General features: G+C 46.0%; 1 pseudogene; it reads right to left on the bottom strand.

The window, feature by feature from the left end:
* Positions 1 to 22,842: 22,842 nt before the first annotated feature.
* On the bottom strand, positions 22,843 to 62,293 carry LOC123101489 (uncharacterized; annotated as a pseudogene).
* Between the last annotated feature and the right edge of the window lie 9,796 nt (positions 62,294 to 72,089).

The following is a 72,089-nucleotide window of genomic DNA, read 5'->3' as shown; positions in this document are numbered from 1 at the left end:
AGGTTCGGTGACGCTAGGGTTGTATGAATATGAGTATGCAGCATACCGAATGTTGTTCGGAGTCCCGGATGAGATCCCGGACGTCACGAGGAGTTTCGGAATGGTCCGGAGGTAAAGAATAATATATAGGAAGTGGTATTTCGGCCATCGGGAAAGTTTCGGGGTCTCCCGGTAATGTACCGGGACCACCGGAAGGGTCCCGGGGGTCCACCGGGTGGGGCCACCCATCCCGGAGGGCCCCATGGGCTGACGTGGGAGGGGAGCCAGCCCATAGTGGGCTGGTGCGCCCCCCTAGGCCCACCCCCTGCGCCTAGGGTTGAAACCCTAGGGTGGGGGGGGGCGCACCACATGCCTTGGGGGGCACTCCTCCCCCCTTGGCCGCCGCCCCCTTGGGAGATCCAATCTCCCAGGGCCGGCGCCCCCCCTTGGGGGCCTATATAAAGGAGGGCAGGGGGAGGGCAGCCGCACCCTTGTGCTTGGCGCCTCCCTCCCCCTGCTACACCTCGTCCTCCTCCCGTAGTCACTTGGCGAAGCCCTGCTGGAGTTCTGCTGCATCCACCACCACGCCGTCGTGCTGCTGGATCATCATCAACCTCTCCTTCCCCCTTGCTGGATCAAGAAGGAGGAGACGTCTCCCGTCCCGTACGTGTGTTGAACGCGGAGGTGTTGTCCGTTCAGCACTTGGACATCGGTGATCTGAATCACGTCGAGTACGACTCCATCATCACCATCCCCTTGCAAGCTTCCGCACGCGATCTACAAGTGGTATGTAGATGCAAACTCACTCCCTTGACTCGTTTCTTAGATGAACTCATAGATAGATCTTGGTGAAACCGAAGGAAAAATTTTAATTTTCTGCAACGTTCCCCAACAACCATTGCCTCATGATGTCAACATTCCAACTCCCATTGAAGTTTAGAAGTTTATACACCCATTGCAAATGACATTGTCCCTTTGGCGAAATTATTTTTTAGGAAGGTTTCCTAAGGATCCATCTATCTCTCCAAATCCTTACTTGAGTGCCATTTCCAATCCTCCATATCAACCCCATTTTCAGAAGTTCGAGGCCATACGATACACCCTGCCGTGGCGATGACGGATTACCCGTGAACACCGTGTCCTCCAGTCTGCCGTTAGGGTAGTATTTTACATGCAGAACACGTGCACATAGGCTCTCGGGAATTTTTAGCAAGCGCCAAACTTGCCTGGCTAGTACGGCTTGGTTAAAAAGTCCGAAGTCTCGGAACCCAATACCTCCCATACACTTTGGTTTGATGATATCCTCCCATGATTTCCAATGAGCCTTCATCTTACCCTTTTCTGAACCCCACCAATAGTTTCTTATCATTTGGTTCAGCTCATCACAAAGCCCCGACGAGAACTTGAACATGCTCATAATATAGGTTGGTATAGATTGGGCAATGGATTTTATGAGAGCTTCTTTATCAGCTTGAGATGGGCATCCCCATAGCATCATCCTCTTAGTCAACTTGACTTGCATATTCTGGAATTTACCTTTTGTCATACGTCCATCAGGCGTGGGTAGACCAAGATATTTTTCTTCAAAGTTAATAGCATCAACCTGAAGTGCATTCCTGACATCATGTGGCTGAACCATGGGGCAACCTTTGCCGAATAGAATGGAGCACATGGTCGGGTTTAACAATTGTCCTGTAGCCTCAGCATATGTGTTCACAATACCCTTTACATGTATTGCCTGACATTGAGTAGCTTCAAAAAACAGTAGCATATCATCCGCAAATAACAAGTGAGAAATCCCTGGACCTCTTCTACATATTTTCATAGGAGAGATACTTCCAGTATTTGTTGCACTTTCTAGAAGAGCAGACAACCCATCAGCAACAAATAGAAAAAAGGTAGGGACTAAGAGTATCACCTTGCCTTAGCCCATGCGATGGTGCAAACGCATGCAAGATTGTTCCGTTTAATTTTACGGAGTATCTCACAGTGGTGACATGAGTCATAATCCAATCAACCCGTTTGTGAGCGAAACCAATCTTTTCCAGCATTTGCCTTAGATATCCCCCAATCAACCCTGTCATAAGCTTTAGACAGATTAGTTTGTAGGCACAGAAGCTTTTTGACGGATCTTTCTCTTGCTTTATGCAATGGATGCATTCAGAAGCAATTAAAGCATTGTCCGTGATCATTCTACCAGGGATAAATGCACTCTGTGTAGGTGAAATAATGTCATCCAAAAGAGGTCCAAGTCTATTCACCAAACATTTTGCAACCACTTTGTAAATAACATTACAAAGGATAATGGGGCGGAAGTTAGTTATTTTCGATGGCTTTGGAATTTTGGAGTCAAAACAATAACCGTATCATTCACTGTCTCGGGCATGATACCTGACCGGAAGAATTCCTTTACTGCTACAATGACATCCACACGTACAGTGTCCCCGTTTCTTTGGAAGAACCTCACCGGAAAGCCGTCAAGGCCAGGTGCCTTGAGTGGCCCAATCTGGACAACCGCATGTGCAATTTCTTGATCAGAAAAATATGTGCACAAAGAATCATTCAATTCATCATTAACATGTGACTGCATGAATTATATGATAGGAGAAGGGTCTATTGTGCGAATAGCAGTGAAATTTTTCTAAAAATAGGTAGTGGCTGCCTGCGCCATCTCTTCTCCTGTATGTATAATCCCATACAAAAGAAAAAAATGAATGCAAAAGTCAAAGCATGAACAAGAACCAGCTCTGCACGCCACCATCTTTTTTTCTTCAACGTGTGCCCAAATACGTATCATGCTATGTTGAAGAAAGTGCCAACATGACCCGAGCGAAGTTCAGGGAGAGAGATCAACAAGGGAAAGTCAAACAAAGAAGAGCACCACTACCAGAATAACTGCATATGTCGACGGCCAAATATATGCCGACGCCCCCCCCCCCCCCCCCGTCGACATAGATGGATGTATCCCGACGGCCCAGGTCAAGCCGTCGGCATATGGGGCCGTCGACATATATCCATCTATGCCGACGGGGGCCGTCGGCATAGGTCGGCCATCGGCATCGAAATCTATATGCCTACGGCCGCCTTCGGCATAGGGGAGGTCGTCGGATATCCTATGGGCCCGGCTACCCGAGCGGCGACGGTCGTTTGATGGCGTGAAGCCTAGGCCGACGGGCTAACGGTGGTCGTCGGCATAGCTATGTCGACGTCATCGATCCGCATGGTCCGTCACGTCATCGATCCGAGCCACTCGCCGGTCCATGGGGTGGCATATCTATGTCGACGGCCTTGCCGTCGGCATAGGCCTGGCCCATGGCGCCTACCACATCATCGATCCGCGCCCTACGCCACGTCACCGATCCAGGGCTCTACCAGGGCATAGATTTCTAATAATTTTTAATATTTTTTTATTTTCTATTTTTACTTTTTATTTTTTCCAAAACTAATTTGATTAACTTAAATGTGCCTTATGTACAGAAAACATATCTCGATTATATATAGATTGTCCCCCCCCCCCTCACGGGCGTCTGTGTCAGGGTTAGACGGGACGGGGTACCTCGGGGGTAGCAATGCCGCCATGTGTTGCGATGGGCCCTGCTACGCTTGTGGAAGCGTGGTGGCAGGCCCAGTCACCCGACACGCGGCTCCGGGGTTCCCCCCCCCCCCCCTCACGGGCGTCACTACCGCCGTGTCCTGGAGGGGGGAAACAGCCATGTCGGGCCGACACAGAGGGAATCTTGGGGTGGGTTGGACCGGGGCCGTGTTCGGGGGTGTAGCTATGGGCTGGGCTATGACAACCAGGTGAAAAGGTCCACCGGTCAAACCAGGTGGATCTACCGTTGGTGGTGGTGGTGGTCTTGGCCCCACTCCCGAGTCACGGAGCCCGATCACTCCGATCCACGGAGGCGGAGGCAAAGGCGGTGGCGGTCTTGGCGGTAGCGCTGCCGCTAGCAGTGACGACTTGGGCTTCGGCGGACTTGGCGGTGACGACCTTGGCGGTGCTCGACGTCCTGGCGCTTAAGCCTTTGGGTGACGGTGGTGGTGATGATAAACTTGTGGTCTTTTATGGTCCTTTAGATGACTTGTGTGCTTCTTTATATGCTATTGTTGTTTGTGATGATGCTTATGTTTCGCGATGATGCATATGTTTTGTGATGATGTTTATATTATCGTGACGGTGCCGGATGATACTTATATGTGTTTTGTACGTCTATTTGCATCATATATATCTGCTGCATATTTGAATTGAATTGAACTGAAAACAAATAAAAAAAGAAAAAAAAACAGACACAAACTATGCCGACGGCCTTGCCGAGAGTCGTCTATCCCATCGGAAACAGAAACAAATCGACGGAAACAGACACAAACAAAAAACAAAGAATAGACACAAACAGAAACTGGAAAAAAACAGAAAAAAGAAAAAAAAAAGCAGACACAAACAGAAACAAATCGACGGACGACGACGGGGTGCATCGTCCGTCGGAAATATGGCAATGTGAGAGAATGAGATAGCCGAGAGTCGTCTATCCCATCGACTGCTTATATAGGAGGAACAGCAATGCTAGAGTTAAAAAGCAGGCTGGGGCTGGAGACGTTGTGGGAGAACGAGAGAGGCGATTTGTTTTCTCCGATGAACTGTTCTAAATGTTGTGGCGGCTAGTTTATGTCTTCTAACAGCATCGAGTAGGCGGGACGATAATTTTCAAAGATAAATACATCTTTTGTCTTGCAATAGAAAAGAGTATGTCCTTAATTTCCGCAAAGCAAAAATAAAATAAAATGAGAATAAGTTGCGGTTGTGCGCCGTTTCCTAACACCACGACCAATGAAAATGAACCTCCTTTTATTTTAGGGGGGGAAATGGAAGAAGATTGTGTGAAAGCAAGATGCGAAGGACCTTTGACAGAGCATGTATTTCTATTTATCTTTTACAAAAATTCTGGAAAGCATTAATGTGGATTGGTGGATAACAACCTCTTAAAGCTAGTTGACGGACATGTTGCAATTTTCACCTCCATTTTTTTCTAAGAGCTCTTTTGAGATGCTCCATTTTACCTCCTAAAAGGAAGATCTATTCACAATGCAGCAACCAATAATAGTGAACCTCCTTTTGGAGCCCCGCAAAAAATAAAACATTCATTTAGAGAAAAATAAATGGAAGTGGGTTGTCCGGAAGCAAGATGAGAGCGATCTTTGACAGAGCAATTGCATTTCTATTAATCTTTTACAAAAAAACCCATAAAATAGTAATGTGATAGCAACCACGTAAAGAATTGGATCACACAACTTAGATTTGGGCCGGTCCTGAGATTTCAAAAAAAAATCATGTTCACCGGAGAGTGTTTGGGTAGGCCAGAAGGGTCCGTTTTAAAAATATTAGACCACATTCTATATAAAATTAACCAAATGTTTGTGTGTCAAAAGGTATTGATCCACCTCTCGTCAAATAGACAGATTTCTGCCGAATCAACAGAAACCAGATCAAATTTGAACTACAACATCTTCATGAAGAATTTGTCAAAATCGTGAACATTTTTTACAAATTCATGTACATTCTCTTAAATCGTGAACATATTTTTCAAATTTGTGAACATTTTTTGAATTCATGAGCATTGTTTGACTCATGAATATTTTTTTAAAATTCATGAAAAAATTTAGAAATCATGAAATTTTTTAATTCATCAACATTTTTACAGATTTGTGAAAATTCTCTTGAAGCATGAATTTTTTTGAATTCATGAACATTTTTTTAGTTCATAAACACATTTTAAGTTCGTGAATATTTTTCACAAATTCGTTAATGTTCTCTTAAACCATGAACATTTTTTTAAAATCATGAAAATATTTTGAATTCATGAGTATTTTTTTCAAAATTTGCAACTATTTTTATATTGAGAACTTTTTGATATCCTGCATTACTGAAAGAAAATAGGGTAAAAACTAAAGTAAAAAACAGGGAAGGTGCACGTGGGTCGCCGAATAGGAGGGCCCACCATGCCGCTAGGATAAATGTGGTCCAATTCAACCTTTGGGTCTAACCTGCACCCTACATGTTTTTGGAAAATGGGTTTGGCCCAGCACGGACTATGGGACTACAAAAGGAACTTTTCTTATATTGGATCACATAACTTAGATCGTTTTTTTGGTAATGACTTGCAAGCCCGTGAGTGAGGGCGTCGGTTCGATTCATACACAGTCGCCTGGGTGGGCGAAGAGTTTTTTAAATATGACCATCATGCCCTTTGTTATGAAGGGATATGGTTTAATCTCAGCCATCAATGTCTTTAGGGGTTGTACCGAAGAAGAAGTGTTATTTGTTTTTTTTTTGGCTTCATCGATATGGAATTATTTAATTTAGTCCCGATGTTTTCGTTTGACCAGCTAAATATCGATGTTGCTACGGACTAAAAATTTAGATTATCCAACATGCCATATAAATGGAGTTGTCATGCTTTAAGAGGACCATTGATTTTTGTTAGTTCTCGACTGAGCCCCCCCCCCCCCCCCCCACATCTGGCTACAAATTGACATTTTCGCAGGTGTGTGCCCCCACATCTGTGTGCCCCTGCAATTTTTTGGCCTAGAGGGCAGCGTTTTTCATGTATGGATTAGCATCGTCCACCAAGCATTGACCGTCGAGGTTCTTTTTGTTGGCTATTTCATCGCTCCAAAGACGGTGAAATGATTTGCGTGTTCGAGTGAGTCATTCACTTAATGTTCGGCGTGGAAGCTTACATCTAGTACAGTTCTCCGTGGAAGGCGGTCCGAGCCCATTATGCGTTGGACATCCATGCCATCTACAACTGAAGTTGCTTCCTCTTCGACAACGTCCTCCCCACCGATCTACAACATCATCAAAATGCCTGCCGAACACGATTTAGCACTAGCATACCTCTATGACGACACACCATACGTTTAATGAGCTGCAACTTAGGCTGCATCTAAGGCTTTGAGCCCATGACGGGCCACCTCCCTCGACAACGAACTTCAAATCGTCCCTGAGATTAACCTGATGGCATCGATGCCCACTGTCGGAGTAAAGAGCCCCGAAGCTGGATAAGATTCGTCGGCGTGCATGTCTTCGCCTCATCCCGTTTTCAGGCACCGGCAATGTTTTACTGGCTCCCACAATGATAAGCCACCCGTTGGCATATGTGGCACCTACCACCCGACATTTGGCGCCCACCGTGGGGCCAGGTGCACCGTCGTCCGGAGACCTGTTCTGGACGGGAACTCTCTTCCTCCCCAGCGAGCGTAGCCAGCCCGGCACGCCCGATGGCGCTTGCCACGACGCGCTGCAAGGCGTCACCAGCATCTGCGCGGCGAGCAGCCTCGCCGATCTCCTCGGCCAGCTCCATGTCTCCGGCGAGCCTGCTGTGGACTTGGAGTCGGCTGGCTCCACCGACCCGATGCCTGTCGACTCCGACACGGCCTCACTCGACACCTTCCCCACCAACGTCACGATCTACAACGACCCGCTTCCCCGGGCCGATGGCTGCGACGCTGTCACCACCGAGGTGATGGTCATCGGCCACGGTGGCGCTGTTGACGAGAGCGCCCACGATGCCCCGCACGCGGCGGTCCACGACTTGTTCATCCCGCTCCCGGCTGATGCCGACGACGAAGCACTGGAGGCACGCCGCCTCGCTCTCCTCGCGGAGGGCCGGAGGCTGGCCTCCATGAGACGCCTCACTGAGGCCTACCAGCGCGAAGCTGACCGCGCCGCCTTCGGCACGCCGGCCCCGGGCGGGCCAAGCCGGGCCGGCGTTGTCAAGCAACGTGGCGCTGTCATCGCCGACACGCTGGGAGTCGACCGCCCGGTCTATGCCACTCCACTCGAGAACCTGCGTGCCGCCCAGGCGGCCGTAGACGAGCTGGACAGATTGGAGGTCGAAGAACTCCCCCACATGACCAGACGCATCCAGCAGCTGATTGATGCGGCCGCACGGAGGCACGAAGCTGACGCCCGCGCGGAAAGCCCTCCCCCGCGCCGAGATCACGGCGCGACGTCCCAGACGCCGACTACGGGCGACACCCGCGCATGGCGCGAGAAAGAGTCGGCTGCCAGCCGAAGCCGGACCCGAATCTCCATCAAGCGAGACGCAGAAGGCCATCCCCGGGCCGTGGAATGGCGGGGCAACCCGCCTCCGCCTCGGCCCCGTGGGGAGAGATATCCCACCCTGCCGCCTGTGGCGCATCCGACTCTCAGCGGCCGACTAGGTCGCCGCGAAGGAGTCGGCGAGAACGACGCCCGCCATCGGATCGACCGCCTGGCGCGATCCCTGGCGCTGGAAGAAGAAGACGATGTCGGTCCGCCTTGTTTCGGCCCCCGCATCCGCGACGAGCCTTTCCCCAAAGGGTTCTCGCTCCCAAGAGACACGCCCAAGTACAACGGCTCCGTGAAGCCGGAAGATTGGTTGATCAAGTACTCCACGGCGGTTAGCATAGCCAACGGCAACAGGCGCGTTGCCGTGAAGTACGTGCCCCTCATGCTGCAAGGCATGGCGCGGACCTGGCTCAACAGCCTCAAGCCCTTCAGCATCAACAGCTGGCTAGATATCACAGAAGCTTTCGTCCGCAACTTCACCAGCACCTACAAGCGGGCTCCCAAGCCTAGACAGCTCTCCTTGTGCGTACAAGGCCCCGCCGAGTCTACTCGCGACTACCTCACGCGTTGGGCCGAGCTCGGCGACTCTTGCGAGGGGGTGCACGAGGTGCAAGCCATAGAGTACTTCACTGCTGGGTGCCGAGAAGGCACCCTCCTCAAGCACAAGCTTCTCTACGACGAGCCGACTACCCTCGACGAGCTTCTGGACATAGCGGACAAGTACGCCACCGCCGACTCCTCGATGAAGACTGAGCTCCGGGTAGACGCGTCCGGGAAAGTACTCAACCCGGCGCCCAAGACACCTGCTGGGGATTCCGGCCGACGCCCACACCTGAACGATCACAAGCGCAAGGGCCCCGCGCCGCCTCCCGCCAGTCAGCAGGTGGCCACAGTCGAAGACGTGACACCCGAAGGGCGGCCCGCGCCCAAGAAACCCAAGGGCGGGCGGCCGGCCGGCTTGGCAGCCGGCCTTCTCCTACAAGAAAACTCTCGACGCCCCGTGCAAATTCCACAGCGGCGCGAAGCCGTCCAACCACACAACCCGGAAGTGCCATTGGCTCACCCGAATCTCCAAAGGCGAAGGGCTCGCGCCGCCTCCGCCTGCCGGCCCGCCGCCTTCGGCTCCGCCGCCGCCGGCCGCTTGGCCCGCAGTTGGGGCCGTGCATGATGAGTTCCCCGACGAGCATGCAGCCTATATCGTCTTTACAAGCCAGCCCGAAGACCGGCGCGGCAAACGCCGAGAGCACCAGGAAGTCCGCATGGTCGTTGCCAACCCCGCCGAACACATGCATTGGTCAGAAAAACCTATCAGCTGGAGCCGAGCCGACCACCCAGAGGTGATGCCGTCTCCCGGCTCTTATGCGTTGGTTCTGGATGCCACCCTTGCAACGGACAGACGCGCTGCCCGTTTCTCCCGTGTGTTGATAGACGGCAGGAGCAGCATCAGCATCCTGTACCGTGACACCCTGGAGAAGCTGAATGTCAAGACGAAGCAACTCATGCCTACTCGGACAGTGTTCCATGGCATCGTACCCGGCTTGTCCTGCGCCCCCATTGGCAAGATCAAGATCAACGTACTCTTTGGGGACAAGGAGCATTTCCACCGGGAAGCGATCTGGTTTGAAGTGGTGGACCTGGAGAGCCCCTACCATGCGTTGCTTGGACGACTTGCCTTGGCTAGGTTCATGACAGTTCCCCACTACACATACCTCAAGATGAAGATGTCGAGTTCCAAGGGCGTCATCACCATAGCCGGCGATTACAAGAAGTCCTCCGAATGCGCTGCCGCCAGCAGCCGGCTGGCCGAGTCCCTTGTGATTGCCGAAGAGAAGAAGATGTTGGACCGGGTCGTCTCCATGGCCGGCAAGCAGCCGGTCCTGTCCCCCGATCCCAAGGAGTATGATGCCCAAGGATCTTTCCAGCCAGCCAAAGAGACGAAGAAGATACCTCTTGACCCCGAGCACCCCGAGAGGTTTGCCGTCATCGGGGCAAGCCTAAACAGCAAATAGGAGCGAGCTCGCCGATTTCCTCCGTGAGAATCGGGACATCTTTGCATGGTCCCCCAAGGACATGCCGGGTGTTCCGAAGGAACTCGCCGAGCACAAACTACACGTCCGAGAAGACGCAAAACCAGTCAAACAGCCCCTCCGCCGACTATCGGAGGAAAAGAGAAGGATTGTGGGAGAAGAGATAGCCCGGCTTCTGGCAGCCGGCTTCATTATGGAAGTTTTCTTTCCAGAGTGGCTTGCCAACCCGGTCCTCGTGTTAAAGAAGAACAACAAGTGGCGCATGTGCATAGACTACACGAGCCTCAACAAGGCCTGCCCTAAAGATCCCTTCGCCCTGCCAAGGATTGACCAGGTGATAGACTCCACGGCCGGATGCGAGCTATTGAGTTTCTTGGATGCTTACTCAGGATACCACCAGATAAAGTTAGATCTGGCTGACCGCCTGAAGACCGCCTTCATCACGCCATTCGGAGCCTTCTGCTACTTGACTATGACATTCGGCTTGAGAAATGCCGGTGCCACTTTTCGGCGTTGCATGCAGAAGTGCCTCCTCAAGCAACTCGGCAGAAATGCTCATGTCTACGTAGACGACATTGTGGTGAAGACGGAGAAGCGCGGCACCTTGCTGGAAGACCTCAAAGAAACATTTGAGAACCTACGCTGGTTCCAAATCAAGCTCAACCCCGAGAAATGCGTGTTCGGAGTGCCAGCCGGCCAGCTCCTAGGCTTCCTGGTCTCCGAACGCGGTATCGAATGCAACCCGGTGAAGATCAAGGCCATTGAGAGAATGGCGATTCCCACCAAGCTTCGAGACATCCAGAAGTTCACCGGATGCTTGGCCTCCCTGAACCGCTTCATCAGCCGGCTCGGAGAGAAAGCTCTCCCCCTCTACCGCCTCATGAAGAAGACCACTCACTTCGAGTGGAATGACCAGGCCGACCAAGCTTTTCATGAGCTGAAGAAGATGCTGGCCATGCCGTCTGTCCTAGCGGCGCCGACTGAGAAAGATCCCATGCTCCTCTACATTGCCGCAACCAGCCAGGTGGTTAGCACCGTCATCGTAGTCCAGCGCCCAGAAGAGGGCCGAGCCCAGCCGGTCCAGAGGCCAGTGTACTATTTGAGAGAGGTGTTGTCTGCCTCGAAGCAGAACTACCCGCACTACCAGAAGATGTGTTACGGCGTGTACTTCACTGCCAAGAAGCTGAAGCCCTACTTTCAAGAGCATCCCATCACGGTCGTATGCACCACCCCGCTGGCCGTGATCATAGGCAGCCGAGATGCATCCAGCCGGGTGGCGAAATGGGCCATCGAGCTGGCCCCTTACACGATTTTCTACCAGCCACGCACCGCCATCAAGTCCCAAGCACTGGCCTACTTCCTCGTCGACTGGGCCAAGACCCAGTACCTGTCGCCGGCTCCCGACTCCACTCATTGGCGCATGCACTTCGACGGGTCCAAGATGCGCACCGGCTTGGGAGCCGGCGTCATCCTTACCTCTCCCAAAGGCGACAAGCTCAGATACACGCTGCAGATTCACTTTGCCACCTCCAACAATGTAGCCGAGTACGAGGCGCTCATACACGGGCTCCGGCTTGCCAAAGAACTCGGCATTCGCCGGATCCTATGTTATGGCGACTCGGACTTGGTGGTCCAGCAATCATCTGGCGACTGGGACGCCAAGGACGCAAATATTGCAAGCTACCGCTTCCTTGTTCAGCAAATCAGTGGGTACTTTGAAGGATGTGAGTTCCTCCACGTACCGCGAGCCGACAACGAGCCGGCCGATGCCCTGGCTCGGATAGGCTCCACTAGGCAAGCAATACCAATCGGTGTCTCTCTACAATGCCTCCTCAAGCCGTCCATCAAGCCGTCTCCAGTGTCCGATTCCATTTTCGTGCCGCCTGACCCTGACGCGGCCGGGTCCGGCTCGAAGAACCAAGCAGGTGACCCGGGGACTTCAGTAGCCGGCTCGGGGACTCCCGCGGTTACGCCCGACCAGGGGACTGCCACACCCGGCTCGGGGACTGCGGTAGTCGGCCCGAGGACTGCACCAACACAACAGCCGGCGGCCGATTCCAGCATTTCACCACCCAGCCCGCCCGCCCTGGTCGCAGTAGCCACATTGGCAATAGAAGAAGTCGCAGCTCCATCATGGGCTCAGTCCATCCTCAACTTCCTAATAAACCAAGATCTGTCGGCTGACGAAACAGAGGCAAGACAAGTCCAACGCCGAGCCGAAGCATACACAATCGTCAACAGAGAGCTCATCAAGCGCAGTGTCACTGGAGTCCTCCAGCGATGCATCGAGCAAGAGAGGGGCATTGCAATCCTCAGAGACATCCACCAAGGAGAATGCAGCCACCATGCGGCCTCTAGATCACTCATCACCAAAGCCTTCCGCCATGGTTTCTTTTGGCCGACTGCTTTGGATGACGCCAAAGAATTGGTTAAACATTGCAAAGGGTGCCAACTCTTCAGCTCCAAGCAACACATGCCGGCTTCAGCACTCAAGACCATTCCCCTCACTTGGCCTTTCGCCATTTGGGGACTGGACATGGTGGGCCCATTCAAGACGGCGCGCGGCGGCATGACACATTTGCTCGTCGCCGTGGACAAATTCACCAAGTGGATTGAGGCAAAGCCGATCAAGAAGCTGAATGGGCCGACTGCCGTGACATTCATCGCAGATATAACAACTCGGTACGGCGTGCCACACAGCATCATCACCGACAATGGCACGAATTTTGCCAAGGGAGCCTTGGCACGTTTCTGCGCAACGCAAGGTATCCGGCTGGACTTAGCGTCCGTTGCCCACCCGCAATCAAACGGCCAGGTCGAGCGAGCCAACGGCCTCATCCTTTCCGGCATCAAGCCCCGACTGGTCATACCACTGGAGCGTTCAGCCGGCTGTTGGCTCGATGAGCTGCCGGCTGTCCTCTGGAGTCTACGCACTACTCCAAACAAGTCAACCGGCTTCACTCCTTTCTTCCTCGTGTATGGTGCCGAGGCGGTCATCCCAACCGACATCGAGTTCGACTCGCCTCGGGTAACCATGTACACGGAGGCGGAGGCCAAGGAAGCACGAGAAGACGGCGTCGACCTGCTGGAAGAAGGCCGGCTGTTAGCCCTCAGCCGATCTGCCATCTACCAGCAGGGTTTGCGCCGCTACCACAGTCGGAAGGTCAGGCCAAGATCCTTCCAAGAGGGCGACCTTGTGCTCCGGCTGATCCAGCGAACAGCCGGCCAGCACAAGCTCTCGGCCCCTTGGGAGGCCCTTTCGTCATCAGCAGAGCTTTAGGCAACGACTCCTACTACCTAATCGACGCACAGAAGCCCAAGGCACGCAAGAGAGACGACTCCGGCAAGGAGTCGGAACGACCATGGAACGCCAACCTCCTCCGAAGATTTTACAGCTGAAATGCAGTATGTATCACGCTAACTTTTGTACTAAGTACGAGACAATAGGCCCCCCGAGGAGAGCTCGGGGACTGCCATCTTTTATCTATGAATGAAGAGTATCATGCTTATGACCTTGTCATTTCATTTACTTGTTCCGTCCGGCACCGGGTTCGACTAGTCGGCCCGGGGACTGGCCGACTGGAGTTATATTAGAAGTCCTACCCGCGGTCAGACAAGTAGTGTGCCGGCACCCAAGCTTAACTCTTGCCAAAAGTCACAGTTCGAAGAACCGGCTGTCCGGCTGGCAAGAGTTAAAGGGAGGAAAGGACGCCCACACAAAAAATGGCTAGGGATTGACGGACTAATATAACAAAAGCCGGTTTGTCTCCTACCGCCGACCGACTACCAGAGTAGCCGGCCGGCCGGCTTCCATTCACTTGACTTCAATCCAAGAAAGCTCGAGTACTTGCCTCCCCAAAAAGGGAAGGCGGCAAAGAAAAAAGCCTAAGGATAAAAAGCATACGTGAAGGGAAACCAAACATACACACGATAATATTTACATAAAAGACCTCCAAGAGGCCAGCATTCAACATAGTTTGGATACACCCCCACTGGGTGGAACTGCGAAAGCTTAATAAAATTGTTCAGAAGGCAACAAACAGGAAAAAAACAAGGACGACAGATTAAGCCGGCGGAGCAGCTGATGAGCCGGGCAGGTCGGTGGAGACGGCAGTGCCGGCTGGAGGAGTGGCCGGCTGGCGAACCTCGCCATGATCACCGCCTCCCGCAGAAGGCGCGCTTGCGCGCGCCTCGTTGTTGGAGGCATGGTCAGGCGGAGGCTGGCCGGCTGTTCCACCGGCCGGCTCGACGTCTTCGCTTTCCTCTTCTTCGTCGTCTTCGCCTCCGTCGCTGGAGGCGATCTCCTCTGCCGAGTCCTCACCCACCGCCGGGTTCAGCCCGAACCACTCCTCTGGCTGGGCAACATTGTCATCATTTATTTCAGGTGCAAAGACGCTGATGTTGGTGCACTCGGCGATCGTCGAAGCGCGCTGAGCGATAGCCGGCCGCACCTCCTCCAGCTCTGCGTCGGCCTCCAGCCGCCAGGTGCGCAGCTGGTCCAGGTTCAGCCCTGGATACCAAGCTCGGACGAACTCCAACGCCTGCCTAGCTCCAAGCCGGGCCGCCGACGCCTTCCAAGCTTCAAAGCGACCGACCGCAACCTCCAGCCAGTCGGCAGTCCGGCTCGGGGTGCGGGGAATCGTCTCGCCGGGCCAGAGGGCGGCCAACACCTGCGCTCCGGCGCGCTGGAGGCGGCGGAGTATACAATGAGTCGGCTGCAGCCGCGCTTGGACCGCCAAGAGCTGCTCCTCAAGTGTCTGATTCGCGTCCGGCGCGATGTCGGCCCCCGCCTGAGGGCGCGCTTCGCGATGGGCCTCGATAGTTTGGGCGGCAAAGACGGAGTAGCCGGGTAAGTAGTATGCACAGAGAATAAAAAGCAGCGCAAGTCAGAACAAAATCAGGCGGCAAGGGGCAGGCAAGGAGCGAGGAAGGCGGTTTACCGTCGATCAAGTCCTCAATACGGCCGAAGCCTTCATCTAGCGCTTGCCTGGTCTCAGCCCAGCCCGCCGCCTCAGTCTCGAACTCGGCCTTCAGGGTGGCTTCGCTATCCTGCGCTTTCTTCAGGGCCGCCTTGTGGCTCTCCTCCTGGTCAGCCAGCTTCTTGGCCAGGCGGTCACGCTCTAGGACCAAGGCGGCGTGCTCGGTTTCCTTGGCGCGAAGGGCGGCCTGCGCCTCGCTGAGCTGCCCCCTCAAGTCGGCATTGGCCCCTGCAAGCACGAAAGACAAAAGAAAAAACCAATGAGGAAAAAGTCGTCAGGGAAGATCCGACCCGACTGCTCAGCAGTCGGCCTGAATCTCGGGGACTACACCCGGTGGGTGCGCTGACGCGCCCCCACAGGAGATGAACAAGATCAAGTACTCACTCCGGCTGTTGACCAGGTCTTCGGTTCTCCGGCCCAGCTCCTGAGCCTGGGAGTTGAAGGCGGCAGCACGGAGGTTATGATACTCCTGAAAGGACAGACAGGAGGCGGGTATAAGATGGTTGTCAGGACCTAGTAAGTTCCGAGCTGCCTGCACAGCAGCCGACTCGGAACTTGGGGACTACACCCAGTGGGTGCGCTGACGCGCCCCCATGGAAGAAATCAAGAAAACAAAACAAACAAGGCTAGGAGACTCACCCGGATGACGACCCGTGTCGCCAGGAATTCTTGGGTGCACTGCTGTAGCGAGGCGGCTTGGGCCTGAAGCCGGTTCCGGACCTCTTGGGCCGCCATGTTCAGGTCGCCCGTCCCCCCGCTAGGAGTCCACTCGGACATGGCAGTGCTGGCCGTCTCCAAGTCCTCCGCCGTCTGGCTGGCACCCATAACTCGGCGCGGCTCCGGCGCGGCGGTGCCTCCCCCTGCGCGCTGGCGCGTTGCCGGCTGCACCTCGAGGCCGGCTCCTGCTGCCGGCTCACCCCCGGCCGGCTGCTCTGGTGCCACAGCAGATTGGCCGCCTTGGCTCGCTTCGGTCGGCGCCGTCTGCGGCGTTCCTTCCACGGAGGCCACTTGGACCTTCCTCGTCTCCATCGCCGGCGGCTCTTGGTCGACTTCCTCTGGCGGGGGCACTGGGATGTCGGGGGCCACGACGCGGAGGAGAATGGCGAGCAGCGAAGGCTGGTTGTGCGAAGCCTCCGTCTCCGCGGCCGCCGCCTCCGACTGGGCCTTGGCTGCCGCATCGGCCTGCTCCTTCGCCGCCTGGGCGGCCGTTCGCTCCGGCCTCCCGCTCCTCCCGCTCTTCACGGGCATTCCGCTCCGTGGCCTCCCTGAGGTCGGCGCGGGGGTCCACGCGGCGGGAGCCTGAAGACCCTCCAGTCGGCCTGACTATGGAGCCGCCCGGACCCCGCTCAAGGGAAAGCGGCGCCCTGTCCGGCGAGCAAAGAAAGGTTTAGAGGAGTTTTCAATCGAAGAGAACAATAAAAAAATATGCGTCCAAGCATTCGACGACTTACGCTGAGATCGCCTGCGGCTGCTTCACCGCCTTGCGGAAGCGGGCCGCCTTCGCGGCCGCCTCTTCTCGCTTGGTTGCCACGGTGGAAGCCTTGGACTTCTTCGGCCGGCTGCCGAAGAGGATCGACACGGCCCGACGCTTCTGGGCGCCGCCGCCAGCAGCCGGCGCGGCGGACGAGCCCGTGCCTTGATGATCAGGCGTCGGCTGGCGGCGCGGGGCGACTTCGACCTCGGCATCATCCGGCCAGTCCTCGAAGCCGGCCGTGAGCCCCGTGCCTCCAGGCTCATCGTTTTCCCCCACGATGGCGTCTTCCATGGCGGCTGCTCCCAAGTCCGGGTCGTCGGCGTCGTCCACCATGCGGTCGGGGACGTGCTGGCGCTCTACCCCTGCGACCCCGGTCGTCGGCGAAAGGAAAGGGTTCTGCTAGGGGAGAACCGACTAATCAGAAGCCGGCTATCATAAGGCCGGCTACCAACAGGAGAAAAGAAGGAAAAACTTACCACGGGCGGAGGGTTGGCGCGAGAGTACGGCGCCTTGCCGTATTGCCAGTCCTCGGCAAGCTTGCAGTTGGAGATGTAATTCACCATGTACGACACCTCTGCATGAGGCATCTCCCTGGTGCTCAGCTGGCTTGGGTCGAAGCGGCCGCTCATCTGACACATCATGTGAGGCCGGCTTTGGAGAGGAAGTACCCGGCGCTCCACGAAGGCGGCCACCAAGTCGGCTCCGGTCAGGCCTTCCGCCTGGATCATCACCCGAAGCCGGGAGACGGCTGCGTTCCCAGCCTGAGACAATGACCTTGCCCGGTAGCTCCACGAGGGTTGCCTCCCAGCCGGTGGGCCGGCTACGTAAGCCGGCAGGTTGATGTAGTCGCCTTGCTGGGCAACGTTCTTCACATAGAAGTACGACTTCTACCAGAGCTTCACCGACTGGATCAGCGGGATGGGCGGGAACGGGTTGTTCTCGCCCGACCGCCTCATGGCGATATAGGCCCCGCAGGGGGCGGGCACGCCCGCGACGATGGTGCCGAGTTTGCTCTGGAAGAATTCGCCCCCAGAGCTCAAGCATGGGGAGGACCCCAAGGAAACATTCGTAGAGGGAGACGAAGGCCGACAGCAGCATCACCGCGTTGGGCGTGAGGTGATGCGGCTGAAGGTTGTAGAACTCGAGGAAGGAACGGAGGAACCCGCTCGCCGGAAGGCTGAAGCCGTGCAGGCAGTGCGAGCGGAAGATAACCCGCTCGCCCTCCTCCGGTGCCGGCGAAACCTCGCTCTCCGGCGCTCAACGGACCCGCACGAAGCTCTCGCCGGGCAGGCGTCGCGTCTGGCGGAGGAACTCGACGTGGTCCTCATGGACGTTGGAGCCATCCCATGAGCTCGACAGCGCCATGGAAGTGAGACGACGCGGCGGCGGAATGGCGCAACGGTGGGTGGCTGCGGCGGCGAGAAGAAGAAGAACGAAGGCGAAAGGGGGCGGAGCAAGGGAGAGTGTGCGAAGCCTCTGCCGCTCCCCCTCCTCCCCCTACTTATAGACCGCACGGCGGAGCCAAGGAGGCGCGGCGTGGGGGAGCATGGGGATCAACTACGCCCACTCCCCCACATACCGCGATTATTGCGCCCTAACGGCGTAATAAGATCGCCGCGGGAAGGCGAGCGGTTCGCATGGGCCACAGAAGATCCGCGCTTGGGCCGAGGCCTAGGAGTGGCAGGCCCGGGCCTACAGCGGTGTCTTATGCGCGCGTGCACTGGCAGGGCTTCACTGCCACGTGGACCGCGGGAAGGCCTGCGGTCAGCTCGCGGGTCGACCACGTTCCCACCTACAAGAAACGGAGCTCTCCAAAGTCGGGGCGCACCAGCAAAGCCGGCCCCTCAGGATAGGAAGCTGACCAAGCTTCTCGTTCCTTTGTCAGCCTTGAAGCTCGATCAGCTTCGGGGACTACTATCGGAGTAAATAGCCATGGGTAGCCTAGCCGGCTTCCCCTGGCCCTTCCGAAAAAATTACGAGCCCATCCGGCTCTCAAGAATCCAAGTCATGGGGCCGCCTTCCCCTTGCTGGCTGTCTCCTAGGCCGGCTATCGGAAGGCGGCCCGACTTTAGCCCTCGCGAAGAAAGCCATGGGAGGGCCGGCTTCGAGAAGCCGGCCGCGAGAAGACCGACTCCAAGAAGCCGGCTCCCACAAAGTGGTCAAGACCGTACCCTCAAAGTTTGCATCCACTTAACGGCGATGTGACGGGGTGTGGCTACAGTGAAGCCTGCCACCCCCGAATCCCGGAGCACGCCTGGCACAGTGCGCCGTACGGGTGGCCATGACCCGTCCGGCGTGCACTGTTGCCATGTTGACCCTGATGTCATCCACGACGGGCCGCCAGCACGGCCCATGGGCGGTGGGCCCCTTCGAGCAGAGAGACAACCGAAGGCGGCCAGGCCTCCCCCAGTCAGCCCAAGATGGAGCCGGCTCCCCACAGCCGGCCTGCCACCTCCCTCGAAGGAGACGCCCCATTAAGGAGACAAGACGCGGTGAGGCTACAGTGATTGCCTGCCGGACGGCGGCACTGTAGCCACGCCTACCTCGACGAAGCCCTCGTCACCAGGATTGAGCAACAGTAACCAGCCGCCGACAAGGCCCTGGACAGTGGGACCTGCCTGTCGGCCGAGGGGCCGGCAGCCGGCGGGACCCACCAGCCGGCGGGCCCCAACAGTCGGCGCAGAAGCCAGCGAGCGTAGTCACAGACGGCTGGGCCCCGTGCCCAGCTGGATTACCATTGTACCCCCGGGGGTAGGCCTATATAAACCCCCCGGGACGCCCATGCAAAGGGTTGATGCCTGCTAGTGTTAGAGACCGCACAAGGAGAAGAAGAGAGTGAGTCGTGCCCTTCTTCCTCCTCCCACCAAACAGCTCAAGGAGCATTGTGTAGCTACTTGTTCATCTAGTGATCATGCGGAGACCCCGCAGAGCAGCAGTAGGGGTGTTATCTCCACAGAGAGCCCCGAAGCTGGGTAAGATTCGTCGGCGTGCATGTCTTCGGCTCATCCCGTTTCCAGGCACCGGTGATGTTTTACTGGCTCCCACAATGATAAGCCACCTGTTGGCATATGTCGCACCTACCACCCGACACCCACCACTTTGTCAATAGGGTGCGAAACCACGCCATGTCCATTGTGTCGGTGCCCAACTCATTCACATCACCTTTGTCCATGACCACCTTTGACGTTGTCGTTGAGCTCACTGCACCAATGTGAAGCCAAGGAATTGGAACAATGTGGTGCGACCTCGGGTGCGAGCTCGTGCGGTCATACCACATGTCGCCTTCTCATGTAGACAACTTCTCGTGATCAACTTTGTCCGGAATTAAACATATCTATAACCATTTCCTTAATATGCTCATATTTCCTTCATAATGTCCATATATACAACAAACCATTCAGATAAGGATATTTGCACATCTTTGCATTAGTAATTAGTAGTAAAGTTGAAGTAATAATCATAAAACTGTTTGAGAATGTCAAGTTTAAACTAGAGAAAATATAACTATAAAATCCACTAATCAGAGCTTGTCGGGTCGGTATAATAAACTCTCCGAACAGGACTAGATCATCAGCATGGCGGGAGCAAGGAAGGAGACAGCGTAATATCCCTTGTTTACCCACGGGATGTGTCGTGGAATTAACACGTCAGATGTCCTTAGTGTGAGGACTTAGTCGTGAGGCCAACACATCTATGTGGTAGCTTGAGAGGGGTTGAGTGGAATCGAGAGACGCAACACAAGACAAGGATTTAGACAGCTTCGGGCCCCGGGAAACATCATCCGGTAACAACCCTACATGCTGTTTGAGGCTAGGTCTCATTATCATCACGAGGGAGTCGCCGTAAACCGGCTCTCCTCTTTGTGTCTAGCCCTAAGATTGTTTCTTCTTGCCTGTCCTCTTTGAGGAGCCCTACCCCTCCTTATATAAGTTGAAGGGGCGGGTTACATATAGAGTCCATCTCGAATTAAGACTTAAACTATTTTGACTTCCTTTCCTGGGCTTCTTAAAGTCTGTCGGTTTAACATTGTCTACCAGTTTAACATTGTCTGCCGGTTTAACATTGTCTGTCGGTTTAACATTGTCTGCCTTGACTCCTACCGGTTTACCAAGTCCCAGCCGGGTTACGACTCCGGACGGGTCATACCGCGGGGTATATCCCCGACATTAGCCCCCAGTTTAATTTGGATTTATCCATGTCAATGCGGATGCTTATTTGACTTAACACATTCTGATAGCAGGAAGAACCGTGTGAGCACTAAGGTGGCAGTGTTAAAACAAGCTACCGCACGACCGGTTCCATGGTTGCCTTCTTACTCGTTGTCTCATCGGCCCTCGGACTATTCATATGTGAGTCTTTGATGCAAGAGATGGTACAAGCTATGGAGAAGAGACTTCGGCTAAACCAAGTCAACATGTTGATGCTCACGCATAAACTTATCAAAAAATATTGTTTTTGCGAGTTGGATTTTCTAGTCAGCCGCATACTAGTATATCGAGCGTTTGTGCCAATATCTATTTATTGGGAATCTTTTAGAGCCGCCCCACCCTAATTTAAATTTTATACTAAGCTTTTGTACCTCCTTAAATTTATTTTTCTCATACTTATATTTTTCAGCTTATAAGTTGATATAGTTAAGCATATAATTATGTTAATTACTAAAGATTTTTATAGTGTTATTTGCTATACATTTGTAATGTAGATCATTGCATTTTTTCCTTTGTGCTAAATTTAAACGATGTGTTTGAAAGCTCTCTTTGAATTAATTTTTACAATTGCATAAATTTTAGTATTAGTATTAAATATCATGGCAGAGGTCTCTACAATCTAACTAATATCATAATAAGGATATCTAGACTATTATTTGGTAAGCATATTTAAAGAAACTTCTAGAATATGTAACATCTGACAAACATAAAAAACAAATGATTCTACTTCTGCATATGTACACCTTTTGCTGGCAAACTAAAACCCTCATTATATTCCCATATTAGTAGGGATAAATCCCACAAGAAAGTACATATGTTACAATAACTAGCAACAAGAAAATAAAAAGATACAAGCATGCATGCCACCAAGCATGTGTACTGCTATGTCTAAAACGTATTTATATTGTTTGATTTTTTAATGCTATTATAATATCATTTTTTATATTTCTATAGCATTTTATATTATTTGTTTTCAATTTACAGAAAATCCATATCTACGAACGCCTAAACATCATGACAATTGAATAAGATTTTTTCGAGGCACGAAGGTTCCAGGAAGCATCGGAGGGAAGCAAGAGGAGCCAACCCCCCCCCCCCCCCCCAATTGACCAGGTGGCACGACCAGGCCCTTGGGTGCGCCCCTAGGTTGTGTGGTCCCCACACTTACCGCCTTTTGTCCATTCCACCACCATAAATTCCTATAAATAGAGAAACCATCCGAGATATTTTTATAAGATTTTTTCGCCGCCGCAAGATTCTGTTCCGAGGAGATCCAATCTAGAGGCATGTTCCGCTACTCTCCCAGAGGCTTCTACATCAACCTTGGCGCCTCCATGACCATGTGTGAGTAGTTTTCTTAGGACCTTAGGGTCCATACCAGTAGCTAGATGGCTCTCTCTTTCTCTTTGATCTTCAATACCAAATTCCCGTGAGTTGCCTCACATGATCGGGACCCATCTGATATAATTTGTGGATGTGTTTGTTGGGATATGATGAATAGTCACTTCAAGATCAGATTGTCCATTGAATACAATTGAATATTTTGAGGATTTCTTGTTGTATAATTAAATAGCTTTGCATGCTCTCCAATCTATCTTTTCTTTTTGACAAGTTCGATGGGTTTTCTTCATAGACTTGGTGCTTTGTAGTGGGTTCTAATCTTGGAGTGATCTATCTATATCCCAATGACAGAATGGAGAGAAGACTCCTATTGTATTTTGCAACTAAAAATAAAACAACGGTGTCTCGTTGTATTGCTTAATGTTTCTTGTCTACATTATGTCATCATGCTTATTGCAATCCTCTATTTCTTGTAAACTTAATACTTTGATATGCATGCTGGATAGCTGTCTTGAGGTGGAATATTATTAGTAGATGTAATTTGATTAACGGTCTACTTATCATGAACATAATGCCTATATTAGATTATACCATGAATGATCATAGTCAAAAATAGCCATGCTGGCATGGGCGTCCAACATCACCAATATGACGCAAGTGACAACATCATCTATGGTTTTCTTTCGACAGAAACTATACTCTACTAAATTCCAGTCACCATCTATATATGGTCATTAGGTATTCATGAGGGGCGAATTTCACGGCCATAATACCTCAGAGCCTGATGCATCCGTAATCGACACCATGCTTGAAGCTGCATCTACGGTCAGAACTGAAAACAAATTTCTTTCTAGCAGTCATATTTTTGGAGGGTAAAACAAATTTCTTTCTAGCAGTCATACTTTTGGAGGGTGTGGATAAACTGATCGATACAGCTCGACATATACCATATTACATTCAGGGTGTACGACGTTTCCTGTCATATTCTACTCTCGGCGACAGACACTGGAGCCAAATCGAAATGCTCCTCAAGCACCGACAGTACTTCAGGGAGTGAAGACACCATGAAGTCAGGCTTAACATCTTCAGGCAAAGATTCGTGGGGGCCGTATCGTCCAGTTTCGTCAAGCAGGCAAGTGAATGCTCCTGCTCTCTTTCCACAAACGATCTGCGCAAGGTTTTCAAAGGCAAGGCAAATGAATCAGTACACGTGCACAAGCTATCGGAAAAGTTTAAGATTCACAAAACTGTCACAAAAACTGTCCTGAACTCCGGCTTATGTAAGTGCTAGAATTAAGGAGCATTTAGCGAAAGCAGCACAAGCACAATTCCTTTTGATTCATGGGCATGCTGGAAGTATGAAACTACTGTATAACTTACTGTGGAGCTTTCAAATTTTGAACTCGTAATATCTACACTAATTTAGGAATCCTGATAGTATGCCTTGATAACTCAAACCATGGCACAAAGCAAAGTGAACTGTATAGGAATCATGCATATGCTAAGCTACATAATGGGATGAAAAATGCTCACGTCATCCTTGAGGCTGTCACCAACCATGATCACCTCGGTCGGTGGAATGTCCCAAGTGGAGCAAATATGAAGCAATGGAGCAGGATCTGGCTTATAGGGGCGGAATTCTCTGCTTAATGCAGGCACAAATGTCATCTGCGTAAGTTTCAGATGTGTGAGATTAGCATATTGAAGATGATTGCAATATTACAGATCCTGGAAAGTTATTTCACTTCACCATACCAATATATGACTAGCAAAAAATCAAGTTGGTTGAGCATAAAGTAACACATGAATATTAAAAGACACATGTTATGCAGAGTTACAACATAACCTCGGAATTTGGCTATATCAACATTCAGCCTTTCTACATGACACAAGGATTGGGGAGATCAACATTAAGGTATGTTCAGAAAGGTGCAAGAAACTAGTTGCAGAACATTACCAAAATAAACACAGATTTGGGTTGAGTGTCCCAAGGTATATCACAGTAATATACATGGGCAAGCAATGGATATCATCCTAAAAGTATAACCACGAGATGAACAGAATGAGTTTAGTGCAGCAAACTTACACCAAACCTTTGGTGAAACAAATCAACTGCGGCCTTCACATTGCGGGTGATTAAACCCCTCCTGTGTAATACCAATGGTAGGAATCAGTAACAAAAACATAAATATCTCTAATCTAATAAAGTAACTACATACAAATGCCACTAATAATTGCAGTTATTTCTGTACCATTAGTCTGGCAGATTTTTACAATAACAAACAGAAGCTACACATGAACTCAATGGCACATGTCAAAAAAAGTAAGTAAACAACAAACTAGTAAGCTACATCCAAATCTGACGCGTAGCTCAAAAAAAAAAAAGCAACCGTGTCTGTTATATATACAAGTAAACAACAAACTAGTAAGGCACCTGCTGCTAGAGTGCTTCTTCCTGATCACGAGGACTGATGGCATTAAGAAATCAGTTGGAGATTCATAATCAGTGATCTAGTAATTCACAACCAAATTAAGAATAAAAATGCATGATTTTGTGACACGATATTTATGGCTCCAGAGAGTGGAAGTTCCCGCTCCAAGATGCATGGGAATTCCTTGGAATAACACGATTTCATCAAAAAGTTGATAGACAAGACGTACTGATCATTAGGAAGTAAGGTAATCCAGGATCAGAGCCACACGCGCGGATTTGCAATAGCATGGGTTTGCATATCAAATTTCGAGCCATTCAATCTATATAGCCTACAAAGCACTCTTCCTATCATCCGAAAACAACCTCTCTAACTTCCTGAAATGTTAGTCCGTACATTAATCGACAGACAGTTCACTATTCATACAGCAAAGCCCCAAATCATGGCATGAATCAACGTTTAAGCAACTGCATGGTAGTGGTACTACCAGGTGCAAATGGTATTACACTTGCCCCAAATCAATTCTGAAAACAAAGTACAATTGAGCACATAGTGAGCTGTACAACTAACTGAACTGAACCGAGCATCACACGCATGCAAACTGAGCTACATTTTGGGACAAACAATCCCCACCTGATCTGCCTCGCGTCGAGGAACCCGCAGAGCTCCGAGGCCCCTGCAAACCGCAAGCACCGTCACACGCCGATAAGGGAAACCAGAATCAGACGCAAGGGGGGCCGACCGGGAGGGGCTCACCGGGCATGATCTGGAGGCGGTCGAGGCCGTCGCGCTCGAACCGGGCGATGGCCTCGTAGGCGCGGCGCTGCTCGTCGGGGCCCCAGGCCTCGATGCAGTGGAGGATGTCGACGGCGCCGCGGCGTAGGCCGCCTCCCCGCCGAGCACCTCGCGGTACATGGCCGGGAAGTCGATGACGGGCACCGTCAGGGTCCCGTCCATGTCGAACACCACGCCACGCAGCGGGACCCTGCGGCGGGCGGCCGCCGCGGAGGAGGACATGGAGACGGCGGCGGGCGGCCGGGGGGCGAGGCGGCGGCGTGGGAGGAGGAGGAGGGGGCGGGGGCCGCCGGCGAGGAGGCGGTGCGCGGGGAGCAGGCGGGGGAGGAGCAGGCGTGGCGCGGTCTCCGGCCGGCCGCGTCTGTCTGTGGCGTGCGCGCGCGCGTGCCGGCGGCTGGGCGTGTGGTGGGTGGGAGTGGGAGCCCGCGCGTGTGGCTCTGATCCTGGATTACGCGCCGCATTTTTCTCCAACGGGATTACGTCTTCCGGTACGGATCACGCACAACTATTGCAGGTATCTAACTGCTTTACGTCTTCCAGTATGGGTCACGGGTATAAGACTGGTTCTGCACAGGGGTTGAAAATATGTGTTTAAGCGCAAAGTGTGCATACCAATGAAAGTAACATCAAGATATTTTCACAGTACCATAGAATCATTAGGTTCTACACCAGCCAAGGCATTGATATTTTCAAAGCTAGGATTCTGCAATTCAATTCCGTTAGGTACATTCCTGATTCTATACAATTACAACATGTCATAATTACCTAGTGCACAAAGCATCAGAGAGATCAGAATGAAATATTATAACATGAGTGCAGTCGGGAATGTGTTCTTGAAAGCCGTTGCACCTGTACATTTTGGAGACATTTTGTTTAGGTGGCTTGCGCAAATTTCAATGAACAAACGAAGTCTGAGCACATGTTGGCCAATATTTATACATGTGTACTGGTCCATTACTCCAACAAACAATATCAGAATGGGTTTCCTTTTTAGACCAGTCATGCACAAAATCTCCCCCAAAGAGTAACAGTTGCATGTTTTCTTTACAATTCATTATCGAGTTATTTCATGCGATAAAACTACTTGTAAAATGTATGATGCCATGATCTCAATAAAAATACACACTCTCCATCTATGATGGAAATTTGGTGTCTTGGTTCTCCAGCAGCACCGGTAGGGGGCAAAAGGTTGGCAACAACAGTAACCAAACCAACTACATCTATAAATTCAGAAAAATGCAAGAGTTTCAGAGTAGGACAGAGCAAATTGGTAAGGAAGTTGAATTTCACAAATTAAAATTAATGCAAACTAACCTGACATAATTAAGCACAATTGATCAAATATGTTTTTCAAGCTTGGAAAGCAGTAGCACATTAGAAGCAAATCATAGGAAAGCCCGATGGCCGAGGATTTATAAGAATCACGTTGGTTCTGCCGACAAAAGGTTATATAATGTGATATGTTGCTTTGTACTTTTCTTTTGCCTATATTATCAAATGTCGTACAATCTTGTACACCGCCCCCCCCCCCACCCCTCGGGATTCTATCTCTGAACTTGCTCATCTTGTATTTTCGTATTAGGCCCTCTGCTCTTTCTCCCTAAGAAAGAAAATCAATGGCATTATCTGTCATTTTTAACTAAGGTACTAAGCAACACAAATCTAATTACAAAAAATAGCTACTCTAACCTTTCGGTCAACCATAACAAAGCTTAGACTGTACAATATGGAGGGATTAGTGCTCCAATGCTCCCATATTATTCTGATTGGAACGATAAACATTAAGCCGTACATATTTCTTGCTAAATCTTTTTAGCAGAGCACCTTCCATCACAACACTATGAGGGTATCTAGGATGCATTACAACAATTGTTAGTATCAATATGGAACTAGACGAAAGCTTCTATAATAGATTGAACTCATGATAAAATCTTTCCTGCAAAAAAAGAAATCATGATAAAATCGTAAAATGGCAAAGATAAAAGAGTGGAATAGAAATAAAAAATTATGGGCTAAATTCATCATAATTAGAAACAACAACGAAGGAAAAGAAGAAAATAAAAAGGATTAAGCGTGTGGGATAGATTGGTAGAAAAAGACCATCGCTCGTCCCCGACCGCCACTCATAAGGAAGACAATCAATAAATAAATCATGCTCCGACTTCATCACATAATGGTTCACCATACGTGCATGCTACGGGAATCACAAGCTTCAACACAAGTATTTCTCAAATTCACAACTACTCAACTAGCATGACTTTAATATCACCATCTCCATATCTCAAAACAATTATCAAGTATCAAACTTATCATAGTATTCAACACACTCATAAGAAAGTTTTATTATTAATCTTGCATACCAAGCATATTAGGCTTTTAAGCAAATTACTATGCTATTAAGACTCTCAAAATAATCTAAGTGAAACATGAGAGATCAATAGTTTCTATAAAACAAATCCACCGCCGTGCTCTAAAAGATATAAGTGAAGCACTAGAGCAAAATTATATAACTCAAAAGATATAAGTGAAGCAAATAGAGTATTCTAACAAATTCCAAATCATGTATGGCTCTCTCAAAAGGTGTGTACAGCAAGGATGATTGTGGTAAACTAACAAGCAAATACTCAAATCATACAAGACGCTCCAAGCAAAACACATATCATGTGGTAAATAAAAATATAGCTCCAAGTAAAGATACCGATAGAAGTAGACGAAAGAGGGGATGCCTTCCGGGGCATCCCCAAGCTTTGGCTTTTAGGTGTCCTTAGATTATCTTGGGGGTGCCATGGGCATCCCCAAGCTTAGGCTCTTGCCACTCCTTGTTCCATAATCCATCAAATCTTTACCCAAAACTTGAAAACTTCACAACACAAAACTTAAAATAGAAAATCTCGTGAGCTCCGTTAGCGAAAGAAAACAAAAGACCACTTCAAGGTATTGTAATGAACTCATTCTTTATTTATATAGGTGTTATACCTACTGTATTCCAACTTCTGTATGGTTTATAAACTATTTTACTAGCCATAGATTCATCAAAATAAGCAAACAACACACGAAAAAGAGAATCTGTCAAAAACAGAACAGTCTGTAGTAATCTGTAGCTAGCGCAAGATCTGGAACCCCAAAAAATTTAAAATAAATTGCTGGACGTGAGGAATTTATCTATTAATCATCTGCAAAAATAATTAACTAAATAGCACTTTCCAAATAAAAATGACAGCAGTTCTCGTGAGCGCTAAAGTTTCTGTTTTTTACAGTAAGTTCAACAAGACTTTCCCCAAGTCTTCCCAACGGTTCTACTTGGCACAAACACTAATTAAACACAAAAAACACAACCAAAAAATAGGTTAGATAATTTATTTATTACTAAACAGGAGCAAAAAGCAAGGAATAAAAATAAAATTGGGTTGCCTCCCAACAAGCGCTATCGTTTAACGCCCTTAGCTAGGCATAACAAGCAAGAATAGATCTATGTATTGCCATAATAGTAAGATAGATTATTAAAACTCATTTCATATTCTCTACGTTCAACAGCAAGTTTTCTTTGAGGCAAGCAAAAGTAATCAAAAGGGCTAAATTTATTGGGACAAAAGTCTCCAAGATCAACCTTGGGAGGTATAGGTTCCTCCTTCGGTCCCTCATATTGCATAACCAATTCATCATTATAAGCATTCTTTTGACAGAACTTTGTGAGCCTATATTCAAGAGAATACCCCAATTCATTATTTTGAATAGCCAAATCATCATTAAGTTCAGAAATTCTATCAACTAAAACATTGGTAGGCACCCTTTTTCTAAGATTTTCATTGAAAGCAACATAGTCTAGAGATTGAAAACACATTATTTCTTATTGATCAAAGAGGATGGCCTCTATGGGAGGACGGCAAGCGTCCACCCTATAATGCACAAAGATTTCTTTGGCCTCTTTTATTATGAATCGAAACTCATGAGCCAAAAAGATAGTAATGGCAGGCTTAACAGAAGAATGCTTAATATTAGAAAATTCTAGGAAAATCCTTTGTATGGAAGGATGCATGTGCATGAATTGCCTTTCAAGTTCGACTATAAGCATGGCAATAGCGTCCGCAAGACTACTAGTTCTATGAATGATAGAACTACCCATAGAGGGCAAAGCACCAGCACAAGTAAAGAAATCTTGAATAACTCCTTTTCCAATAATATTACCACTACCAACACAGAATCTTTTTATATGTGAGATAGTGAGTTCTTTAGTAGGAGCATCAAAATTATTATCGACAATAGTATCCCCAATTTCAGACATAGAGGCAGAAGGTAAAGAACTAGCCATAACGACAAGTAAGCAAACTAACACACATGCAAGCAAAAAGCAAGCGGACAAAAGAGGCAAAAAGAGAAGGAGAGGGAGGATAGAGAGAGAGAGAGAGAGGGCAAATAATGTTGGGGAACGTAGTAATTTCAAAAAAATTCCTACGCACACGCAAGATCATGGTGATGCATAGCAATGAGAGGGGAGAGTGTTGTCTACGTACCCTCGTAGACCGATAGCGGAAACGTTATGACAACGTGGTTGATGTAGTCGTACGTCTTCATGGCCCGACCGATCAAGCACCGAAACTACGGCACCTCTGAGTTCTAGCACACGTTCAGCTCGATGACGATCCCCGGACTCCGATCCAGCAAAGTGTCGGGGAAGAGTTCCGTCAGCACGACGGCGTGGTGATGATCTTGATGTACTAATGTCGCAGGGCTTCACCTAAGCACTGCTACAATATTATCGAGGACTATGGTGGAAGGAGGCACTGCACACGGCTAAGAATATGATCACGTGGATCAACTTGTGTCTATGGGGTGCCCCCTGCCCCCGTATATAAAGGAGTGGAGGAGGGGAGGGCCGGCCCTCTCTATGGCGCGCCCTAGGGGAGTCCTACTCCCACTGGGAGTAGGATTCCCCCTTTCCTAGTCTAACTAGGAGTCCTTCCATGTAGTAGGAGTAGGAGTCAAGGCAAGGGAAAAGAGAAGAGAAGGAAGGAGGGGGCGCAGCCCTTTCCCCTAGTCCAATTCGGACTAGGCCTTGGGGGGGCGCCCAACCTCTCCTATCTCTTTCCCCTAAAGCCCAATAAGGCCCATATACTCCCCGGCGAATTCCCGTAACTCTCCGGTACTCCGAAAAATACTCCAATCACTCGGAACCTTTCCGATGTCCGAATATAGTCGTCCAATATATTGATTTTTACGTCTCGACCATTTTGAGACTCCTCGTCATGTCCCCGATCTCATCCGGGACTCCCAACTCCTTCGGTACATCAAAACTCATAAACTCATAATATAACTGTCATCGAAACCTTAAGCGTGCGTACCCTACGGGTTCGAGAATAATGTAGACATGACCGAGACACGTCTCCGGTCAATAACCAATAGCAGAACCTGGATGCTCATATTGGCTCCCACATATTCTACGAAGATCTTTATCGGTCAGACCGCATAACAACATACGTTGTTCCCTTTGTCATCGGTATGTTACTTGCCCGAGATTCGATCGTCGGTATCTCAATACCTAGTTCAATCTCGTTACCAGCAAGTCTCTTTACTCGTTTCGTAATACATCATCTCGCAACTAACTCATTAGTTGCAATGCTTGCAAGGCTTATGTGATGTGCATTACCGAGAGGGCCCAGAGATACCTCTCCGACAATCGGAGTGACAAATCCTAATCTCGAAATACGCCAACCCAACGTGTACCTTTGGAGACACCTATAGAGCTCCTTTATAATCACCCAGTTACGTTGTGACGTTTGGTAGAACACAAAGTGTTTCTCCGGTAAACGGGAGTTGAATAATCTCATAGTCATAGGAACATGTATAGGTCATGAAGAAAGCAATAGCAACATACTAAACGATCGAGTGCTAAGCTAATGGAATGGATCAAGTCAATCACATCATTCTCCTAATGATGTGATCCCGTTAATCAAATAACAACTCTTCGTCTATGGTTAGGAAACATAACCATCTTTGATTATCGAGCTAGTCAAGTAGAGGCATACTAGTGACACTCTGTTTGTCTATGTATTCACACATGTATTATGTTTCCGGTTAATACAATTCTAGCATGAATAATAAACATTCATCATGAAATAAGGAAATAAATAATAACTTTATTATTGCCTCTAGGGCATATTTCCTTCAGTCTCCCACTTGCACTAGAGTCAATAATCTAGTTCACATCGCCATGTGATCTAACATCAATAGTTCACATCTTTATGTGGTTAACACCCATAGTTCACATCGATAGGTGACCAACACCCAAAGGGTTTACTAGAGTCAGTAATCTAGTTCACATTGCTATGTGATTAACACCCAAAGAGTACTAAGGTGTGATCATGTTTTGCCTGTGAGAGAAGTTTAGTCAACGGGTCTGCCATATTCAGATCCGTAAGTATTTTGCAACTTTCTATGTCTACAATGCTTTAGATGGAGCTACTTTAGCTAATTGCTCCCACTTTCAATATGTATCCAGATGAAGACTAAGAGTCATCCGGATCAGTGCCAAAACTTGTATCGACATAACCCTTTTACGACGAACATTTTGTCACCTCCATAATCGAGAAACATATCCTTATTCCACTAAGGATAATTTTTGACCGCTGTCTAGTGATCTACTCCTAGATCACTATTGTACTCCCTTGCCAAAATTAGTGTAGGGTATACAATAGGTCTGGTACACAGCATGGCATACTTTATAGAACCTATGGCCAAGGCATAGGGAATGACTTTCATTCTCATTCTATTTTATGCCGTGGTCGGGCTTTGAGTCTTACTCAATTTCACACCTTGTAACACAGGCAAGAATTCTTTCTTTGACTGTTCCATTTTGAACTACTTCAAAATCTTGTCAAGGTATGTACTCATTGAAAAAAAACTTATCAAGCGTCTTGATCTATCTCTATAGATCTTGATGCTCAATATGTAAGCAGCTTCACCGAGGTTTTCTTTGACACAATCCTTTCAAACACTCCTTTATGCTTTGCAGAATAATTTTACATTATTTCCGATCAACAATATGTCATACACATATACTTATCAAAAATGTTGTAGTGCTCCCACTCACTTTCTTGTAAATACAGGCTTCACCGCAAGTCTATATAAAACTATATGCTTTGATCAACTTATCAAAGCGTATATTCCAACTCCGAGATGCTTGCACCAGTCCATAGATGGATCACTGGAGTTTGCATATTTTGTTAGCACCTTTAGGATTGACAAAACCTTCTGGTTGCATCATATACAACTCTTCTTAAATCCATTAAGGAATGTAGTTTTGTTTATCCATTTGCCATATTTCATAAAAATGCGGCAATTGCTAACATGATTTGGACAGACTTAAGCATCGCTACGAGTGAGAAAATTTCACCGTAGTCAACACCTTGAACTTTGTCAAAAAAACCTTTTTCGATAAGTCTAGCTTTGTAGATAGTAACACTACTATCAGCGTCCGTCTTCCTCTTGAAGATCCATTTATTTTCTATGGCTTCTCGATCATCGGGCAAATCCATCAAAGTCCATACTTTGTTCTCATACATGGATCATATCTCAGATTTCATGGCCTCAAACCATTTCGCGGAATCTGGGCTCATCATCGCTTCTTCATAGTTCATAAGTTCGTCATGGTCTAGTAACATGACTTCCAGAACAGGATTACCGTACCACTCTGGTGCGGATCTCACTTTGGTTTACCTACGAGATTTGGTAGTAACTTGATCTGAAGTTACATGATCATCATCATTAGCTTCCTCACTAATTGGTGTAGTAGTCACAAGAACAGATTTTTGTGATGAACTACTTTCCAATAAGGGAGAAGGTACAATTACCTTATCAAGTTTTCTACTTTCCTCCCACTCACTTCTTTCAAGAGAAACTCCTTCTCTAGAAAGGATCCATTCTTAGCAACGAATGTCTTGCCTTCGGATCTGTGATAGAAGGTGTACCCAACATTTTCTTTTGGGTATCCTATGAAGATGCACTTCTCCGATTTGGGTTTGAGCTTATCAGGTTGAAACTTTTTCACGTAAGCATTGCAACCTCAAACTTTAAGAAACGACAGCTTAGGTTTCTTGCCAAACCATAGTTCATACGGTGTCGTTTCAACGGATTTAGATGGTGCCCTATTTAACGTGAATGCAGTTGTCTCTAATGCATAACCCCAAAATGATAGTGGTAGATCGGTAAGAGACATCATAGGTCGCACCATATCTAATAAAGTACGGTTATGACGTTCGAACACACCATTACATTGTGGTGTTCCAGGTGGCGTGAGTAGTGAAACTATTTCACATTGTTTTTAACTGAAGGCCAAACTCGTAACTCAAATACTCTTCTCTACGATCAGATCGTAGAAACTTTATTTTCTTGTTACGATGATTTTTCACTTCACTCTGAAATTCTTTGAACTTTTTAGATGTTTCAGACTTATGTTTCACCAAGTAGATATACTCATATCTGCTCAAATCATCTGTGAAGATCAGAAAATAATGATACCTGTCGTGAGCCTCAATATTCATCGGACCACATACATCAGTATGTATGATTTCCAACAAATCTGTTGCTCACTCCATTGTTTCGAAGAACAGAGTCTTAGTCATCTTGCCCATGAGGCATGGTTCGCAAGCATCAACTGATTCATAATCAAGTGATTCCAAAAGCCCATCAGCATGGAATTTCTTCATGCGCTTTACACCAATATGACCTAAATGGCAGTGCCACAAATAAGTTGCACTATCATTATTAACTTTGCATCTTTTGGTTTCAATATTATGATTATGTGTATCACTACGATCGAGATCCAACGAACTATTTTCATTGGGTGTGTAACCATATAAGGTTTTATTCATGTAAACAGAACAACAATTTATTCTCTTACTTAAATGAATTACAATAAACATGATCAAATCATATTCATGCTCAACGCAAACACCAAATAACACTTATTTAGGTTCAACACTAATCCCGAAATTATAGGGAGTGTGCGATGATGATCATATCAATCTTGGAACCACTTCCAATACACATCGTCACTTCACCCTTAACTAGTCTCTGTTTATTCTGCAACTCCCGTTTTGAGTTACTAATCTTAGCAACTGAACTAGTACCAAATACTGAGGGGTTGCTATGAACACTAGTAAAGTACACATCAATAACATGTATATCAAATATACCTTTGTTTATTTTGCCATCCTTTCTTATCCACCAAATACTTGGGGTAGTTCCGCTTCCAGTGACCAATCCCTTTGCAGTAGAAGCACTTTGTCTCAGGCTTAGGACCAGACTTGGGTTTCTTCACTTGAGCAGCAACTTGCTTGCCGTTCTTCTTGAAGTTCCCCTTCTTCCTTTTGCCCTTTTCTTGAAACTAGTGGTCTTGTCTACCATCAACACTTGATGTTTTTCTTGATTTCTACCTTCGTTGATTTTAGCATCACGAAGAGCTTGGGAATCATTTCCGTTATCCCTTGCATACTATAGTTCATCACGAAGTTCTACTAACTTGGTGATGGTGACTAGAGAATTCTGTCAATCACTATCTTATCTGGAAGATTAACTCCCACTTGATTCAAGCGATTGTAGTACCCAGACAATCTGAGCACATGCTCACTAGTTGAGCGATTCACCTCCATTTTTTTAGCTGTAGAACTTGTTGGAGACTTCATATCTCTCAACTCGGGTATTTGCTTGAAATATTAACTTCAACTCCTGGAACATCTCATATGGTCCATGACGTTCAAAACGTCTTTGAAGTCCTGATTCTAAGCCGTTAAGCATGGTGCACTAAACTATCAAGTAGTCATCATATTGAGCTAGCCAAACGTTCATAATGTCTGCATCTGCTCCTGCAATAGGTCTGTCACCTAGCGGTGCATCAAGGACATAATTCTTCTGTGCAGCAATGAGGATAAACCTCAGATCACGGATCCAATCCGCATCATTGCTACTAACATCTTTCAACACAATTTTCTCTAGGAACATATCAAAATAAACACAGGGAAGCAACAACGCGAGCTATTGATCTACAACATAATTTGCAAAATACTAACAGGACTAAGTTCATGATACATTTAAGTTCAATTAATCATATTACTTAAGAACTCCCACTTAGATAGACATCCCAATTATCATGATCATAGTTGTGCTTGATGGTATTTAATTCATCAGAAAGTTGATGTAATTGCTGATGTGCTTGAATAGATAGGGGTAGTTGAAATAAACTATATAAATTATCCAAATCCTTGGCAGCCTTGATAGTTATATTTTCCTTATAAGTGAAAGAGTGCAGTTCAGGAAACTTTAGCTTCATAATGTCACCTTTCCATTTGTCCTCCCAAAGCATATTGGTTTCACCAGATTTAATATCACAAGTTGTCATATCTCTGAAGTAATCATACATTTTCATGCAATCTCTCCACAAAAAAGAGCCTTTGTTCCTGTTAGAATGAGGGGCTTCATTATTATGATAATGGGCTTCCCAAATTAATTTAACCCAAGGCACATCAATCTTGTTGTAAAATTTGTAAAGGTGCTTGATAAGAAGGGCTTTGTTTTGTTCTCTCAAATTTAGAACTCCGAGTCCCCCTTGATTTTTTGGCTTGCATATCATCTGCCAGCTTGCCAAACATTTGCCTCCTTTATTAATATCATTTCCATACCATAGGAAATTTCTGCTTGATTTATCAACATGATCTAGGATGGTGATATGAACTTTGAGGGAGCACATAGCAAATATTGGCATTGAGGCAACAACCGAATTTATATAAGTAAGTCTGCCAGAGTAGTTCATGAATCTAGCAACCCCAGATAATCTTTTATCAATTCTAGATATGACAGGAATGAGATCCTGTATTGAAGGTTTTGTGGTGCCCATGGGTAATCCTAGATAAGTGAATGGAAGGCTTTCGACCTTGCATACAAATAATGTGGCACGCCTGGTGACCTCTTGATGATTAACATTGATGGGAATCATAGAGGATTTGCTGAAGTTAACAAAAAGACCCATGGACAGACTGAAAAGGTTTAGAAGGTATTTGAGGTGGTTAAGCTGATCTTCATTAGCAGGCATAATCAACAAAGTGTCATCAGCATATTGTATGATTGGATAATCTTGACCATATGCATGATTTATAGGTAGAGATAGTTCTCCATTTGACCAGGCAGCATTAATAACTATTTGAAGAAGATCTACAGTAATAACATATAATAATGGGGAATTAGGATCCCCTTGTCTGACCCCTCTCTTACAGATGATTTTTTTCCTAGCCACTCCATTGAGTAGGACAGAAGTAGATGCAGTTTGGAGAATGTTGTTTACCCATTTGATCCATCTAGGTCCAAAACCTTTGGCTCTGAGCATAACAATAATGGTTTTGTATTCCACCTTATCAAATGCCTTTTCAAAATCTAATTTGAGTATGATGATAGGCTCTTTTGACTGATGGCATAAGTGGAGATATTCAAAGGCATATCCCAAACAATCCGGTATGTTTCTACCTTTGATAAATCCATATTGATTCTGATGGATAACTGAAGTAATAATTTTCTGAGCTTTGTTAGCCATAAGCTTAGTAATAATTTTTAGGGGAAGACTGGCCAGGGAAATAGGCCTAAAATCATTCATATTGAGAGGATTTGCAATCTTTGGAATAAGAGTAATGAAAGCAGTGTTGATACTCTGAATGTCACTGTTCCTTTCAAAAAAAATCCCAAATCATAGTGTAAATGTCCTGTTTAATAATATCCCAGCATTTTTTCAGGAAAGAACCATTGAAGCCATCTAGTCCTGGGGCTCTTTCAGCTGGAATATCTTTAATCACCTGATCAATCTCATCCATAGTGAATGGGGCTTCAAGTTGAGATAGGTCAGAGGGCTGAATAAGTTCCTCAAGGTTAAATAACATAGCTGGGTCAATTGACTTGCCCAATCTGTCTTGGAAAGATTTCCAAATGATTGCAGCCTTATGATCATGGTTTTGGACATGATTTCCATCTTCATCATTGATAGAAGTAATGAAGTTTTTTCTGTAACTCTAGGTAGCCATGGCATGAAAGAAATCAGTATTTTCATCATCCAGTTTCACACACCTCATTTTAAATCTTGATTTCCAATAAATTCTTTTCACTTCCAATAATTTGGTTATGTGTCTCTTCAAAATAGTTCTGAAATTGGCTTCCATAGTGCTGAGGATTCTTTGATCTTCAATGTCATCCAGCATAGACAATACATAATTACATGCAGAAATGTTAGTGTTGAGCTTGGACAAGTTCTTACTCCATTTCTTGAGTCCCATTCTAAGACACTTGAATCTGGCAGCAACATCTTGAGCAGAGTTTGCCATCTGTTGGTTCTTATTCTAGCATTGTATAATAGTTTCATAAAAAAAACCATCAAATTCAAACCAGTAGTTTTCAAACCTGAAGATGGAGGATTTAGGAATGTCACTGCCAATCTGAATGTGTATAGGGACATGATCAGATGTTACTCTGGTAAGTGGATGAGCCAGTGTGTTTGGGAAAGATAGGGTCCAGTTAGTAGAGGTAAATATCCAATCCAGTTTTTCCAATAATGGGAAGTCTTACATATTACTCCATGTGAAATTTCTACCTTTGAGAGGGATCTCCACAAGGTCCTATTGTTGGAGAAGGTTGTTAAACATAAGCATATTGTTTGTATCCCCTCCAGGTCTATTTCTGTCATGAGGGCTCCTTATTAAGTTAAAATCACCAACCAACATCCAGTGGTCCATCTGTGATGCATCAATATTGTTCAACCAATCAAAAAATCCACTCTATCTTCATTCTGACAGGGCCCATATATGTTACTGATATAAAAGGTATGACCAGATTAATTACATGATAACTTGACAGTGAGTTGGTAGGAGGATTGACTGATGATAGAGCCACTAAATAGACTGCCATTCCAAATAGTAATAAGTCCACCTGACAAACCAACTGAAGGATTATATGCAAACTGGTTGAATCTTCTAGGTGAAATTTTTTTGAGATAAGCCTGGTCAAATGAATCTCCTTTTGTTTCTTGAATGCAAATAACACCACAATTACTTTCCTCAATTCTAGCTCTCAAATCATCCCATCTGGTTTGAGAGTTTATTCCTCTGACATTCCAGTTTAAGATATTCCAGTTCCTATTCATTAAAATGTATTGATGGAAATATGCCATAGGGACATGAGTTAATCATATCCTCAAGATTATAGCAACTTACGCTTTTAAGCAAGCAAAAATGTAACCAGTATTTTTGAAAAGTGCACCTGCCAATGATTGACTGCTCATAATATAACTGACCATTCAGCCAACTCAAAATGTGAAATACTAAAAACATGATGTTCCATCCATAAAACTGACAACAAGTTTGCCCATAACAGAACTGACCATTCAGACAACTAAACATGTAACATAAATAAGCCTTGATGTTCCACCAACATAAGCAAATATTGGATTTAACTCCTTACGAACCAGGTTCATAAATAAAGCAAAAGTAGCATTCCAGGACCAAGGGAAATAAAAGAAAGGCCTAAGGCCAGATAGGGTCTTTTTACGGCAAGACCAACTGAGATAAGAACTAGAATTATTCATAGTCCACCGAGGCCTTCAGTTTCTCTCCAGAGACCTCCTCAGGAGGTATCTGACACTACTTGGTGGCGATAGCTTGGATGGTGTCGAGTGGAAGCTCAGGCGGTGGTTTGGCAGTGGGGTCAACAATCTCATATTCAAATTCTGCATTCAGGCTCTTCTGGCATTTGTTAATGTTCTTGGCCTTGATTGCAGCAGCTTCATTCTTAAATCCCACGCTCAATCCAGCAAGACGACGGCTGCGTCGGAGATCATTAACATCCAATGGGCGTTGTTTTTCTTCCTCTTATTGAAAGCAGAAGAGTTTGCAGCAGCAGGCAATGGATCTGCCAGCTCAAGTGGAGGCCCATTCACAGGATAATTTTGGTTGCTAGCTATGAAGTCCAGCATAGCTGGGTATGGAACTTTGATGTCTACTACACAACCGTCTTCTTGTAGATGTTGTTGGGCCTCCAAGTGCAGAGGTTTGTAGGACAGTAGCAAATTTCCCTCAAGTGGATGACCTAAGGCTTATCAATCCGTAGGAGGTGTAGGATGAAGATGGTCTATCTCAAGCAACCGTGCAACCATATAACAAAGAGTCTCTTGTGTCCCCAACACACCCAATACAATGGTAAATTGTATAGGTGCACTAGTTCAGCGAAGAGATGGTGATACAAGTGGTATATGGATGGTAGATAAAGGTATTTGTAATATGAAAATATAAAAACAGCAAGGTAACTAATGGTAAAAGTGAGCGTAAACGGTATTGCAATGATAGTAAACAAGGCCTAGGGTTCATACTTTCGCTAGTGCAAGTTCCCTCAACAATACTAACATAATTGGATCACATAACTATCCATCAACATGCAACAAAGAGTTACTCCAAGGTCACTAATAGCAAAGAACAAACGAAGAGATTATGGTAGGGTACGAAACCACCTCAAAGTTATTCTTTCCAATCAATCCGTTGGGCTATTCCTATAAGTGTCACAAACAGCCCTAGAGTTCGTACTAGAATAACACCTTAAGACACAAATCAACCAAAACCCTAATGTCACCTAGATACTCCAATGTCACCTCAAGTATCCGTGGGTATGATTATACGATATGCATCACACAATCTCAGATTCATCTATTCAACCAACACAAGGACCTCAAAGAGTGCCCCAAAGTTTCTACCGGAGAATCACGACGAAAACGTGTGCCAACCCCTATGCATAGGTTCCCAATGTCAGGAAACCCGCAAGTTGGTCACCAAAACATACATCAAGTGGCACGTGGTATCCCATTGTCACCACAGATATCCACGACAAGACATACATCAAGTGTTCTCAAATCTTTACAGACCCAATCCGATAAGATTACTTCAAGGGGAAAACTCAATTCATTACAAGAGAGAAGAGGGGGAGGAGAAACATAGGATCCAACTATAATAGCAAAGCTCGTGATACATCAAGATCGTGCCAAATCAAGAACACGAGAGAGAGAGAGAGAGAGAGAGAGAGATCAAACACATAGCTACTGGTACATACGCTCAGCCCCGAGGGAGAACTACTCCCTCCTCGTCATGGAGAGCACCGGGAAGATGAGGATAGCCACCGGAGAGGGATTGCCCCCTCCGGCAGGGTGCCGGAACGGGTCTAGATTGGTTTTCAGTGGCTACGGAGGCTTCTGGCGGCGGAACTCCCGATCTATCTTATTCTCTCGAAGTTTTAGGGTATATGGAGTTATATAGGCAGAAGAAGCACGTCAGGGGAGCCACGAGGGCCCCACGAGGCAGGGGGCGCGCCCCTACCCTCGTGAGATCCTCCTTCCTTCCTTGACGCGGGGTCCAAGTCCATCGGGTGGCTTTCGTTCAAAAAATAACTTCTCTAGTTGATTTCGTTCCGTTTCGACTCCGTCTGATATTCCTTTTCTTCCAAACACTGAAATAGGCATAAAACAGCAAATCTGGGCTGGGCCTCCGGTTAATAGGTTAGTCCCGAAAGTAATATAAAAGTGGATAATAAAGCCCAATATTGCCCAAAACAGTAGATAATATAGCATGGAGCAATCAAAAATTATAGATACGTTGGAGACGTATCAAGCATCCCCAAGCTTAATTCCTGCTCGTCCTCGAGTAGGTAAATGATAAAAAAGATAATTTTTGATATGGAATGCTAGTTGGCATAATTTCAATGTAATTCTTCTTACTTGTGATATGAATATTCAGATCTATAAGATTCAAGGCAAAAGTTCATATTGACATAAAAATGATAATACTTCAAGCATACTAACTAAGCAATTATATCTTCTCAAAATAACATGGCCAAAGAAAGCTATCCCTACAAAATCATATAGTCTGGCTATGCTCCATCTTCACCACACAAAATATTTAAATCATGCACAACCGCGATGACAAGCGAAGCAATTGTTTCATACTTTTGATGTTCTCAAACTTTTTCAATCTTCACGCAATACATGAGCGTGAGCCATGGACATAGCACTATAGGTGGAATAGAATGGTGGTTGTGGAGAAGACAAAAAGGAGAAGATAGTCTCACATCAACTAGGCGTATCAACGGGCTATGGAGATGCCCATCAATAGATATCAATGTGAGTGAGTAGGAATTGCCATGCAACGGATGCACTAGAGCTATAAGTGTATGAAAGCTCAATAAAAGAAACTAGTGGGTGTGCATCCAACTCGCTTGCTCACAAAGACCTAGGCATTTTGAGGAAGCCCATCATTGGAATATACAAGCCAAGTTCTATAATGAAAGATTCCCACTAGTATATGAAAGTGACAACATAGGAGACTCTCTATCATGAAGATCATGGTGCTACTTTGAAGCACAAGTGTGGAAAAAAGGAACAGTTGCATTGCCCCTTTTGTTTTTTTATTTGGCCTCCCTTTTTTTGGGACAATGCTCTATTGAATGATGATCATCACACTTCTATTTATTTACAACTCAATGATACAACTCCATACTAGAACAAAGTATGACTCTATATGAATGCCTCCGGTGGTGTACCGGGATATGCAATGAATCAAGAGTGACAAGTATGAAAGAATCATGAACAGTGGCTTTGCCACAAATACTATGTCAACTACATGATCATGCTAAGCAATATGACAATGATGAATGTGTCATGATGAACGGAATGGTGGAAAGTTGCATGGCAATATATCTCGGAATGGCTATGGAAATGCCATAATAGGTAGGTATGGTGGCTGTTTTGAGGAAGGTATATGGTGGGTGTATGGTACCGGCGAAAGTTGCGCGGTACTAGAGAGGTTAGCAATGGTGGAAGGGTTAGAGTGTGTATATCCATGGACTCAACATTAGTCATAAAGAACTCACATACTTATTGCAAAAATCTACAAGTTATCAAACCAAAGTATTACGCGCATGCTCCTAGGGGGATAGATTGGTAGGAAAAGACCATCGCTCGTCCCCGACCGCCGCTCTTAAGGAAGACAATCAATAAATAAATCATGCTCTGACTTCATCACATAACGGTTCACCATACGTGCATGCTACGGGAATCACAAACTTCAAAACGTGTATTTCTCAAATTGACAACTACTCAACTAGAATGACTCTAATATTACCATCCTCATATCTCAAAACAATCATCAAGTATCAAACTTCTCTTAGTATTCAACACACTCATAAGAGAATTTTATTATTCTTGAATACCTAGCATATTAGGATTTTAAGAAAATTACCATGCTATTTAAGACTCTCAAAATAATCTAAGTGAAGCATGAGAGTTCATCTATTTCTTCAAAATAAAACTACCACCATGCTCTAAAATATATAAGTGAAGCACTAGAGCAAATGACAAACTACTCCGAAAGATATAAGTGAAGATCAATGAGTAGTCGAATAATTGTGCAACTATGTGAAGACTCTCCCATTCAATAATTTCAGACCTTGATACTTTATTCAAACAGCAAGCAAAACTAAATAAAATGACATCTAAGAATAGCATACATCATGTGAAGAAGCAAAAACTTAGGATCAACCGATACTAACCGATAGTTTGTTGAAGAAGAAAGGTAGGATGCCAACCGGGGCATCCCCAAGCTTAGACGCTTGAGACTTCTTGAAATATTATCTTGGGGTGCCTTGGGCATCCCCAAACTTGAGATTTTGTGTCTCCTTAATTCCTCTTATATCACGGTCTCCCTAAATATCAAAAGCTTCATCCACACAAAACTCAACAAGGACCCGTGAGATAAATTAGTATAAACCATTGCCGAAACCTTATCATACTCTACTGTCACAAATCACTAAAATTATTATTCAACATTGCATAATAAATGCCTCTGCATATTTAATAGTCCTATCCTCAAATAGAATCATTAAAGAAGCAAACATATGCAAACAATGCAAACATAACAGCAATCTGCCTAAACAGGATAGTCTGTAAAGAATGCAGCAACATCCATACTTCCCTAGCTCCAAAAATTATAAAAGAAAATTCCCACTGTAGTAAATTTATCAGAGCTTAATATGCAAAAGGTTTCAACATTTTATCATATTCTGACTTTCTAGGGAATTATTGCAACAGCGGTAAACTTTCTGTTTTCAAACAGCAACATGAGGACTTGTAAAATAGGCATAGTAAAGGCTATCAATGCCACTTTTATTGAAATAAAAGATGCAAAACATTGTTCTAAATAACATAAAGCAAATGCAAACAAAATAAATTGACGCTCCAAGCAAAACACATATCATGTGGTGAATAAAAATATAGCTCCAAGTAAAGTTACCGACGGAAGTGGACGAAAGAGGGGATGCCTTCCGGGGCATCCCCAAGCTTAGGCTCTTGGCTATCCTTGAATATTACCTTGGGGTGCCTTGGGCATCCCCAATCTTAGGCTCTTACCACTCCTTGTTCCATAGTCCACTACAGGAATCCAGTATTTTGCAGTCTGCCACGGCGGACGGCAAAGGCACGGATGGCGGACGGCAAAGAGCTTTGCCGTCAGCGGTGGACAGCAAACAGTGACGGCAAAGACAGGATCGGCAAACAGGTCCTTTGCCTACAGCGGCAGACGGCAAAGAGGAGGGACGGCAAAAAATTGGACGTCCGCCAGCTTTAGTCCGTTAGGCGGCTAACGACGGCCTTTGCCGTCCGCCAGCGGACGACAAATTTGAGCGTCTCTTTGCCGTCCGCCAGTTGACGTCAGCAATGCGTCAGTGCCCGCTGTGTTTTGCCGTCTGCCACGGCGGACGGCAAAGGCAAAGTCTTTGCCATCAGCTTAGCTTTGCCGTCCGCCACGGTAGGCAAATTTGCCAAATGGCCCATCCCTCAGGAAGCACAGGTGGGCGCCACGTGCCCCCTTTGCCGTCTGCCACCGACGGCAAAGGCGTCTTTGCCGTCTGCCGTGGACGGCAAAGAGCCTGCACTGCCTCTTTTTTATTCTGTTTTTCTTATATCCAACAATTATCACAACACATATATATCCACCACATAAATATCCAGCACATATATATATCCAACATAATAAATATCCAGCACATATATATCCATCCATACATACATAGTAGGTTGCACATAGTTCCATCGATCCATAGATATTACAATATGCAAAGTTTCATCATAGCAATCTAGTTTCATCATAGCAAGCGAGCAGAATACAAGAAGTGCATCAAAGGAAAAAGCAAGCAATCCATCATAGGAAGCTGGCTTCCGTGAAGTGAATGAAACCTGCAAAATGACAAATAAGAAAGTTAGAAAAAGAAGACTAGAAGAAGAATTAGACTAGAAGAAAAAGAATAGAAGAAGAAGAATACTAGAAGAAGAAGTATATGCCATTTATTAGCTAACTTAGGTGAACTGGATCATTTATGAGCTAAATTAGTTGAAATGGATCATTTATGAGCTAACTTAGGTGAAATGGATCGTTTATTATCTAACCTAGGTGAAATGGATCGTTTATGAGCTATCTTAGGTGAAATGGGTTGTTTATGAGCTAACCTAGGTGAAATGGGTCGTTTATGAGCTAACCTAGGATGAAATTGATCATTTTGGAGCTAACTTAGTTGAAATGGGTCGTTTATGAGCTAACTAAGGTGAAATGCCACATTTTTGAGCTAACTAAGGTGAAATGGATCGTTTTTGAGCTAACTTAGGTGAAATGGGTCATTTTGGAGCTAACCTAGGTGAAATGGGTCATTTTGGAGCTAACCTAGGTGAAATGGGTCATTTTAAAGCTAACATAGGTAAAATGGATCATTTTGGAGCTAATCTACGTAAAATGGGTCATTTTAGAGCTAACTTGGATAAATTGGATCACTTGTAAGCTAACTAAGGTAAAATGAGTCATTTTAGAGCTAACTTAGGTAAAATGGATCGTTTATGAGCTAACCAAGCTAATTATGCAATTCATAAGTAAGCTAAGTACATATCATTTTAGAGCTAACTTAGGTAAATGGATGGTTTATGAGGTCAGTAAGCTTATTAAGTCATTTTGGAGGAAAAGAAGCTAACTCTAGGTCATTATGGTAAGCATATTGGAGGAAATAAAGCTAAGTCTAGGTCTTTATGCATTTGTTAAGCAAAACACTAGATAAACTTACCATGATCAGGGAGGTGTAGGAGCGGGCTGGCTCGCGCCGGTAGCTGGAGAAGGATCGTGCGGTGCGTTTCTGGAGTTAAGCTGCACCAAAGATCATTTCCAATGTCTCGTTAGCATTATGACACTCAAATGTTAAGACTAGCAAGTAATGTCCATTCAAATTAAACTCACCGTGCTCCCAGGAGCAATCACTGGCATCGGCGGAGCGGTCTAACCGGACTTCTCGCACACAGACTGCACATTTGGTTTTCACAATAGAGTCATACTAGTTAGTAATGAGACTCAAATGTTAAGACTAGCAAGTAATCTGCAGAAGAAACTTACCACAAGGAGCTCGTACATGGACCTTGCCTGCATGTCATTCTGTGCCCTCTCCTCCTCCAATATCTTTGTCGTCCTCTCCTCCAACTCCCGCTGCCTCTCCGCCGCCTCCGCCAGAAGTTTCTTCGTTCTATCTCTCTCACTCTGTATAGCAGCCTGCAACACCACTCACATGACCATTTGTAATCATTGATGGAAGCGCACACGATGTAATGGAGAAAGATAGCTGAGTACGTATAACTAACCTTGAAGGCGAGTTGGACTGGCCGTTCACGAGGCCTTATCTCAGGAGCGGAGCTCGACTGGCGGGCCTTGATCTCCGGGAGAGTGCTAGGACAACGGATAAGTCCATCTCCCATGGCTATGGAGCCATGGGACCTCCCGCCACCAGATATCATCAGCAGCTCTGTATCAATGGGACCCTGGCTCGGGTTAAAGTCCTCCCCTTTCCTCGCCTTCCCCTGATCTCTATATTGCACGAGCTTGTCGTGGGCGGAGATGTTGGTGAAGTTCTTTGGATCATCGAGGTCAGACGCAGAGAATGCCTTGACTTTCTTGTAAGGGCCAGTGTGGGCCATGGCATACAAGTCGTACACCTCTGGCACCTTATCCGCCTTATTGTAGCGTGCCTGAAAGAGAGAAACAAAGTAAATTAGTAATTAAAGGGCTAAAGCTAGCATGATGAATGAATTGCATGAATCATGAAGCATACCACATACCCAGTTCCGCCCGTACTGAAATAAGTTGGAGCTGCCTTGGTGGTGTGGCACACCTTCCATTTGGGCACGTTTGTCCTTGGCCTCTTTGTGGGTGGCCCGCCATTCTTTTGAGCACCACGCATTGACCAACACCTCCCAACAATCCATCCGATCCGCACACCATCTCGGAGGGGCCTAAGTTAGCAAATAGAAACTTGAGCGCTACGGCTATGAATTACTAAATGAAGGAAGTAAGTACAAGGCCTTAAGAATTACCTTCATGTACTGCTCCTTACTCAAGAACTTATCGCAGCACTCCTGCTTGGGCTTCTTGATACCATGCCCGGCGTAGTAGTCTTGAACAGCCTGCACCCGAATGTCATGCCGTAAGTTCTGAAGTAGGCGCTTGCACTCCTTCTGGATAACATCTGCCTCCTCCTCCTCGCATCCCTCCTCACACCTGTAGAATGTCTGCAATCAAATGAGACAATATTGATTAGTACAATTAATAACTAGCTAGTTGAAGATTTTTAATTATGTAAAGGAGAAATTACCCAGAACTTTCTGATCACCACGTCTGCCCTCGTCTTGCACAAGACACTATCGATAATCTCACCCGGCGGGGCCGGGGCAGCCAAGTAGTGCTCCCAACTCAATCCAACCTCTGGAAGCCGACCCTCACCAGGCAACGTGACAAACCCCGGGAAGTTTTGCCAAATCAGAACTCCAAGGACGGAGTTGGGCCGGCGGACACTTTCATGGTGGTCCCAACCCCTGCAGCATGACAAGGCCAACCCATCAGTTATTTGAAGAAACGTGAATGCAGAAGGTACAAAAATATTAAATGCACTTACCTCTCGAATCTCGAGCATCATCATAGTCTTGCACCATGTTTTCCATCCCGGTACCATGCTCATCGGTGCAACGACGATCCACCTCAGCTCGGTCACGTTGGGCAGACTCACCATGAAATGTCCACACCGTATAATCGGGCGTAAAACCACTCTTCTGCAGGTGTTTGCCCATTTCAGCCTTTGTCCTCTTTTCCCAATTGCCGCACCGGAAACAGGGGCACCAGGTTTTCTTCTGGCCATTTGCAAATGTGGCTTGCACAAACCCCTTGGTTTTTGTGAACCATTTAGCGCTCCATTTGTTCTGACCAGTGTGACCGGTATACATCCACGCACGATCACTCATCTTGACTTTCAGAGCTACTGGACACACAACAATTATATATGTAATTCACCATGTATATATTCATCAGTTGATCTACTTTGTCAATTTTATTAGGGACAATTACATTTGAGCCCCTAGTTGTGTCACACCTGTGTGTTTTGCCCCTAAATTCAGAGAACCCTCATTTCTATCCAAGCTCATTTACTCTTCTTATGTTTTTGCCCTTTGACCATTTGACTGCAACTTTGAAAACTTCATAACGAATTAATACTAACTCAGAAAAATGCAAATAAGATATCAAAATGATCAGAAAAACATCACCTATATGTGCATGCCATTTGCATTCATGATAAAAGTACTGAAAAGTCCCTATCTCAGTTTGAGCTCATATGATGTCTTTTGTCAGTCATGAATGCAAATGACATGCACATATAGGTGATGTTTTTCCGGACATTTTGATATCTTATATGCATTTTTCTGAGTTAGTATGAATTCGTTATGAAGTTTTCAAAGTTACGGTCAAACGGTCAAAGGGCAAAAACATAAGAAGAGTAAACGAGCTCGGGCAGAAACGAGGGTTTTTTGAATTTAGGGGCAAAACACACGGGTGTGACACAACTAGGGGCTCAAATGTAATTGTCCCATTTTATTATGTCCATGCAACCTACACTCTAATAGGTAATGATAGGTCCTAATCCCACCGTGTATGTGTAGATTGGGTTCATTTTCCCATGCTATGCTCCAGATCCGATGCAAAATTTCAGCAGCACCTCCCCGCTGTTCTCCTGATACACGTCTTTGCAATAAACAGATAGGATGTGTACCCGGAGAACAACAGGGGAGGCACTGACGGAATTTATGCGTCGGATCCGGAGCAAAGCATATGGGAAAACAAACCCAATCTACACATACTCGGGCTGTCCATGGATAGCGTTGGACAATTCGAAAGAATCAAGGTTATAAATATGCAAATGCATGCATATTTATAACTATGACGCTTTCGAACGGGAGACACATATTGGTTACGCATACTGATGATTCAAGACACATATATAGCTAGCTATCAAGTTTCATCAGAATAGATCAAATAATTAATGGGGGAGGAGTACATGTCATTTGTGCTCACCCACGAACGAAGGGGCAGAGCTCGTCAAACGCACGGCGAGGTCGTCGAACACCAAACCTCATAGCGATGAAACAACTGCACATTTAAAACTACCCGATCAACACAATTATATATGATGTTTTTCATAACAAAATCGAAAAATATATGACCTAACTAATAATTCACAAATATATGACCCCGTCGGCCTCTGGAAGGCCAAAGAAGACCTTTTCGGGAGGTGTCGGGGTCGGGGTGTCGTGTCGGTGTCGGGGTGCCGTGTCGGGGTCGGGGTGCTGTTTCGGGGTCGGGGTGTCGGGTCAGGCTCGGTGTCGGGGTGTCGGGTCAGGCTCGGGGTCGGGGTGTCTGGGTCGGGGTCTCGGGGTCGGGGTGCCGGGTCGGGGTCGGTGTCGGGGTGTCGGGTCAGGCTCGGGGTCGGGGTCGGGGTCGGGGTGTCAGGGTCGGGGTCTCGGGGTCGGGGTGTCGTATCGGGGTGCCGGGTCAGGGTCGGCGTGCCGGGTCGGGTCGGGTTTTTTCCTCTTTTTTCCTTTTCTTCTTCTTCCTCTTCTTCCTTTTCTTCCTTTTCTTCCTTTTTTCCTTCTTCTTCTTCTTCTTCTTCTTCTTCTTCCTCCTCCTCCTTTCCTTTTTCCTCTTCTTCTTCTCCTCCTCTCCTCTTTTTTCTTCTTCTTCTTCCTCTTCTTCTTTTTTCTTCTCCTCCTCCTCCTCCTCTTCTTCTTCCTTTCCTTTTTCCTCTTCTTCTTCTCCTCCTCTCCTCTTTTCTTCTTCTTCTTTCCTAAAACTAAACTAAACCTAAACCTAAATCTAAAACTAAAACTAAAACTAAATCTAAACTAAACATAAACCTAAAACTAAAAAAACAGAAAAAAGGAAAAAACTAAATCTAAACCTAAAACTAAACTAAACCTAAACCTAAAACTAAAACTAAAACTAAATCTAAACTAAACATAAACCTAAAACTAAAAAAATAGAAAAAAGGAAAAAAATAGGAGGAGAGCTCACCTTGGGCAGGGCCGGTGGAGGAGGTGGCCGGTGGATGAGGGGGGCGGGGCGGCCTGGGGCGGCGGCCCCGAGCGGTAGTGGCGACGGGGCCGGGCCCGGCTGGGGCGGTTAGGCGCGCGCGGGGGGGGGGGGGGGTGCGGCGGCGCCGAGACGGCAGGGGCTACGGGGTGGGGGACCGGTGGGGCGCCAGGTGGTGGGGTGACGGCGCCGGGCGGCAGTGGCGACGGGGCGGGGGGCCGGTGGGGCGGCGGGGTGGTGGGGCGACGGGGCGGCGGCGAGTGGTGGGGGCGGCGGTGCGCGTGTGAAGAGCAGGGAGAGAAACAGAGAGAGAGGGGCGGGGTGGGGCGCGGCCGTTAACGTTAGATATGTTAAATTTTTGCCATCCGCCCCCCTTTGTCGTCCGCTAGCAGACGACAAAGAGGGGGGCCATTAAGTTTTTTTAAGCAGCTCGTCAGTGGGGCCTCCTCCCTCTTTGCCGTATGCTAGCCGACGGCAAAGAATCCTTGCCGTCTGCTAGCGGACGGCAAAGAACTGGCTGATGGCAAAGAAGGTCTTTGCCATCAGCCAGTTCTTTGTCGTCTTCTTTTGGGTAGATGATGGCAAAGAGCTTCTTTGCCATCTGCTAGCAGACGGCAAAGAGCTGGCAGATGGCAAAGTAGCTGATTCCAGTAGTGGTCCATCAAATCCTTATCCAAAACTTGAAAACTTCACAACACAAAACTTAACAGAAAACTCGTAAGCTCCGTTAGTATAAGAAAATAAATCACCACTTAGGTATTGTTGTGAACTCATTATTTATTTATATTGGTGTAATATCTACTGTATTCTAACTTCTCTATGGTTTACAAACTCTTTTACTAGCCATAGATTCATCAAAATAAGTAAACAACACATGAAAAAACAGAATCTGTCAAAAACAGAACAGTCTGTAGTAATCTGGATCAAACGTATACTTCTGGAACTCATAAAATTCTCAACTAAATTGCTGGACCTGTGGAATTTATCGATTGATCATCTTCAAAAAGAATTAACTAAATAGCACTCTCCAAATAAAAATGGCAGCAATTCTCGTGAGCGCTAAAGTTTCTGTTTTTGACAGCATGATCAACAAGACTTTCCCCAAGTCTTCCCAAAGGTTCTACTTGGCACAAACACTAATTAAACACATAAAACCACATATAAAAAGAGTCTAGATGAATTATTTATTACTAAACAGGAACAAAAAGCAAGGAACAAAAATAAAATTTGGTTGCCTCCCAACAAGCGCTATCGTTTAACGCCCGTAGCTAGGCATGATGATGTCAATGATGCTCACATAAAAGATAAGAACTGAAACATAAAGAGAGCATCATGAGGAATATGACTAGCACATTTAAGTCTAACATACTTCCTGTGCATAGGGATTTTTTGAGCAAACAACTTGTGGGAACAAGAATCAACTTGCATAGGAAGGTAAAACAAGCATAACTTCAAAATTTTAAGCACATAGAGAGGAAACTTGATATTATTGCAATTCCTACAAGCATATATTCCTCCCTCATAATGATTTTTAGTAGTATCATGAATGAATTCAACAATATAACCAGCACCTAAAGCATTCTTTTCATGATCTACAAGCATAAAAATTTACTACTCTCCACACAAGCAAAATTCTTCTCATGAATAATAGTGGGAGCAAACTCAACAGAATAACTATCATGTGATTGAAAATTAAGATCAAGATGACAAGTTTCATGGATATCATTATTCTTTATAGCATACAAGTCATCACAGTAATCATCATAGATAGCAACTTTGGTCTCATAATCAATTGGAACCTCTTCCGGAATAGTGGAATCATTACTAAATAAAGTCATGACCTCTCCAAATCCACTTTCATTAATATAATCATCATAAATAGGAGGCATGCTTTCATCATAATAAATTTGCTCAGCAAAACTTGGGGGACAAAAAATATCATCTTCATCAAACATAGCTTCCCCAAGCTTGTGGCTTTGCATATCATTAGCATCATGGATATTCAAGGAATTCATACTAACAACATTGCAATCATGCTCATCATTCAAATATTTAGTTCCAAACATTTTATAGATTTCTTCTTCTAGCATTTCAGCACAATTATCCTTTCCATCATACTCACGAAAGATATTAAAAAGGTGAAGCGTATGAGGCAAACTCAATTCCATTTTTTAGTTTTCTTTTATAAACTAAACTAGTGATAAAACAAGAAACTAAAAGACTCGATTGCAAGATCTAAAGATATACCTTAAAGCGCTAACCTCCCCGGCAATGGCGCCAGAAAAGAGCTTGATGTCTACTACACAACCTTCTTCTTGTAGACGTTGTTGGGCCTCCAAGTGCAGAGGTTTGTAGGACAGTAGCAAATTTGCCTCAAGTGGATGACCTACGATTTATCAATCCGTAGGAGGCGTAGGATGAAGATGGTCCATCTCAAGCAACCTTGCAACCAAATAACAAAGAGTCTCTTGTGTCCCCAACACACCCAATACAATGGTAAATTATATAGGTGCACTAGTTCGGTGAAGAGATGGTGATACAAGTAGTATATGGATGGTAGATAAAGGTATTTGTAATCTGAAAATATAAAAACAACAAGGTAACTAATGGTAAAAGTGAGCGTAAACGGTATTGCAATGATAGTAAACAAGGCCTAGGGTTCATACTTTCGCTAGTGCAAGTTCCCTCAACAATACTAACATAATTGGATCACATAACTATCCCTCAACATGCAACAAAGAGTCACTCCAAAGTCACTAATAGCAGAGAACAAACGAAGAGATTATGGTAGGGTACGAAACCACCTCAAAGTTATTCTTTCCAATCAATCCGTTGGGCTATTCCAATAAGTGTCACAAACAGCCCTAGAGTTCGTACTAGAATAATACCTTAAGACACAAATCAACCAAAACCCTAATGTCACCTAGATACTCCAATGTCACCTCAAGTATCCGTGGGTATGATTATACGATATGCATCACACAATCTCAGATTCATCTATTCAACCAACACAAAGGACCTCAAAGAGTGCCCCAAAGTTTCTACTGGAGAATCATGACGAAAACGTGTGCCAACCCCTATGCATAGGTTCCCAATGTCACAAAACCCGCAAGTTGGTCACCAAAACATACATCAAGTGGCACGTGGTATCCCATTGTCACCACAGGTATCCATGGCAAGACATACATCAAGTGTTCTCAAATCTTTAAAGACTCAATCCGATAAGTTTACTTCAAGGGGAAAACTCAATTCATTACAAGAGAGAAGAGGGGGAGGAGAAACATAGGATCCAACTATAATAGCAAAGCTCGTGATACATCAAGATCGTGCCAAATCAAGAACACGAGAGAGAGAGAGAGATCAAACACATAGCTACTGGTACATACCCTCAGCCCCGAGGGAGAACTACTCCCTCCTCGTCATGGAGAGCACCGGGATGATGAAGATGGCCACCGGAGAGGGATTGCCCCCTCCAGCAGGGTGCCGGAACGGGTCTAGATTGGTTTTTGGTGGCTACGGAGGCTTCTGGCGGCGGAACTCCCGATCTATCTTATTCTCTCGAAGTTTTAGGGTATATGGAGTTATATAGGCAGAAGAAGCATGTCAGGGGAGCCACGAGGGCCCCATGAGGCAGGGGGCGCGCCCCCTACCCTCGCGAGCTCCTCCTTCCTTCCTTGACGTGGGGTCCAAGTCCATCGGGTAGCTTTCGTTCCAAAAATAACTCCTCTAGTTGATTTCGTTCCGTTTCGACTCCGTCTGATATTCCTTTTCTTCAAAACACTGAAATAGGCATAAAACAATAAATCTGGGCAGGGCCTCCGGTTAATAGGTTAGTCCCGAAAGTAATATAAAAGTGGATAATAAAGCCCAATATTGCCCAAAACAGTAGATAATATAGCATGGAGCAATCACAAATTATAGATACATTGGAGATGTATCAAACTTGCTCAGGGTTTAACATGCTATAAGATTCAGAACTTTGAGATAGTTCAGTTATCACCACTGAAGATATATCAGGCTCCTAAGGAATAACAGTAGTGACAGTCATCAGGCACTTCTTGACAGGTCCATGCTCCTCATCCACACATAATATCTGGCATCTGGTACTAACAACATCATATCCTGAGAGCTGATCAATAATGTCAGGAGCGGCAGCCATAATTTTGGACATCATGTCGTGCATTGCAATGAAAGCATCAGTGGCTTCTACTGCAGGCTGGTTGGGTTGATTCTGCTCAGGGCTTAGTGGGGGAGTGTGAACCATAGGAACGTCCTCATTGTTTTCATCAGGGGCATGATGGGCATCTGACGCAACCTGATGATTATCATGGTCTTGGAAGTCCGCATCATGCCAAATTCCTCCAAACGGGGCAAGGGGCATAGGATGCATCACACCATTAGGAGGTATCGGATCCTCATCTCCTCCCATAGCTCCAAGAAGATCAGATTGCAATATGTAAACATCACTAGTCCAGGATTGCCCATGGCCAAAGTCATCTAGACTCTCACGGATAACATGACTGACAGGAATATCTTACAGATCAGGAACTCTAACTTTGACCAAAATACGAGCTCTATTAGACATGTCTCTGTTCCAAACTAAGAACTTAGCAAAACCACTGACAGATTCCCTAACTTTATTCGGTCTCCAAGCCCCCAGAGGGTAATTCACCATCATAATCCAAGCATCATGTGAGAAGGTGCGGTCTCTGTGATTACTACCTCTGTCATGACAAATAACTCTGGGGATCGAGTCTCCAACGAAGTAGGGACTGTTGGCGATGGCGGTGTGGATGTCGCAAGCGTGTTGAAACCTGACGAAAGAAGCCCCCATCCCGCACCTAGAGATCCCAGCAATACGAAAACCACGCTCGTGGTCAAGAAAATGACGTTGAGCATGGCATCCTATCGAACTGGAGAGGATCAGGTGGTGGAGCAAGGGAGATGATGGCCCAGTCCCCGGATTGGACTAGAGGCTCACCGCCAAGGAAGTGGTAGGTACGTCATCGTCGATTGCCGTCAGCTTCCATGATGGCAGTACCAGGAGGGAGGAGAGGGATCGGGTTGCATGGGTAGGTGGCCATGGCGTTGGAGGAAGTTGAGGAGGCGGTGGAGAACAATGGTGGGGCAGAGTAGGGATGAGCTAGCGAATAGGGGGTTTGGCAGGTTGGGCGATCGAATAGAGGAGGGGGTGGGGTTTTGGGGAGACGAGTCGTCAAGCGGGTTATTGGTATCTGGTAATGGGTTGGTAGGTAGGTTGGATTTGACCCGATATACGGGAGGATTGCGTTTGGAGTTATAACAAAAACGAGATATATGGTGATATTGGTAACAACTACGACAACGGAATTGATTTTTGCAATCAGCACCTAGATGATCATGAGATAAACATTTGCCACAAAAGATTAAATGCTGAGAAAATTGAAGATGAGGATTGGTGGTGGTGGGGGGGTGGGCTATGTGATTGGGTTGTCCATGGGCTGAAAGTGGCTGTTGGGCCATGATCTGCAAAGGGATGTCGCTGTTGTGGGCTAGGTTGTTAGGTTGATGGGCCAGGTTAGGAGAGCTAGAATTTTGAATCATAACCATCGCGCCTGAATTTGGCTTGTGATCCGAGATGGGAGCGGGATTGTTGGCGAAGGTTGGGGTATGGCACGTCGGCGGCGTAGAATTTGGACGGCGGCCAATTTGAACAGAGTTTGCACCGGTGAGCATGCGTCGAGGAGATCTGGTGATTGTAGTCCATTCGTGATCAAGTTCGTATAGCCATGAATTGAATTCTCTGACCCAAGCAGGACCACCGAAACCCCATAGGTGGAAATAACAAGAGAAACTAGGACACTTAAAAGATCTAAGTTGGTAGATCATAAACCCAACCACCTTAGAGATCACAGAAAATTTATAAACTTGCCCACGTAGATGGTAGACATGACGATCAGATGGGGATCCACCAACTCATGCCTCAAGCGCAAGGCTAACATGCTCAACATTGAGGGGAAAGGTGGATTGTCCAAAGGAGACAACAAGATGAAATGCATCACTAGGATCGAGGCAATGAACAGGAGTAGAGAACCTTGCTCTAACCTTGTTGGCGAGTCCCACACCCGGGGAGAGATCCAGGAGGGGAGGAACCATCTTGGCCGGAGAAGATCACGAGGAGGGAGAGCCATGGATCACCGGAGGAGTCGCCCTTGGAGTCGCCAGGGAGGGGAGGGGAGGTGAGAGACACATCTCTCAAATGTGGGAGATACAGCGCTGGGAAGAAACCCTGCACACTTTGTAGCTAGTCCAAGAACACCAGATAGACACAAACCAGCAGGAGTAGGGTATTACGCACGATTTGCGGCCCGAACCTGGATGAGGTTCTACCTAATCATCTACTTCCCAGACCCACATGTTAAGATATCCTACTCATGCAATGTGTGAGGGTTGAAACTAATGCATAAAAACTGGGTGATAAAGGGGTATGATCAAAGTGTTACTTGCCTTGCTGACGATCTGCAAATCATAAAGACTCGTAGTAGCACACTTTGCACTGCGGGTGTTCTATCGCAAACAAACAATAGCATGCATAAGAAATCAAGCAATGATGCACGGATAAAACTCAAATAAGAAGATCTAACCAGAAAGTTCAACTCAAAAACTCCGGTTTGCAAAAATAACCAAATCAAACAGAGCAACGAAACTCAAACTACAAAAGAAACAAGATCCGATTACTAATCTGTACTAAAGTCAAATTTTGTAGTATCAAAATTTTGTTCAAGTTGGTTAAACAAAAAGAGGGCTTCGAGACAAAGATCTAGGCGCTTGTTTCACCTGATTTGGATAAACGAGCGAAAAGATAAACTAAAACGAAAAACAGGGTAGAAATTGCGGTCGAAAATAATCGCGAAAAACCCTGGAAAAAGGAAAACTAACGAACAGGCTAACGAACGAATGTTTGCTGTCTGCGGCTAATGGATGAACAGCGTTCGTTAAAATGAACGTATGGACGAACGCCCGCTATTTAGCCGAACCAAGAAAAAACAAAACAAAACCGATTCTAAAAAAACGAGATCTAGATTTACGAAATAAAACCGATCGTTTTTTTTAAATCGGCGGCTGCCTCGTGGAACGGGACAGCAGCGGCGGCATACTCCGGCGGCAGGGCGGCGGAACGGGGCGGCGGCGACGCGGCGCAGCGGTGGCTGGCGTGGGCGGTGGCGGCTTAGGGTTAGGGTTTGGGGCGCGGGGCGACGGCTGGGCTCGGGTGGGCTGCGGGGTCTTGTGGCGCAACTTATAAACGGGCTGGCCTGGGGAGTCCTGGCCGGTTACGGCCCGGAGTCGGTTAGAACATTTTTTTAAAATATTCCGACGCGCAGAAAAACAATTAAAAGAAATACTAATCGGACTCCAAAAATCCTGAGATAAATTTTCCCCGTCCTCTAAAAATATAGCGGACAAAGTGAACATTTATTTGGGCCTCTAATGCAAATTTTGAAAAACAAGCATTTTTTCTATTTCGAATAAAATTGCAACAAAATCCAAATAAAATATATAAATTGATTTTAATATTTTTCCTCCAATATTTCATTTATTTTGGAGAAGTCATATTATCTCCTCTCATATAGTTTTAATATGAAATATTTTCGGAGAGAAAAATTATTAAAACCACAGTGATCCTTGTTTCGATATTTGAGAAAATTCAAATATGAAAACAATGAAATCCCCAACTCTCTCCGTGGGTCCTTGAGTTGCTTAGAATTTCAAGGATCGCAACACGAAAATGCAATAAAGTATGATATGCATGAATGACCTATGTATAACATTCCAAATTGAAAATTTGGGATGTTACACATAGCTTTGTAAGAGGAAGTGTTTCCTTTTGAGCGGACTTCTAGTGTTGGTTCTGTCATGCAATATCAGCCAGAAATTTTTTTATGCCCGATTCTACTTGCTGCTTTCCATAAATCTCTAAATAGGCGATGCACATCTGAGGACCCCATCATCTTCTTATACATTTTACTGATAGAGAGCAGATCAGATTTCCACACATAGTGCCAAACATCAACAATATTACCAATCTGCTGGACAATTGGTGCTAATTCATTAAGTTGTTGGAAAGCAATGGCTGAAAGAGGTGTGAGAAAGTGTTCCAAAATATCAGCTGAATTTTTCAGATGTGCCACTGAACACTGGTTAATTATTAATTGCAAAGGAATGGAGCTCAGGGTATTCCTCAACTAGAGGCTTTTGAAGCCATTTGTCTGTCCAAAACAACGTTGTATCTCCAGTCCCAGTTGTACAAATAGCAACCTCCTTAAATGTGGGTATCAGTTTCAGATGTGCTTTCCACCAGAAAGAGCCCTCAAGTCCGTCCTTAGGTGGTGTGTCTGAATAGTAAGTTTCCCATAACAGTTTCACCCAAAGAAAGTTCTGTTTGTTAAAAAACTTGTGAAGGTATTTGATTAGCAGGGCTTTATTGTGCACCTGAATATCAAGAACTCCTAGCCCTCCATGAGATTTGGGCTTGCAGACAGTTTCGCATGAGATCATAGCTTTTCCAACTTCCTCGGTTCCATATTTCCTCCAAAAACAATGCCTGAGATATTTTTTGATTTGATCAATTACTCCCACTAGAAGGGAAAGACAACTTATGAAGAAAGTTGGCAGGGAAGAGAAGACTGATTTGATGAGTTGTAGTCTTCCATCATAAGAAATTAGAGTGGAACATCCAGATATTCTTCTTTCAATTCTTTGCAGCATGGGACTGAAATCTTCTATCTTGAGCTTGTTGATACTGAGAGGAAGCCCTAAATAAGGAAAAGGAAAGGTTCTTTCCTTACATTGTAGGATATTTATGATGTTATGCATGTTGTGAGATGCCACATTGATTGGAATTACAATTGATTTGTTGTAGTTGACTTTAAGCACATTCCGTGCTTCAAAGTGTGCTAACAGATTTTTTTATATGCATCAGTTGTCTGTGATCAGCAGGTAGAACCACAATAGTATCATCAGCATATTGAATCACTAGAAAGTAAGGGCAACTGTTGACTTGCAGTGGGGCGGATAGAATCCTATTTCTCATGGCCTCATTGATAATTGATTGAAGTAAATCTGCAGCCAGCACAAAACGAAGTGGAGAGAGGGGGTCACCTTGTCTCACTCCTTTTTTGTAGTGAAAAACTTTCCCAGGAATGCCATTCAGCATAACTGTAGAGGTGGAAGATTTGAAAATCATATCAATCCAATTTATCCATTTTTCTCCAAACCCCTTGCCTTTGAGGATGTCCAAAATAGTCTGATGCTCTATCAAATCAAAAGCCTTTTCAAAGTCCAGTTTTAGAATAATAATTTCCTCCTTTCATTGATGGCATTGGTGAAGATATTCAAATGCCCAGGCCAAATAGTCTTGGATTGTTCTTGATTTGATGAAACCATATTGATTGATGTGTACTAACTAAAGGATAACATTCTGCAGCCTGTTAGCAAGAAGTTTGGTGATGATTTTGATGAAGCAGTTCAGAAGTGATATTGGCCTGAAGTCACCAGGCAGCATGGGGTTATCTTTTTTGGGAATGAGAGTAATGTATGAAGAGTTAATGATCTGCAAATTAATTTTACCATTATAGAAATCCTAGATCATGTCATAGAAATCCCCAGAAATGATGTGCCAACAAGATTTTATGAAGGCTCCATTAAATCCATCATGTCCAGGAGCTTTATCAAGTGGCAATTGTGCCACCACACCATCTATTTCTTCTTTTGAAAAAGGCTTCTCTAAATCCTTTAGATTTCCATGTTTCTAAAGAAGAATGTTTAAAGGAAAGGCTTCATGAGTGGGACTTGTTGTGCTTAATCTTTCTTTGAAAGCTCTCCATGAAACAACAGCCTTTGCCTGGTGCTCTGTTGCCTCTTGACCAGCCTCATCTTGTAGTGTGCTAATGTGATTTTTCCCATACTTAATTGTGGCCTTGGCTTGAAAGAACTTGGTGTTTTCATCTCCCAATTTAACCCATCTAATTTTTGCTCTCTACCTCCAGTATGTTCTTTTAAATGACAAAATCTTCAGATTGTGTTCACTTATAATGCATCTTCCATTCCATTCTTCATTACTTAGAGGTCTGAAATCTTCAATTATGTCAAGCAGCAGGATGCAATCATTGCATGCTTTGACGATGGTAGAGAGATTGGAGAGCTTTTTGGACCAGATTTTGAGCCCTTTCCTTAACCTCTTGATTTTTTTGTAATTCTCTTTGCACTATCATGTTCCTGCACATCTTGTTCCCATTTGTTTTGTACAATCTCTTTAAATTCACTATGCTCCAACCAGAAGTTTTCAAATCTAAACAGGTTTGATCTTGGAATGTTTGTACCAATTTTGATCACACAGGGAGAATGGTCAGAGATAGGTTTTGAGAGAGCAACAACTTGAGTGTTGGGGTATGAAAGTGTCCATGCTTCTGAAGAGAAGATCCAATCAATTTTTTCAAGCAAGGGAATCTCTTGCATATTACTCCAAGTATAACTTCTACCTTTCATTGGGATCTCCACTAACCCAAGGTTACTGATTGCTTCATTGAACTACAGCATCTCAAGAAAGTTTCCTCCCTCTTTATTCCTATCCTGAGGATATCTAATATAATTAAAGTCTCCCAAAATTAGCCAATTGACATCATCAGGGGTCTGGATGTTATTAAACCACTCCAAGAATTCCAGTTTTTCTGCTGGCAAGCAAGGTCCATAGATATTGATCAAGTACCAGGTTTCTCCAGAGTGTACTAAGGTAAACTGAATTGAGAGAGAAAATCTGTTTTCAAAAACTTTTCCCCCTCGAAGTAATTATCATTCCAAGCCACTAAACAGACCACCAGAAGCTCCCACAGATGGGGTGAACTCAAACTTATTAATCCTCTTTGGGCAGAAGTTCTTCATGTAGGAAGAATCATAATTCTCCCTCTTAGTTTCTTGCAGACACAGAATAGAACAACCAGACTCTTCAATTTTATTGGAGATAGCAGTCCATTTGTCTTTGGAGTTAATCCCTCTAATGTTCCAATTTAAGATATTCCAATTTATGTTCATTATCAAAGATGTAAATCTTAGGGAACTTCTGGTTTAAGAGCACACGAGGCCACAAGCATAATGACAAGAAACTCCCAGGACCAACAAACAAGGCAGATACTGTTAGTTCCAAATAGATCTCCAACAAAAGCCAACACATGCCATAAATCCTGGAGTACTTAGAGAAGCATATTACAAATTTGATCAAAAGGCAAAAAGTTATGTTCCAAAATGTTACAATCATTCCAGACATCATGTAAGTTCTGATCAGCACTTATATCCTAGATCTTCAAGGCTTAAAGATGGCCATGGTGTTTGGTGCCTCCTCGTGCCCTTCCTTGCTAACTTACACTTTTGTGCCTCTCTTCTTTTTCTGCTTGTTGAGGATTTCTTCAGTCACCTCCTTGGCATCAACTAAATGATGTAGATAGATTTTTAACAATTTTGCCATCAATAGGAGGTGGATCAGAGTGACATGCCATACAGTTCTTATTGACACAAGTTTTTTCTTAAATCCTTTACTTAATTCTTGCAGTCTAGTGCGTCTCCTTACCTCAGTGTCAACTAGAGGTGCCCTGTCCTTCCTTTTCTTTATGCTGTGGAGAGCACTGGTTGTGGAAGCATGTTCTTCCAGGGCAGGGGCGTGAGAGGAAGAATTCTTGGATTGTGGAGTAGAAAAGGTGGGCTCCATAGTAGTTCTCTCCTCAGAAGTGACCTGCATGTCACAAGGAGGCACTGAAGCTGAGATACAAGTCTCGGGAATCACAAAGATGTAAGAGTGGCTACTTTTTGATCCTTGAACAATGATGTTCCACATGTCAGATATCAGGAGACCTTTGGCCCAATCGAATCTATCTGGGGAGATTAAAGCAGAAATAATAAAGTTTGTCCATTCTGCTAGTACCTGGATCACCTTCTCGGATTCATTCTTGGGTGCAAAATGTGCAGCCCAGAGTCTAGCACTCTCTCCTCCCAAACTATGAAGATCTTCTTGAGGAGATTTTATTACTGTGATGCTTGCAGCCTTCAATTCAAAACCTGGAGGTGGACCCATGGAAGTAGAGTTATCTGTAGAGGAATTATGCTCTGCATTTTCCATAATGGTACCCAAAACTTCTTTCTGCTGAATATGGTCCTTTTTGGGGCATGTGAGCAGATCCTTCTGAGAGACAAAAGCCTCATTTATTTGTTCTGGTTCAACCACAAAAAAGAACTCCTGCTCCTCACTATTCCTCTGAATAACATTCTCATTCCTTAAGTTAGATCCACCTGGGAGTAAAGCACATTCATCAAACAAATCTTTTGCAAGGAGTTGTTTGTCTAATTCCTGATTATGATATGAGAGGTCCTCGGGTTCTAAAAATGCTGGCTCTGCAGCCAAAACTTCAACATGTTGCATTTGCATCTCTGGAACTCCAACATATTGGTCTGCCAATAGAGAAACAACATTCTCAAGGAAATATGCCCTAGAGGCAATAATAAAGTTATTATTTATTTCCTAATATCATGATAAATGTTTATTATTCATGCTATAATTGTATTAACCAGAAACATAATACATGTGTGAATACATAGACAAACATAGTGTCACTAGTATGCCTCTACTTGACTAGCTCGTTGATCAAAGATGGTTGAGTTTCCTAGCCATAGACATGAGTTGTCATTTGATCAACGGGATCACATCATTAGTAGAATTATGTGATTGACATGACCCATTCCATTAGCTTAGCACTTGATCGTTTAGTTTACTGCTATTGCTTTCTTCATGACTTATACATGTTCCTATGACTATGAGATTATGCAACTCCCGATTACCGGAAAAACACTTTGTGTGCTACCAAACGTCACAAGGTAACTGGTGTTAGGGAACGTAGTAATTTCAAAAAAATTCCTACGCACACACAAGATCATGGTGATGCATAGCAACGAGAGAGGAGAGAGTTTTCTATGTACCCTTGTAGACCGAAAGCGGAAGCGTTAGCACAACGCGGTTGATGTAGTCGTACGTCTTCACAGCCCGACCGATCAAGCACCGAAACTACGGCACCTCCGAGTTCTAGCACACGTTCAGCTCGATGACGATCCCCGGACTCCGATCCAGCAGAATGTCGGGGAAGAGTTCCGTCAGCACGACGGCGTGGTGACGATCTTGATGTTCTACCGTCGCAGGGCTTCGCCTAAGCACCGCTACAATATTATCGAGGATTATGGTGGAGGGGGGCACCGCACACGGCTAAGAGATCAATGATCAATTGTTGTGTCTATGGGGTGCCCCCTGCCCCCGTATATAAAGGAGCAAGGGGGAGGAGGTGCGGCCAGGCAAGGGGCGCGCCAGGAGGAGTCCTACTCCCACCGAGAGTAGGACTCCCCCCTTTCCATGTTGGACTAGGACTTGGGGGGGGGGGAGGAGAGAAAGAGGGAAAAAGGAAAGGGGGGGCGCCGCCCCCCTCCTTGTCCAATTCAGACTTGGGGGGAGGGGCGCGCGGCTGCCCCCTTGGCCTCCTCTCTACTTCCTCCACTAGGCCCATTAAGGCCCATTAGGTTACCGGGGGGTTCTGGTAACCTCCCGGTACTCCGGCAAAATTCCGATTTCACCTGGAACACTTCCGATGTCCAAACATAGGCTTCCAATATATCAATCTTTATGTCTCGACCATTTCGAGACTCCTCGTCATGTCCGTGATCACATCCGGGACTCCGAACAACCTTCGGTACATCAAAACATATAAACTCATAATGAAACTATCATCGTAACGTTAAGCGTGCGGACCCTACGGGTTCGAGAACAATGTAGACATGACCGAGACACGTCTCCAGTCAATAACCAATAGCGGTACCTGGATGCTCATATTGGCTCCTACATATTCTACGAAGATCTTTATCGGTCAGACCGCATAACAACATACGTTGTTCCCTTTGTCATCAGTATGTTACTTGCCCGAGATTCGATCGTCGGTATCTTAATACCTAGTTCAATCTCATTACCGGCAAGTCTCTTTACTCGTTCTGTAATATATCATCCCGCAACTAACTCATTAGCTGCAATGCTTGCAAGGCTTTAAGTGATGTGCATTACCGAGAGGGCCCAGAGATACCTCTTCGACAATCGGAGTGACAAATCCTAATCTCGAAATACGCCAACCCAACAAGTACCTTCGGAGACACCTGTAGAGCACCTTTATAATCACCCAGCTACGTTGTGACGTTTGGTAGCACACAAAGTGTTCCTCCGGTAAACGGGAGTTGCATAATCTCATAGTCATAGGAACATGTATAAGTCATGAAGAAAGCAATAGCAACAAACTAAACGATCAAGTGCTATGCTAACGGAATGGGTCAAGTCAATCACATCATTCTCCTAATGATGTGATCCCGTTAATCAAATGACAACTCATGTCTATGGTTAGGAAACATAACCATCTTTGATCAACAAGCTAGTCAAGTAGAGGCATACTAGTGACACTCTGTTTGTCTATGTATTCACACATGTATTATGTTTCGAGTTAATACAATTCTAGCATGAATAATAAACATTTATCATGATACAAGCAAATAAATAATAACTTTATTATTGCCTCTAGGGCATATTTCCTTCAGTCTCCCACTTGCACTAGAGTCAATAATCTAGATTACACAGTAATGATTCTAACACCCATGGAGCCTTGGTGCTGATCATGTTTTGCTCGTGGAAGAGGCTTAGTCAGCGGGTCTGCAACATTCAGATCCGTATGTATCTTGCAAATTTCTATGTCTCCCACTTGGACTAAATCCCGAATGGAATTGAAGCTTCTCTTGATGTGCTTGGTTCTCTTGTGAAATCTGGATTCCTTTGCCAAGGCAATTGCACCAGTATTGTCACAAAAGATTTTCATTGGACCCGGTGCACTAGGTATGACACCTAGATCGGATATGAACTCCTTCACCCAGACTCCTTCATTTGCTGCTTCTGAAGCAGCTATGTACTCCGCTTCACATGTAGATCCCGCCACGACGCTTTGTTTAGAACTGCGCCAACTGACAGCTCCACCATTTAATGTAAATACGTATCCGGTTTGCGATTTCGAATCGTCCGGATTAGTGTCAAAGCTTGCATCAACGTAACCATTTACGATGAGCTCTTTGTCACCTCCATATACGAGAAACATATCCTTAGTTCTTTTCAGGCACTTCAGGATGTTCTTGACCGTTGTCCAGTGATCCACTCCTGGATTACTTTGGTACCTCCCTGCTAGACTTATAGCAAGGCACACATCAGGTCTGGTACACAACATTGCATACATGATAGAGCCTATGGCTGAAGCATAGCGAACATCTTTCATTTTCTCTCTATCTTCTGCAGTGGTCGGACATTGAGTCTTACTCAACTTCACACCTTCTAACACAGGCAAGAACCCTTTCTTTGCTTGATCCATTCTGAACTTCTTCAAAACTTTGTCAAGGTATGTGCTTTGTGAAAGTCCAATTAAGCGTCTTGATCTATCTCTATAGATCTTAATGCCCAATATGTAAGCAGCTTCATCGAGGTCTTTCATTGAAAAACTCGTATTCAAGTATCCCTTTATGCTATCCAGAAATTCTATATTATTTCCAATCAATAATATGTCATCCACATATAATATCAGAAATGCTACAAAGCTCCCACTAACTTTCTTGTAAATACAGGCTTCTCCAAAAGTCTGTATAAAACCAAATGCTTTGATCACACTATCAAAGCATTTATTCCAACTCCGAGAGGCTTGCACCAGTCCATAAATGGATCGCTGGAGCTTGCACACTTTGTTAGCTCCCTTTGGATCGAAAAAACCTTCTGGTTGCATCATATACAACTCTTATTCCAGAAATCCATTCAGGAATGTAGTTTTGACATCCATTTGCCAAATTTCATAATCATAAAATGTGGGAATTGCTAACATGATTCGGACAGACTTAAGCATCGTTACGGGTGAGAAGGTCTCATCATAGTCAATCCCTTGAACTTGTGGAAAACCTTTCGCAACAAGTCGAGCTTTATAGAAAGTAACATTACCGTCAGCGTCAGTGAGGGAGTCCTGGATTAGGGGGTGTCTGGATGGCCGGACTATACCTTCAGCCGGACTCCTGGACTATGAAGATACAAGATTGAAGACTTCGTCCCGTGTCTGGAAGGGACTTTCCTTGGCGTGGAAGGCAAGCTTGGCGATACAGATATGTAGATCTCCTACCATTGTAACCGACTTTGTGTAACCCTAACCCTCTCCGGTGTCTATATAAACCGGAGGGTTTTAGTCCGTAGGACAACATACAGAACAACAATCATACCATAGGCTAGCTTCTAGGGTTTAGCCTCTCCGATCTCGTGGTAGATCTACTCTTGTACTACCCATATCATGAACATTAATCAAGCAGGACCTAGGGTTTTACCTCCATCGAGAGGGCCCGAACCTGGGTAAAACCTAGTGTCCCTTGCCTCCTGTTACCATCTGGCCTAGACGCACAGTTCGGGACCCCCTACCCGAGATCCGCCGGTTTTGACACCGACATTGGTGCTTCCATTGAGAGTTCCTCTGTGTCGTCGCCATTAGGAAGGATGCCTCACCCCGTCTTTAAAGACGGCACCGTTGCTAAGGGAGCTTTGGCTGTTGGCCAAACCCTCCGGCTAGGTGGTTTTCTTATGACCGCCTGTTCGGCTTCTACGCTAACGATGACCTCTCGAGCCATCGAAAACAATCTTCACGTTAGCTCGGAACTCGCTGAGCAGTTAGATCCAATGGACCTCTCCTCCATAAACGAGCTCTTGGATCGCATCGCCGCCCTGAGAGTCACTACGGATTATGACCAGATTGGGCCTAAACCCGATATGAGAGAGATCAACTCTCCCCAAGTCACCCATCACGTTGCCATGGTAGAGGGACAGTGCGACGACCTTTCATCTATCTTAAGGACTAGCTACATCCGGATTCCCGATCCCTCCAAGCCGGATACCCGCGGAGGGGAGGATATCACTCAAGACCTGAACTTAGAGTCAGGCTATGGGCAGGATTCATTGGACAACATCCAGGAATCCAAATTTCCGAGTTCAGAAATTCCTCGGCATCTGAGCCTCAGATTGGGTGAGGCTTTGGATTTAATTCCACCCACCCACCCGAACATAAGCGATCTATCCCAAATCAGGCAAGGGCCCGAAGAAACAGTACATCATTACTGGGCCAGATTCCTCCTGGTTAGGAACATGATAAGGGACTGCCGCGAGGAAGACGCAATCTCAATCTTCTGCAATAATTGCACGGACAAGGGAATCCTCAACGCCATAAGTTGCCGTGATATTACACGCTTCGCTGACTTGGCGTCCATTGTACGAAAATACTGTGCGATGGAAAGCGCCTGGAAAACCGAAATAAAATTTTGGGACGATCCGGCCGTGAATACAAACCCAGTCCGAAATAAAAGGGTGCATCATCGCCAGACGCCCGGGTCAAACACCAAAAAGCAAAAACCCTCTACAGGGCATGGAACCGTACTGGAAGGATGGCTTAATGGACCCTATAAAATTCACAGTACAGAGGACGCCACACCAACTCACAGCCTTAGAGCATGTTGGATACTCCGCAAGGTGGCCAAAATTGGCGAAGATCTCCTAATTCTGGAGGCCACAGAAAGCCACCCTAGAGACACCAATACAGTATTAACAGTCTTCGAGACTTTTGCATCAAATAATATGCAAAAAAGGACACTCCACAACCTTGCCGAAGTCTACCAAGTAGCAACAATAAACCCATGGAGTGACACGGCTATTACCTTTAACGCCAGCGATGAACCTAAATTCCGAACAGCCCGAGCACCAGCCGCATTGGTCCTCAGTCCGATAGTGGATGACTTTCGTCTTACCAAGGTACTCATGGACGGCGGCAGCGGATTAAACCTCATTTATGAGGAAACCCTTCAAAAAATGGAAATAGATTGGAACCGCATTGAGCGGAGCAGCACAACCTTTAGAGGAATAATCCCTAGTCGGGAAGCGCGTTGTACAGGAAAAATCACACTAGATGTGGTGTTCGGCACGCCGGATAATTACAGGTCCGAAGAGGTCACGTTCCATGTGGCTCCGTTCAGCAGCGGCTATCACGCTCTGCTAGGGCGGGAAGCGTTTACAATCTTCCAAGCAATACCCCATTATGGGTACATGAAGCTCAAGATGCCCGGGCCTAACGGGATCATCACTCTCGCTAGTGATCCGGACATAGCACTCCGCGCCGAAAACAAGACAGCTGCACTGGCCCTTGAGGCACTATCCGAAGCCCTAGCGGCTGAGGAACTGACTGCGCTGTGCTCCACGGTGAATAGGGACGATGTGGTACTCGACAAAAGATCCAAGTCCACCTCCTTTAAACCGGCCGACGAAATAGTCAAATTCCAGGTCCATCCAACGGACCCCAATAAAACAGCTTCCATCGGGGCACAGTTAAACCCTGATGTAGACGCCGCACTGCGAGAGTTCCTATGAGAGAACTGGGACATTTTCGCCTGGCACCCTTCAGACATGCCAGGAATCCCACGCAGGGTGGCCGAGCATAGCTTAAATATCCTAAAAGGATTCAAACCTGTCAAACAAGCTCTTCGGCGTTTTTCCGAACCTAAGAGACAGGCCATGGGAGAGGAGCTAGCAAAGCTATTGGAGGCCGGATTCATTAGAGATATAAAACATCCGGACTGGCTAGCAAACCTGGTGATGGTACAAAGAAGGACAAAACCTGGCGCCTATGCGTTGATTTTAAAGACCTTAACAAGGCTTGCCTAAAGGATCCCTTCCCCCCTCCCCCACATCAATCAGATTATCGACACTACCGCAGGACACGATTCGTTGTGTTTCCTCGACGCATATTCCGGCTACCATCAAATCAAGATGGTAGAATCAGACCAATCCCAACGGCATTTATCACACCATACGGCCCATTCTACTTCAACACAACGCCCTTCGGGCTCAAAAACGCCGGCGCAACATATCAGCGCATGATTCAGACATGTCTGGCAAACCAGATCGGCAAAACAGTGGAGGCATATGTAGATGATGTGGTCGTCAAAACAAGACATGTCGAATCTCTAGTAGACGACTTGAGGCTCACATTTGATAACCTCCGAACATACGACATCAAGCTCAACCCGGAAAAATGCGTTTTCGGCGTTCTAGCCGGAAAGCTCTTGGGCTTCATTGTATCCGGTAGAGGAATCGAAGCAAATCCAGCCAAGATCTGAGCTCTGTCACAATTGGATATCCCAAAGGACCTGAAACAAATACAAAAGTTAAACGGATGCGTGGTGGCTCTAAGCCGCTTTATCTCCCGCTTGGGAGAAAAGGCCCTACCCCTCTACCGCCTCCTTCGGTGCACCGAACACTTCGAATGGACGGATGCAGCCACGGCCGGACTCGACGAAATAAAAGCCATATTGGCAACAAACCCAGTCCTGGCCGCGCCAAACATTGGCGAACCAATGCTATTGTACATTGCAGCAACACATCAGGTTGTAAGCGCAGTGCTCGTCGTCGAATGAGAAACGGACGGACAGAAATTCCCCCTTCAAAAGCCGGTCTATTATGTGTCCACTGTCCTCACTCCGTGCAAATCACGGTACTCACACTATAAAAAGATTGCATACGCGGTATTCATGGCATCCCGGAAGCTACGACACTACTTTCAAGAGTGTTCAATAACAGTAGCCTCGGAAGTACCACTTAACGATATTATAAACAACCGTGAGGCAATGGGCCGAATTGCAAAATGGGCCATTGAGATTCTCCCGTTTGACATAACTTACAAGCCACGACGAGCCATCAAGTCGCAAGTTTTGGCCGACTTCATCGCAGAATGGACGGAGGCCGAACTCCCTAAAGAGTACGGCACATATTCAAATTGGATCATGCATTTCGACAGCTCCAAGATATTGGCCGGACTAGGGGCTGCCATTGTTTTGACGTCCCCCATAGGAGACATAGTTCAATACGTACTCCAGATTATGTACATAGACTCCAACAATGCAGCCGAATATGAGGCCCTTTTACATGGTCTCCGAATGGCAGTATCCATGGGCATTCAACGCCTAGAGGTGCGCGGGGACTCGAACCTCGCAATATCCCAAATAAATGGAGACTTTGATGCCAAGGATCCAAAAATGGCAGCTTACCGCAACACCATCCTAAAAATGTCAGCTCGGTTCGAAGGGCTTGAATTTCACCATATAGCCCAGGAAAATAATCATGCGGCAGATGTCCTGGCACGCATCGGCGCAAAACGCGATGTAGTCCCCCCCAACATCTTCTTGGAAAGGCTTTTCAAGCCATCCATAGTATGGGAAGGGGAGCCGAACAATAACAGTCTGGACCCAACCGCACTGCCCGGTACCGAACATTCTGACACAATCGGAGGCTCTGCCAATGAAATAACACCTTCAGCCCATGTAATAATGGCCGTCATCGCCCCTTGGATAGAACCATTCCTCGCCTACCTTACTAGGCAGGAACTCCCCGAGGACCAAAATGAGGCATGCTGCATAGTACGGCGATCCAAAGCCTACAAAGTCCACGAGGGAGAGCTTTATAAGAAAAGAACTACCGGAGTCCTTCAAAGGTGCATCTCCGAAGAGGAAGGGCGGAACCTCCTGGCTGAAATTCATGCCGGACTCGGCGGTCATCACGCTGCAGCTCGGTCCCTTGTAAGCAAGGCCTTCCGTGCAGGCTTTTACTGGCCGACGGCCCGGGCAGACGCCCAGGACTTAGTCCAACGATGCGTCGGTTGCCAGCTCTTTGCAAACCAATGCCATATGCCACTACTAGGAAAAGGGCTACTAATGGCGCACCAGTTTTTCCTACTAATGGCGCATCACTGGTGCGCCATTTGTATCACGCCACTAGTATTTTTTACTAGTGGCGCACCACTGGTGCGCCATTACTATCTGGTATACTAATGGCGCACCACTGGTGCGCCATTACTATCTGGTATACTAATGGCGCACCACTGGTGCGCCATTAGTATAGGCCACGGTGCGCCATTAGTATAGGCCACTGGTGCGCCATTAGTATAGGCCACTGGTGCGCCATTAGTATAGGCCACTGGTGCGCCATTAGTATTTTTGAATTTTGAAGGCGGGAAAATAGTAGTGGCGCACCATCTAACCCCCACCGTGCGCCATTGCTATTTTTGAATTTTGAATTTGGATCTGGATCGTGATTTTTTTGCCCATTTTTTGCTCGTTTTTTTGCTTGTTTTTGGCACGATATTATTTCAAATTTTGTTCCTGTTTTTGGATCTTGTACGTTCTTTTGCCATGTTCTTTTGCCGGAGAGGAGTTCGCCGAAGAGGAGGAGGAGGTCATGGGAGAGGCGCTCGCCTACATCACCAGAGAGGAGGAGGAGGTCGCCAGAGAGGAGTTCACTGGAGCATCGGAGAGGAGGGAGGAGGAGGTCGCCGGAGAGGAGAAGGAGGTCGCCGGAGAGGAGGAGGAGGTCGCTAGAGAGGAGGAGGAGGAGGTCGCCGGAGAGGAGGAGGGTAGTATGGTGGAGGAGAGAAGGGAAGATGGAGTGGAGGAGAGGAGGAGATGGAGTGGAGGAGAGGAGAGGAGGAGATGGAGTGGAGGAGTTGCGCCCAGCCATATATACGACATAGTAATGGCGCACCGTGGGCAGGTGCGCCATTACTAACTTTTATTTTAATTTTTTTGATTTATTTTGAATTTTGAAGGCGGGAAGATACTAATGGCGCACCATGGGCAGGTACGCCATTAGTAACTTTTTTTTTATTTTTTGACTTATTTTGAATTTTGAAGGCGGGAAGATACTAATGGCGCACCATTGGCAGGTGCGCCATTAGTAACTTATTTTTTATTTTGTTGACTTATTTTGAATTTTGAAGGTGGGAAGATACTAATGGCGCACCACGGGCAGGTGCGCCATTAGTAAGTTTGAATTTTTTTGAATTTTTTTGCCTCTCCAGATCTTAAAAGCCCCGTATCTTTTTTTGTTAGGTTTTTGAGGATTTTGAAAATGTTTAACGGGGTTCCCCCATTAAATTCGGATGTAACTTTTCGAGTAGATGATTTTTCATATAATTTTTTTTTCATCCGAGTTCGTACGCAAAAGTTATGCCCATTTTTACAAATTCTCAAGAGATTTTGCAAAAAGTCGAAAATTCATGTTTGTAAATTTTGCTAACAACTAGACCACATATCACATG

This window comes from Triticum aestivum, chromosome 5A (assembly GCF_018294505.1).
Source record: "Triticum aestivum cultivar Chinese Spring chromosome 5A, IWGSC CS RefSeq v2.1, whole genome shotgun sequence".
Taxonomy (NCBI): Eukaryota; Viridiplantae; Streptophyta; class Magnoliopsida; order Poales; family Poaceae; genus Triticum; species Triticum aestivum.
Note: the sequence above shows the minus strand (reverse complement) of the source record. Positions and strands in the feature narration are given on the sequence as shown.